Genomic DNA, 68,983 nt, shown 5'->3' with positions numbered 1-68,983 from the left:
AAATTATATAAATATTAAATGCGGTTTACTGGTTTACGGTTTGGTTTGGTTTATAATTTTTGAAAAACCAAACCAAACCGCAAATCGTATTTCCAAAAAAATCGAAACCAAACCGTATTTTTCTAAACCGTAAACCAAACCAAACCGCTAAAATGCGGTTTGGTCTGGTTTGATTACGGTCCAGACCAAACTGTGTACAACCCTAGTCTTTCACCTGTGCTGAACAAATATAGTTGGAGATTTCATGGCTGAAATAGTGTTATTTGGTCAATATACTTAATATATTGTTCAACTACCAAAATCTCCTTAAATGCTTCCTAGTTTATCTTTTCAAGTAAAGTGTATGTGTATCTACATTCTACAGCAACAAATTAGCTAAAGAGTTACACATTTACCTCATATGTGTTGGAATAAAAGTCAATAAAATTAGATTTACCAAGAAAATTTAAAATAATATAGAATATGAAGTTTCACTCACATTGCTCGATCTAAAACTAAGCTAATCACAAAATCTATTAGTTTTGCGGTGCACAATGTGACAACTTATATCGAATACATGGAATAATGAAATCCCTTGCTTGGAAATTGGCAATTCTCACTTTGTTTAGGGTGAGAAATGGATAAAAGAAATGTTTCTAAACAACTTTGATTCTCATACAATCCTGAATAAACAGCCATGGTAATTATGTTAGAAAAAATTGTTTTAATAGCCACAATTTTGTCCAGATTATTTTGATAATTTCAATGTTCTATTATTAAAAGAAAATCGATCAAAGTTAGAATATTCAATTATTTCCATTATGTTACTTAGAAGAAGAATAAATTACGTATATATATTGATTTTTTTTTTCTCCAAGCCCAATATGATGATGATCTTTGACTTCATAGTCATATAGTTGTTCAAGTCAGTCCAAATATAAGAGCAGCTGAATGGCCCACTAATCCACAGTAGAGCAGTCAACAATTAGTAAATAAAGCAGTCCAAGTAGTTTTCAATTAGTTAAAATATGTGATTAGCAATATTAATTAGTGTATCAGCTTAAGACCAAGCACATTAATATTTTTATGTTGGTAATTTGGTACTGGTTGATCCTAAGCCAATGTTGGTGCCAAATGCATAAGATTTAACATAGTTTTCTTCAAGGTTTTAGAAATCATTCCTTTAGAAACTCATAAGCTAGCAAGTAGCAAAGTAGTCTCTCAAGGTGAATAGAGATGAATGAGATGATGAGCTCTTTAGGTTGGGCTAGCACTCTACATTTTTAAGAAAATTAGGGTTGAAGCCACTTTCTTCTTTTCATGGTGTTGAAGTTTATAAGTTTTGATGATGATGAACTTAAACTAAAGCAAACTCAACTAAAGGTTTACAAGTGTTTAAGTACAGGAGAAATTGACCTTGGTGGAGGAAGAGCATCTTGTATTATGAAGACTTGAAGAATCCTTAGTTAAAAAGTTAATCAATAGAAGAAGAGTTCTCTAACAAGAACTAAACTCCTTAACAGGAATGTTCCCTAACAAGAACTTGAAGGTTGTAAGCCGAAGATAGTAAGTTCCACAAGGAACTTAGGTTGCGAAGTTCCAGTTGAGAACTGGAGACCAAGTGACAGCAGGAACTTGTTCCTGGCCTGCGTGAAGCCCAAGATATTCAGAATTACAGAAGCGCGGCATTGAGATATTAATTTAGTTAAGATTTTATCTTCTAGATTTATTGTTAAATATGTTAATAAGATATGCATGAAATCTATTAGAGACGTGATAAGATAATTTGGCAAAAAGATAAAATTGAAAAATATAAAAAGATAGATTTTGGAAAAAGATTTTGTTTTAATTTATTTTCCTAAAATCGGTAAAAAAAAACGATATTATTCTTGTCTATATATCTTCTTGTGTTTTTCGGAAAGGATTTTTTTCTTCAATAAAATGATTTACCAAAATCGTATTTTGAGATAAGGAAAGTTAACATCTTTATCTTTTGAAAACCTACTTGCTATACAAGTTATACTTGTATAAATAGTAGAGGTAGAATTGCTTTAGATTTTTGTAAGTTTATGCGTGAAGAAAATCTTGTGAGCTTTATCAAAGTTTAAGTTTGCCAAGCTTTATCTTGTCATATTAGTTTCGAGTTTTATGCATAGCTTGCCTAACATATTCTAGACACTACATTTTCTGTAATTGATTGGGTAATTGGGTGAGAGTGTATGAGATTTATAATCACATACAGTAGAAATTATTTTGTGATAAAGGGTGTATTGGTACTGTAAGAGTACGAGTGAATTCAAGTCAGGGGATTTGAATTGGGTAGGATTGAGTCTTACCGTGCTGCAAGTTCTAGTTGGAACTTGTATATAAAGGTTTGGATTATAATAGGTTTGTAATTTTATCATTGCCCTATTATAGTGGATTGTTTGTGTGTTGAAATCCCTTAGAAGGGTCGAGGTTTTACTTCCAGTTGGGCCCTGGAAGGTTTCCTCGTAAAATTGTGTGTGCACTGTCAAGTTCCTTTTATATTCTGTTTTAAATTTGCAAAAGTAGTCACTAGGAACTTAACTACAATTCACCCCCCCTCTTGTAGTGTTCGTTTCAAGTAACACATGGTTTGCAACTACATTGCTTTCGTTTCACTGAATTCATACGAATGATAGAGAAAAACTAGGTAAAAGACAAATTGTTGCATGTTCGTCACAATCACAATCCAATCAAACTTCAAAGGTTGCTCAGATGTACAACAATGTTTTTTCGAAATAATAAACATAACAACATAAAACCGCGACTTAGTTAAATGAGAAAATGACATCGAATAGTTTGTCTTACCTTCTTGCTAGTGCTTCCCAACAATTTCCGGCCAAGCCTAAGAACATCTCTAAATTAAATCATCCATACAAGCATATATCATCCTTATCAATAACTAGCTAGTGAAGTTTGTCGCGAAAGGCAAGCTATAATAATTAGAGTAAATTAACTCTAGAGTGCTAATAATAAAATATGTAATTCTTACAGTGAATTTGTGATCAACCAATAAGAGTAATTAGTTTGATGTCATTTAAAGGAGGTATTGAGTTCGAATCTTATCGAATGCTGAAAAATTTTGTTGAAAGCCTCACCCATCATAATTCAGGTGTCACCCACCATAAAGTCAGGTGTAGAACCCGAGTCGAATCCGAATATTATCATCACTAAGTTCCGGTGAATCAGATAGGACAAACTAAAAAAAAAAGATTGCCATCAAACTTATGTTAACCCAAAATAGGGAAAGCACAATTTATTACAATCATCTACCAAGTCACCAACCTATATAAAACAAAATAATGCTCAGTTTACAGAAATTATTGAATATCTAAATAAAAATCTAAAATATGACACTCTGATCCTCAACCTAATCATTATCATGATTGATGGTGCTATTAAATTGACGATCAAGCATGAAACAACCATTAGAAATCGTTGACATCATACGACATCATACAAGAAACGGCCAACTTTAGTCATCAATACGATATCAATATGAATAATTTCGTTACATTATTAAATAATACTTGTACTTGTATGAAGTTTGTTTTCAACCTAATACGAGTACAAATTTAAACATACATTACAATTTAGCTTATACAAAGTATATTAGAGATATTACTCAATAAAATTGGGGTCGTTTAAGTTTGATTGTTCTATAGGAGGCAACAAGTCCTTGACAAAAATGAGATAATGACCATAGTTCACCCTAAAAGCAAATTTACATCAAAATATGTTTATTTTTTGTAACCATTACGTTCGTAACCTACCACGATTTAATTTACGAATTTGGGACTTTGGGAGTAGGGGGGAAATTAAGGTGAAGAAATCTCCACCCAAACACCCTTACTTAACGAAATTCAAACCCGATAGTATTAGGGTCTGTTCTAATAGACTGAAATCAGCTGAACTGAACCGAGCTGAGCTGAATTGAACTGAGCTGAGCTGAACTGAACTGAACTTAAATGAATATTTTATAAGAGAAGGAAATTGGGAGTTGAACTGAATTGAACTGAACTGAACTGAAAATAAACATATGAGAACAAGCCCTTTACTCTTATTATGTTGTTATATAATTCTAATACCAAATACAAGCTAAGTATAAAGGATGAGTCTACATACTGTTGTATATTTTTTTTGCACTCAAACATACTGTTGTAAATTTTATAATACTATACTTATTATTTTTATTTTTTAAAAACGCAAATACTATCTGTGTTTGTGCTTGTACATTACCTTGCTTAACAAAGAAATTAAAATTAATGATTTAAACAATAGTGATAAGGAGTGTGTTAGTAGCAAATTATTGTCGAAAACAATCAATGCTTTAATCTTAGGTCTTGTTTAAAGCTTTAATTACATGTCTCTTTGTAAAGAAACTCCACATAAGTACTTAGAAAATTTTGTGAGCAGCTTCTCCCCCCCCCCCCCCCCCCCCCCCAAGTCCTAACCTAACGAAGCCCTATAATATATATACTACTTCTATTTCTTATTATATGCAACAAAAAGATATTTTATGTCTCACGAATAATACCCCTTTGTTGCATATGATAAGAAACGAAGGTAGTAATTCTTACTAGTATATCTTAAAGGTAAAAAAAGAAATAGGAAAAACGCCAAGTTATATGATTGATTAACATGTTACTTAACAGTTAACACATCAATTGACATACATTGACCATTGTGTACACTTGAGAGTACATGCAATGCATTTGAGAATGGAAGCTAAAACTAAAATAGTGAGGCCAAAAATTTTGAGTTTGAGGTAGCAATTAGTCAATTTATATCGATCACCATGCATGATACATGACAAACTAAAAATTAAAATAGTTCATAAATTACTCCAATTTATACGGTTGAAAAATCATAAATTAAATTGCAACTATTAACCAAGCTAAAACATATAATACCTCCGTCCCCGAAAGAACGACCCATTTGACCTAATTTTAGTCCCAAAAAGAATGACCCATTTGCATTAAAACACCCACCAATTTGCAACAATATTTGTGCAAAATTAGCTTCCTCGTATAAAAATTTGATTTTCCATGTAATTTTATTACTTTCTCTCTCTATTTTTTACAAACCTCATGTAAATTTATCTTTTCAATATACTTTTACTTCTTTTTATTTAACTTTCTTAATACCCGCGTAATCAACCCAAATGGGTCGTTCTTTCGGGGACGGAGGAATATGAAAGTTTTATTGTTGTTCTCTTTGCATTTTCATCATTCTTATATCATTTTTAACCATATATAAAATGAAATTTAGATGATATAAAAAAAAAATATTGCAAAGAGTATTCCTTGAATATTTTCTTTTTTCATTAGTCCTGTTTCAATTTACTGAAAATAATTGAATTGAACTGATTGGAGCTGAATAGAGCTGAAATGATTTGTTTATGAGAGAAGAAAATTAGGAACTAAACTAAACAGATTGGAATTGAATTGAACTTAACTTAATTTAACTGAATAAAGCTGAAATGAATTGTTTATGAGAGAAGGAAATTAGGAACTGAACTGATTGACATTGTACTGAATTGAATAGAGCTAAAATGAATTGTTTATGAGATAAGAAAATTAGGAACTGAAATAAAATTAAGCTAACAAAATAGGGCCTATCACGCCCTTAATTAAATTATATAGTAATAATGGTTCAAAATCCATAATTCCTTATTGATTTGATTGTGTTTCAATAAGTTTGATCAATCTTTTTTTTAACGGTCCATAAATATGTTACCAGAAAAAAAAAACTACAAAGCTTTGACTTATATTGTACATAGACATTCACTCTTTGTTAGTTTGTTGATATCTTAAAATCTACTCTCTGTTTTTTTTTTTAGTGTTCCAAACAATTCACCCTTTGAGCTAATCCAGATTTTTAGAACAATTTTGGATGGTTTGGTTCCAGTCTTCTAATTGTTGATGCGGGGATCGAACACTCAATTATCCCTACTAAGTGTAGGCCTGAATCACCACTACACCAACAACCAATTGATAGATTGCCTATGTTTATATTATCTCAATAACTTGCTTAAGATTTAAGTGTATTATTGCTTTTGATAAAGCATGCATAGTCTTAATTCAAGAAATGAATCTACTGCACACTAAGATTTATTCCAGAACAACAAACAAAAGCCTAATAAAATTGTGCACGCACAAATTAAATCTTTAATCTCTTGTTTATATTATTGTTTTCAAGAATTACAACATAAGAAAATTAAGGGTTTAGTGCTTTAATGTTTTGTTTTTGAGGCTGCTGCTTCTTTTTGGTTTTGTGTAGCTTGAGTGTTTTAAGCTGGGCTTGTCTGTTGACCATATTGTACGTACTTTAATTAAACTCTTTGGTATTATCATAACTTCTATTTTACCCTAAAAATTAAAGAAAAATTAAAGAAAAATTAAATAATTTTAGATAGTAAAAATAATTGTGAAGAAAGTTGGCAAAGGGAAGAAATAATTAAGCAAATAAAATATGGGTTCATATAAATACTTTGAGACAAAAAAAAGTTGAGCTTTTGAGTTTTAATAATTAAGCACACATTTCTTCTGTTCTCATTATTAAAAACATGTCAATACTCTAGCTCGTTTATTAAATAAAAATAAATAAATAAATAAATAAAAAAAAAAAAAAAAAACCAAACAACCAAGAACAAAAAATGATTAAGCTTGCTAAATATATGTGTCAAACTCAAAGCAACTTCATACTTGTCACTTGTAAATGTTTGTGAACAACTCGTTCACATATATTTGATTTGTATGTTGTTTTGTATAACTCATTTAAAACTTAGCTTGTTCGAACTATATAAAAATTTCTTGCATTACTGACAGGCTAAAGTCGTATTACCTAATAAAAAATAAATTCTAAATCTTCTAACTAAAATAGATAGGGAAGTAGGGTCGAATCCACAGGAAACAAGTCTTTTTATTCCTAATTAATTAAAGCAATCTAAATTATATATTAAGTAACAATTTAATAATATGGATATAAGACTAAACTACGGAGATTAAGAATAAGGAGAAAACAATGAATAAAAGGCCTAGGGCATAGTTTCACCAATAAATAATATTCCAGGGTAAAACATAATAATCAATCATCAATGCATAAATTAATCAGATCATAAAGGGATATCGCTACGTATTACAATCACACAATTAATTTACCGGTATTAAATCTCATCTCTCGAATCTCAACTTAACCATTTATAAATTACCTACCTATTGAAACTAGACCTAAACATCAATTCTCATCTCTCGAATCTCGAATCAATATTGTCAAACTCATGCATAAAAGATCAGGCCTAATCTAGTCACAGAGCATTAAATCAATCAATAAGAAATTAATCTAGCATTGATAATTAACAACAATAAATTACCCCTTCATATTATTTATGGATCCCCACAAACCCTAGAAATAAAACTACTCACGCATAATTAAATCTAAATTAATCAAAGCAATAAAACAAGACATGATCAAAGGAATAAAATAAATAACTAGGATTAAGAGAAGAGAAATCGTTACTAAAGAAATCTGGAATTAAGAGTAGAGTTAAGAACAAATTATTACAGAGAGAAACTAATCTAAAAGCTAAGAGAGAGAAAATCTAAGAAAGAATTAGGAAAGAGTAAAAGGTAGTTCCTAAACTCGCTTAACGGATAAGTATTTATATTAAGCAAGAATCCTAAACTAAAACAAACTTAAACGACGCTAATCGTCTCCTAATAATAACACGCGCCCGATCGGGCGAAGCACCGCCCGATCGGGCGCGCCTTTTCTCATCAGGTTAGTTCCTCGCACCCGGCCGGGCGCGAGTTCGGGCGCCGACCTTGCTTCCCCCGCCCGGCCGGGCGCGCCTTCGGGTGGTAACTTCTTTGGCCGGGCGGCATTCTTGGGCCACTATTTGGACTTCGATTGGGCTCCAAATCTTCGAGTCAATATGGATTTCCTCTTCGGGTCTTGAATACTCGGTCCAAATACCCCGATATCACATATACAAAGCCCTTAATCACCGGTTCGATGGCTCTAACCGGTCATGGGCTATAGAAACTGGTCGTGCTTCTCCAATGCTCGTAGTTGCTCCATAATATCTCGGGAAAATGCTCTAAAAGTGCAAATCCCTACAAAAGTCAACCAAATCTACGAAAACACTAGAAAACACCAATTAGTAATAAAAGTGGTTCTAAAGAGCCAAAAGCACCTCTAATTATGGCCAAGGGACGAGGGTTAAATACTATATAAAATAGACATATCAACTACATGTAGCATTTAAGTACTAAACTATCTTATACGGGCGAATAAAACTTTTATAACATCAAAAAAAAAAATGAAAAAAAAAACCCTCTTATTTTGTTAAATAATGTACAAATAATAATGAAAGATTAAGGGCCTGTTCACATTTACTTAATTTCAGTTCAATTCAGCTCCGATCCAATCAGTTCAGCTCCTAATTTCTCTCTCTCATAAAATATTTATTTCAGCTCAATTCAGTTCAGTTCAACTCCAATCAGTTCAGTTAAGTTCATTTCTATAAATGTGAACAAGCCCTAAATGACAAAATTTGTACTCCATATCAGATTGAATGAATGCATGCATAAGATCTTCTAAAAAATAGTTTGTACTCCGTATCATTTTATAAAGATAAGTCAAACTAATTAAGGGCATGTACCAATTTACTAAAAACAACTAAACTGAAATGATTGGAGCTGAACTGAACTAAACTGAAGTGAACTAAATAGAGCTGAAATGAATTGTTTATGAGATAAGGAAATTAGGAACTGAACTGAATTGAACTGAAATTATAAGATTTGTTTGTTTCATCTTAAGATATTTCAAATAATAATTTTCTTTAAATAGTCCTAAAAGGGATCAATAAAAGCAACAAAAACGACACTTTGAATTATTTTAGGAAGATACATAAATAAAAGTTGGGATTTTTTAAAAGAAAATTAGTCAAAGCTGAGATTATTAAAATCAATTTTTCCTTGAAAATTAATAGGCCAAAGGTCGGATTATTTAAAATAATCAAAATGTGCTTTTTTTAGCTGAACTTAATTTATTTTATATGTACTTATTTTATTGAATTGCTTGAACTTATTTTGTCTAAACCTATTTGATTTTATTTTATATGAATTTATATTTTCTGAAATTATTTTATCTCAAAATATTTTTTAAACTTTGTTTTATCAAAAATTATTTTCAAAACTTATTATATGAAATTATCTAAAATTATTATTTGAAATATCTTAAGATGAAACAAACAAATCTTATAATTTTCAAAACTTATTTATCTGAATTGAAGTTAGGAGAGCGTTTTAAAAGAGAAAAATCGGAAGAAAAAAAATAGTCAAAAGGGTCAAAATAAATGTTAGGTGGGGCCCACAACCGGAAAATCCACCGGATTTTTGAAATGGGTGGTAATCTGAGCATTTATTTAATTTAAGAGGTGGTAATTTAAAATAAAAAATTAACGGGTGGTTAGTTCGAAAATGGTTACATTTTTGGGTGGTAATTTAAATTTTTTTCTTTTTATTATACCACCATAATCCAAACTTTATACCCCATTTATTGTATTAGACCAAACTGGTCACCAACCTACATCACCAAGTTGCCGAGCAAAAGGTTAGAATAATCAAAAGGTTGGATTATTAAAAATAAATCGAGCAAAAGGTTGGATTATTATTTAAATCAAATTTTCCTAAAATAAATTAATTTCATATAAATAAGTTTTGACAAAATTAGATGAACCAAACAGAGCCTTAATTTCAATATGCAAATTAGTTAATTCATGGGCTAAACTCGAACAAGTCAAACACTTTATTATCCAATCAAACTATACTCTTTAAAAAAAACATTAAAGATAAAGATAGTTCAAACACTAATATTATTTTTATCAACTTGTTTGCAAATTAGCATTCAAATCTTGATCAAAGAGAGATCTATCATTTTAGGATATGTCCTTTAAACTTTCATCTATTTATGCTTAGGGCCTGTTCACATTTACTTAATTTCAGTTTAGTTCAGTTTAGTTCAGTACAGCTCCAATCAGTTCAGTTCAGTTCAGTTTAGCTCCTAATTTCTCTCTCACATAAAATATTCATTCCAGTTCAGTTGAGCTCCAATCAGTTCAGTTCAGTTCAGTAAATGTGAACAGACCCTTAGATAAAATAAGTGTAATAACAAAATTAAATTCATATAAAACAAACCCAGAAAAATTTTGACAAAATAAGTTCAAATAATTCAATGAAATAAGTACGTATAAAATAACTAAGTTCAACTTAAAAAACACATATAAAATAAAATAAGTTCATATAAAATCATTTCAAACATAGATCAGATGAACCAAATAGAGCCTTAAATTCAGTATGTAAACTAGCTCATTCCCAAATTAAACTCGAATAAGTCAAACATTTTATTATCTAATCAACATTAATCTAAAAAAAAAAATCATTAATGATAAATATAGTTCGAACACTAATACTAAATTTATCAGGTTTTAAGTTAACCAGGACCACACTTAATTTGTTTACACACCTACATTCAAATCTTGATCCAAGAGATATCTACTCTGTATTATTTAATTAGGGATATATCCTTTTAAACTTGAGTGAAGCACAAATACGGTCCCTAAACTTTCGTATTTGTGCACTTTTAGTCCCTCAAATTTCAATTGTGCATTTTTGGTCCCTCAACCACCATATTTGGTGTTTCTGACATAAAAGTTGAGGGACCTTGCCTAATCAGCGAAAGTTTAGGGACCTTGAGTCAGCAATAATATATATATATATATATATATATATATATTTTTTCAGATTTATTTATTTAATAAGAATCTTTATAAGTGAGGTGGCTAATGTGATGATGAAAAAAAGTTTAGGAATTAGCCACGTGGCCCAATTGAATCAGTATAACCAAAACTTAATCCTACTTTCATAATTAACCTTAATGTGATAATATTTTTTTTTTGTCAGATTTAAATAATTATTCCATGGCTTACAACTCCCTCATCTCCTTCAACAATGGCTCCCACCCATAAAAAAAATTAGCCAAGCTCCGACAATGGCTCCCTCTTCTCTCACAATCACCACACCACCACCACTACTCGATCGATTCACATCCGTTCTCATCATAGTTGCCGCCTTCCACCTTGTCAGTTCATCGCCGCCTCCTTTTCCCCTTTTTAAAGTTGCTGCCTCATTCCCTTTTCAAGGTTTTCGATTTGTAATTTGGGTAGGGTTTGATGATTTTTTTTTTACCAATATGGGTGAGGTAGGTATTGGTGGTTGTGCGTTTATGATCTTTGCGATGGTAAGGTGTGCTTCAGATCTAAGTGATGGTAAGGTGGGGTTTCGATTCATTGGTGGTGATGAGTTTGGGATTTGGTTCGCTGGTGGTGCTGGTGACTGGTGATGTGGGGTTTTGGTTTGTTAATGGTGGTTAGTGATATGGGGGTTTCGGTTCGTTGGTGGCTTGGTGGGTGGTGACGTGGGGTTTCAAGTGGTGGTGATGAGGTGGGGTTTCAATCTTAAGGGTAGTGATGTGGGGTTTCAGATCTCGGTGGTGGTTAGACTGTGAGAGGGTGGTTACTAGGTGGGGTGTTGTTGGTGGTGCGAGTTGGTCGGGTGGGTTTTTGGTGGTTGTGATGGAGTTTCAAATCTAAATGGTGGTGAGAGAGTAGTGGTACAAGGAGGGTGCTGGTGGTGTTTAAAAGGTTACTAATTAAAGTTTTCTTTCTTATTTTAGTCAAAGTAAGTAATAAATATTAATATCAATAGCTGAAAAAAAAAGAAAAAAAATAAATAATAACTCATGGTCCCTAAACTTTTGCCGATTAGGATAAGTCCCTCAACTTTTTGGTCAGAAACACCAAGAGTGGTGGTTGAGGGACCAAAAATGCACAAATGAAAGTCGAGGGACTAAAAGTGCACAAATGAAAGTTGAGGGACTAAAAGTGCACAAATACAAAAGTTAGGGACCGTATTTGTGGTTTACTCTTTTAAACTTTTATCTATATATATTTATACGTATAAAATAAGTTCAAATAGGTTCCAATAATTTCATACAAGTATATAATCACATGATTTGGAAAAATAGGTTAATATAGGTTGAAAAATGTTACTCCATACCTCCTAATTCGTTGAAGATGATGACCAATTGACCAATCTTGCAACAGTTGCCTGACAACAAAAGTCCATAGCAAATATTTGTAGAATACTTTGTGAGGATGACATGGTAGGTAATTTGGTATGTGTCTATAAAATGACTAAAATTTTTTTTTTTTTCCTCTAGTTTTTCAATATTTTTTTGGAAGAAAGTTTTCATAATTCTTACTACTACTATAATACGAAGTAGATAAATTGGGGATGAAGGGGTCATTGGAATTTGAAAATGACAACACCGGAGCCAAATCCCTTCAACTTCAATTTTAGGGAGTGTTCTTCTCATTTATACTTGAGAGTTGTTACTTCACTAATTCAATCAAAATTATAATTTTTTTTTATCATTAGTATATGTTGTATCTATTTTGTTATTGAAACATGTAAAATGAAAATAAATACTAAGGGTTAGTTCTGATTTATTTAACTGAGTTGAATAGAACTGATTGAAGCCGAACTGAATTGAACTAAATTGAAGTGAGCTGAACTGGATTGTTTATGAGAGAAGGAAATTAAGAATTGAACTGAATTTGTTGGAGTTAAATTGAACTGCACTGGAATTAAGCTGACAAGAACATGCCCTAAATTGAGGTTATAAATTTTAGATGTTTCATTAACAAAATAAAAAATTCAAAACCAACATTTTACAATACAGTTACCTATTTTATTTTATTTTAAAAAAAAATCTCATACATACAATGAATGCATACAATGATGCAACAAACTCATCAAATCAACATATACTAGACAATCGGTTAACAATCATAAAAAATCTCTCTAACAAGCAAGATCATCTCATAAAAAAATGCATATACTCCCTCCGTCCCCGAATGAACGTCCCTTTTGGGTTGATTTTGCGGGTATTAATAAAGTTAAATAAAAGAAGTAAAAGTATATTAAAAAGATAAATTTACATGGGGTTTAAAAAAAGTAAGGAGAGATAGTAATAAAAGTATATGGAAAAACAAAATTTTATATGGAAAAACTAATTTTGCACAAAATTGGTGGGTATTTTAATGCTAATGAGTCATTCTTTTTGGGACTAAAATTAGGCCAAATGAGTCGTTCTTTCGGGGACGGAGGGAGTACTAGATTATAGTCATGAAACCAGTATACCACCCTTAAAATTTCACCACAAAGAGTCAATGCAGGGCCTGTTTTGATTTACTGAACTGAATAGATTAAAGCTGAATTGAACTAAATATTTTATAAGAGAAGAAAATTAGAAATTGAAATGAATTAAAGAGAAAATAAGCGGAAGAGAATAGACGCGTAGTATAATAATCTTACCGGGATTGGTAAAAAGGAGCAACCAAACCATTAGCCAAAAGGGTACCCCACAAGCTGTGAGATCATTCAAGTGTGGGCTACTACAACCACTGTGTTCAACCCAGGAGGAGAGAGAGAAACAAAACAAAGCAAAGCAAAAGCGAAAATCAAAAAAGGAGAGAGAAAACAAACATTTTTGTTTTTGACTTAGCTGCTGTTCGAAGAACAAACAACAACCCATTTCATCCTTCAACAACCCCAACAATCCCACCAATTTTCTCCGGCTATTCTTCTTCTCCGGCGCCGGAAAAACCCCCTTGAATTTCGCCGGTTTTCGAGATAAGTTTGGGAGAATTTGAATAAAGAAAAACAGCTCCTTATTAGTCTTTGACAACCCCTTTTGCTAGTTGTACAGAGGGGCCCATTGTTTTTGTATCAATCAAACAAAATCTCCGAGAAAAATGGTCAATTAATTGTCTCTTTACTGCCCAATTTTTGCTAAAGTAAGTCATTTTTTTTCTTGATTGTTTGATGAATCCATGTTTTTGTATGTGGGGTTTGATTCTATGTTAGTGGGGTTTAATGATTTGGCATTGTTTGGCTGTTTCAGTTGTTGATTTTTGAAGATTTTAGGGGATTAGGGTTTCTGGGTAGTGATTAATCAGGGGTTAATTGGAGTAGATCGTTGGATTATGGTGAGATATGAGGGTTTTTAGGGTTAATAGAAGATGGGTTGTGTTTTTGGGAAAGAGATAGCAGCACCTGAGGGGAGGGAGAGAGGTGGGAGGAGAGAGAAAGAGAATTTGGGGGTTGAATCTGGTAGGAAGGTTGATTTGCCTGTTGCAGATGTTGTGTCTGGTTGGGATGCAGGGAAAGAGGGGGAAAATGGGGGTGTTGAGTTGAATGATGGTGGAAGGAAGGAGGAAGAGAAGAAGGGGGAAGAGGATGGGGAAGGGAAAGGTAGAAGTCAGAAGCCCAGGGGCGAGAGGCGGCGATCGAAGCCGAATCCTAGGCTGAGTAATCCTCCTAAGAATGTACATGGTGAGCAGGTGGCTGCTGGATGGCCCTCTTGGCTTTCTGCTGTTGCTGGTGAAGCTATTGATGGATGGGTTCCGAGGCGAGCTGATACTTTCGAAAAGATTGATAAGGTGAGGATGTTATCTGTTATGCTTTACTTTTGTTTGCTGGTTGGAGTTTGCTTGAACCTTTTGTAATTTGTCAAAGTTGTTTGTGATTGCTGCTTATTGTGTTTTCTTTGTTAATGATAGATTGGGCAAGGAACATATAGTAATGTATATAAAGCCAGAGATTCGTTAACCGGGAAGATAGTTGCACTTAAGAAGGTCCGGTTTGATAATTTGGAGCCTGAGAGTGTTAAGTTCATGGCTAGAGAGATTTTGATCTTACGCAGATTAGACCATCCCAATGTTGTGAAACTTGAAGGGTTGGTTACTTCAAGGATGTCCTGTAGTTTGTATTTGGTGTTTGAGTACATGGAGCATGATCTAGCTGGACTTGCTGCCAGTCCAGATATTAAGTTTACGGAGCCACAGGTTTGTGAAGGTCCATCTTTGTACATGAGTATGCTGTTCATCTGGTGTAAAACCTGCTGAGCTTGTTGTTTCATTCCAGCTCTTTGTTTAGTAATTAGCAGTATTCATAACTGCAGGTAAAATGTTATATGCACCAGCTGATTTCTGGACTAGAGCACTGTCATAATCGCGGTGTTCTTCACCGTGATATCAAGGGATCAAATCTTCTGCTTGACAATGGAGGAATACTTAAGATAGCTGATTTTGGATTGGCTACCTTTTTTGATCCAAACAAGAAGCATCCTATGACCAGTCGTGTTGTCACTCTATGGTACCGAGCCCCAGAACTTCTTCTCGGGGCTACTGATTATAGTGTTGGCATCGATTTGTGGAGTGCTGGCTGCATTTTGGCCGAGTTATTGGCTGGGAGGCCTATCATGCCTGGTCGCACTGAGGTACTAATCTGATTTTCTAGTCTGCTAACTTCACTGACCCATACTAAGAACTTTGAATTGACACACCAACTTTGTATATTTCTCGTGCATGTGCTTAAGAAGCTCATACAAGTCTGTCCTTTTTATTTTGTTTTAAATATTTCTGTAGCCGAATACCGATAGCCTTATAATGTTTATCCTGGTCAGCATTGCTGACAATTATTTCACCTGTACTCACTTCAATGTTTAGTGTAACTTAGTAACTTGTTGACTATTGTTTTCATGTATTATGGAGCTCTTTTTGTTGTATTAATTGAATCGTGTTGTCATGGTACTTCAGCTATGATGTGAACCATAGCTATGATGTGAACCATGTTTGTACTGTTCAATTTTTTTTTTGGCAAACTGTTGTTGGGCCTGGTCTGTTATCTACTGCTACTCATATCTGTTAATCTTCTTTGCTTTCTTAGGTGGAGCAATTACATAAGATATACAAGTTATGTGGTTCACCTTCTGACGAATACTGGAAAAAATCAAAGTTGCCAAATGCAACCATATTCAAGCCACGAGACCCGTACAAAAGATGTATAAGAGAGACCTTTAGAGATTTCCCGCCCTCAGCATTGTCGTTAATTGATACGCTTCTTGCAATTGATCCAGCCGAACGCAAAACTGCCACAGATGCTTTAAATAGTGATGTAAGTTTGTCACTGTCTTACGTATCAAAGTGTATTTTCAATTTCTGTATCACTGCCTTAGGTGGAGTGGAAATTTATATTATTTTCTTAGAATCTTTGCGGATGTTGAATTGCAAAGGTTTGGATTGATACCCATCTTAGGAAAATGGATTACAAGGCATAATTGGCTGTTGTCTTTGGTGTCACATTTTATCTCTATGTTCTGCACTTACTGGAAAATTAGTAGTTTTTCACCAAGTATGACTGAATCTTTAACACCTTAGTATTGTATCTCGGTTGTATCACCATTCACCAAATTGCAAAGGTTTTTGAACTTACTGCGACCGATACTTTAGGCAGCAAAAGCTGCAACTATCTGCATTGCCTGCAAAACTGGTTCTGCAACCGTTGCAGTGGCTGAACTCTTCCTTTTCTGGTATGTTGTGTGCACAAGTAACCTTTGTTTCGTTACTCTGAAAGAGGATAAATGTTACCTTGAAACCTTTTGTATGTGAATCTTCTTAGTTCTTAGTTTCTTACTACTCCCCCTTCCCCTAAATAGTGGTCTGCATTGTCTTTGGGGTCGTTTGAAAGGAATTAAGCTAGTATACAATGTCTATCCTTCAATTATATATAATTTACATCTCCACCCACCAATGTAGCCTACATATAAAGTTCTTTCCTATGACTGTCATTAAGGGCACTATGGGCAAGCCTAGATTATTGCAAACTCATCTTAGAAAGTGGCCTATTATTTTGGAATAGAGAGAGTACAATTTCATATTATGAGAGTCTTCTAGGCATAAACTCTTCTTTATTTTAGTTTCTCTTGGTCTAATCTTCCTTTCTAGTGGCTTATTATAATCTCTTTTGAAACATGATTTCTTATGTATGTGAATTTAGTTTGATGTATGTCAACCAATGGGAGCATCTTTTAAATTTATTATTCTACAGTCTACATGAGCTACTTTTAGTTTTGAGTTGTTAGTCTCCTTTTCCTGTGCTCTTAGGTTTTCTTTTTCTAATTTTCTTAACTTTTGATTGCTTTTATGCCTTTTTATTTCTTGATAGTTGGACTGCTGGGTTCAGTCTCATAAGATTATACTATTCTTGTGTATTCTTTCAATATGTTATTTGTGCCCTTTTATATTATAAATTTAACTTCATGCTTTTGTTCTCCGATTATTTGCACATGCTGGTTTATAGTTGAGCATAAGATCCTTTCATTTCCTTGTGTTAAGGTGATGTTTGATTTGCCTGTGTCTTTTTTTTTATTGCTGACATCATCCATGTGAAATTTTGTTTATCATTTATGAAACATCTTAGGCAAGCTTTCTCGATTGAAAATTTCTATGTGTTGGGAACTAAAGCATTGAACCTCCACATTATTTTACAAATATGTACAACCATTGTTGGAAGAATTTTAATTTATGGTCTTAAACTACTAAACACATGGTTTGTTTTCTTTGAATTGATGTTGGTTCTTCTTATTTGTTCTCTGCAGTTCTTCAGTACTGAACCTCTTGCTTGTGATCCATCAACGCTTCCCAAATATCCACCAACCAAGGAGATGGATGCCAAACGGCGTGATGACGAAGCGCGAAGGTAAGCAGTCAGTGTAGTTTATAATTTTTCTTATGATTGGCCCGTATGTCTGAAGAATTTTGCATGGCAGTCTTTGTACCTTATCTTTTCACTTTGTATTGGAAAGAGTAGTCATAAATTCTTCTGTCAAGTACCTTTCTTTTCCTTAAAGTTCCTGGAAAAGGTGTTTTATTTATTTTTTTTCTTGGCCATTTGCAAAATTATCATAGACTACTTTCCCCACTCAAAAAGTTACATTAGTTTTACTACTTCTGGCCCTACTCATGTTATTTCTGGCACCAAATGGGTATAGCTTATGAAATGTTGGGTCATCAGATGATCTGATTGATTCCTGTCCACGAGTACTACTACATTAAGTGTGTTTTGTGAATTCATTCAGATATTATAACTCAACCTTTGTTGTTAACTCCATTCCTTAATTTCTTGGGCATTAGTGCATATGCTTGTGTATAAAATGTTTATCCAATTCTTTCTCATTTCACAAATCTTTTTCTTGTAACCACAATACCACATCATTATTTCACTGTCCTAAGACTCATAATTCCCACTGATATGTTTTAGGAAAGGATAATGCTTTCTTTAGAGTGACTGGACATCAAGCTCCACAATGAACATTTATTTGAAGTGGAATCACTTGCTTTTCACTCCTTTCCCCCTATTGATTATTTATTTTAGAGACATGAATTTGTTAATTTAAGTTTCATGGTAAACCTTGATCCATGGGGGTAAAGCTGTTTACATTTGATTATTTGAGGGAAGAGTTCATTGGAATGGGAATATTGACATGGAACAGTAAAATTTTACTCTAGATTTTCTTGGTGATTTGATAAATTCTGACCTTAGCTAAGGAATTATTGGATCATGAGGTAGGGCAGCAAAGATTGTGAGTCTCTTGGTAGGGTATTGGGAGGAGTTTGGATACATGGCTTACTTTGACTGAAAGAGAGAGGGTATATCATGGCGACCTTGCAGAATTTATTCATCTAATGCTTGCAAAATTATGCTTGCACAAAAATGCATCCATTAGTGCAATTTAACAAATGCTATGCCTAAAATCAAGTAGGAGTTTATATTTTGTGCTTCTGTCCTGTATACCTTTTTGTATATCCTTTCCAGTCTCTTCCAGCTAGCCATCAATTCACCTTATGTCATACTGCTTTTCATTTTAAATCATAGCCTAGAATCTGTTTTTTGTAATTTTTGATTAATGATGCTTTACCTTTCTGTATGTAGGCTAAGAGCTGCTAGTAAAGCACAAGGTGACGCAACAAAGAAAAGTCGAACACGTGATCGTCAACGGGCTATGCCAGCCCCTGAAGCTAATGCAGAGCTTCAGGCCAATCTTGATGTATGTTATGTTGCTTTTTCTGTCATCTTATATCATACCCCCTCTATTCTATCTAAGATTTTCACGTCTGGGTTGGGCATGAATATATATAAATGTAAAGGCAGTTAAAGAAGTATTGGGAATGAGAAAAGAAGATTGATGGAGTAAAGATAGAAAAGTAATAATTAGATTGTTTACTAAACTTGAAAAGGAAGTGTGAATTGTGAAGTTTCATTTTTGGACATCCCAAATTGGCTAGCTAAACATTCATATAGGATGGAAGGTGTATATGAACTTTCTGCCAAAGGAATGCCATCCTGCCAGATCCCTTTTCAACTCCACATCACTCTTCTCTTCTAAATCCTAAACTTAGTGGATTGGGTGTCTACTCTAGTGTGGAACAGACCTAGGTCTACACGGATAGCCAAATTTATCTAAGGTTATGAGCGGGTTTCTGTGAAATGGTTGAACTATATATACAGTCAAACTTTTAGCTTGCAGAACAGCAGAACTAGTTAAATCAGATGGAAGGAAACAGAATTGAGTAGAGTTCAGAACCCTTTGTTATCAATGACCTTTCTAGCATCCATCTGCAGCTCAAAAAATATTTTCGGCTGTTATAATTATGGACTGAGAAATTTGTTAGTTGATAATAGGCTAATAGCTCTGTATTCTGGATTTAAGTAAGAAAGCAGGCAAAGTAGCTCTTTAGCTCAATTGTAAGTGGATGACGACGCTGTGAAATTTTTTGATTTTACTTCATTCTTACCTTAAAAAAAAAAGGTATAATTGCTTGGCATTTGCAATCTTAAACTTGTTACATGGACGCTTATACCTTTTACATAATATCTCCTTTTTTTTAAATATGTAGTACCTATTTTTATGATTGCAACATCTAAGAGATGAACACATTTTCTATATATATATATATATATATATATATATATATATATATATATATATATATATATGAATATATGAAGAGAGACCCATGTGATAAGGAGAGGGAGAGACAGAGATTCCATAGCCAAATTTAATAATGTTGCAGTTATTATGCAACTCTTTCTTATGGTCTGCAACTTCTAACAAAGGAAGTGATGAGGGGAAGCATCACGCTCTTCTGTTCAATTAGTATCAAAGTTATGTCAAGAAATTTTTTTATCCCCTGAAAGAAAACTAATGTGAAGTTCTAAGTAAGATACTACTTCGTACATTTTAATGTTTATGGTTTGCATAGAGGTAAATGAAAGGATTTGAAACTGTTCTGGCTCTTTCAACTGATAAACATTTCTGTTTTAAATTGTTCTTTTTACTATTCTTGTTTTTTTTTTAATGTATTTATGTCTTGAAGCAGAGGCGGCGCATAATTACGCATGCAAATGCAAAGAGTAAGAGTGAGAAGTTCCCTCCACCACACCAGGATGGAGGGCTTGGATACCCCTTGGGTGCTTCGCAGCACATTGATCCTGCAAACATCCCAGCTGATATTCCTTACAGTTCCACTTCATTTACATACTCTAAAGGGGCAGGGCAACATTGGTCTGGTCCATTGGTGGACCCTGCTTCTGCTGGGGGCCCTAGGCGAAAGAAAAAGAATGTTGTCGAGGGTAATGAACCCAAATCAACAGGCCGAAGAGATATCAGTAGTTCTCGAGCTCGAGGAAAATGAGTCCAGGATAGTGAGAAGACATTCAGCCCTAGTTCTTGAAGCTTGAAACTGGACCCTTTGTTCTGAGGTTTTTCAGTGGCCAAGCTTTTATAAAGGTGCAAACATGTTCATCATGAGAAGGCTGGTGAAGTGTATTTAGAGGTATAATTGATTTTTATTTCTTTTTTTGAAGTTTTTTTCGTTAAAAGAAAAAGAAAAAACTTCCCCAATGTTAAAAGAAATTTTCCTTGTACTATGTGCTGGAACGCGGGGAAGTTCCCTCATGTGTAATTTTACCCTCCTTTTATCATAGAGAGATCTCTATTCTTTGAGAAAGTGATGTGCGTTGATTGTTTTGGATATTACAGTACAATTTTTGCCACCCTCTGTTAGGCATGTTATTTTTCCTAGTTTCTTATTGTCAGGTTTCTTCCTTCTCTAGCTAAGGCGAAATTGTATAAATGACTGGATTATACATGGACTACTCATCAATCTCTACGGCGACAGCCAACAGCGACGTACATTTATCTCCAGGCATTTTTATTAAGAATTTGTAGGGGTTTTCATTGTACGTGGCTTAATCATATAACTGAAAAACTCACATTTGTAACATACCCAAAAAAAAAAAAAAAAAAAAAAAAAAAGGTGTTTGACTGGTGTTGGTTCACATTTGTCAACTCTAGTTGAGCACTTGAGTAATGCATGCACGTTGATGTAGTAACAATAAATTAATTTTGTGTGCTTGTGAGATAGCCTTAAGAATAGTACACTTTAAATGTTTGTTTTTGAATTTCCTTGGATTGTATAACCTATATCCATCTTCTTTTGAAATAAATGTTTTGTTGATGATAGTATGATACCTACATTCATCTTCTTTTGAAAAGTTTAGTTGGAATCTCTTTGATGAAAGTGGTTTACTTATGGGTCAAAAAAAAAAAAAAAGTGGTTACTTTGTTTGTTTGTTTTTTTTTTTTTTTTTTTTTTTTTTTTTTTTTTTTTGGACAACAGGGCTAAAAAAAAAAAAACAAAAACACAGCAAAGAAACCTAGGCAAAAACGCAAAAACTAAAACACAAAATACAGTAACTGACGACGACGAGCACAACCCGCCAACCAGTGAGCTGGAGACACCCAGGAACGAGGAACCTTCCGGACTTGACAAACCAGGAGACTCTGAATAGAAACCCACAATTCCTGAACGAGCCAGAAAACCGAAATGTCCATACTCCCCTTACGAGGAAGGACAACCAACAGAGCAGCACAATCCGTGTATATGCGAATTTTCAAAAAACCCTTACGCAGAGCATACTCCAAACCCCATAAACAAGCCTGTAACTCCGTCTGCAACGCCGAGGCGGCAAAAAAAGCACGACATCCACCCCCAAGTACCTGTGAAGAATCAATCTCCCGAATTATCCAACCTGCACCCGCTCTATTCGATACACAATCCCAAGCACCATCTATAACCAAACAGACAGTGGGATCGATAGCAGGTAAACCCTGTAAGGATAATAGCTGCCCTGACTGACTTGCCACAGGAGGAACCACATTGGAAGATAATACCGAAGCCTTCCAGCATTGAGCACTCTTACTACGAGTCTTCCAATCAGTAGCTAAGTGGACAATGGATTCCGGTGACCAAACAGCCTGACGAAATCGTAACTGATTGCGAGTAACCCAAATAGCCCACAAAGCAAAGAACGAAGAGATGCCATCCCAATTGTGGAACTTCGAATATTGGGACACCGTTCGAGTTACCCAGTCTTCAAACTGCGGAAGATGCATAAAATCCCATCTAATATTCAGGACACCAGATCTCCAAATACCACAGATAGCCGAACAATCTCGAAACAGATGAGAACGAGATTCTTCAGAAGAGTGACAAAAAGCACATGTAGGATCAATAGGAAGCCCTCGAGTAGAGAGAATGGCTGCTAAAGGCAAAGCATTGTGTAACAATTTCCAACCAAAAAGTTTCCAACGAGGCAAAATTGGCATAGCCCAAAATTTTTTCAACCAGGGAAGAAAAGATTGAGAATCCGCATTACCCATAGAACCATTCCCGCAAATATTAGCATAAGCAGATTTAGTTGAGAAAACACCATCCCTAGTAAACTTCCAATAGACAAAGTCATCCATCAAACGCACCGGCCTGTCCAGCGAGAATTTTAGCCGCATTATCAGAATCAAACAGGCCATGAACAGTAGAAGCATCCCACGCGTAAGAACGCAGATCAATTAAAGAGGAAACAAGAGTCGAACAAAGCGACTCCGAATGAAGTTCCTTGAACACCACAGGGCCCCCTAGGACCTAACAATCTTCCATAATACGAACCTTAGACCCTGAACCAACCTTCCATGCCAAGCCCTGGGATAAAGAAGACAAACCGGCAAGGAGACTCCTACAACCCCATGAAGGGCGGAGAACTTGAGTCGACCGAAGTGTCCGGAGGGCCGGATACTTGGAACAAAGGAGACGGGAAACAAGCAACTGCGGAGATTGAATTATACGCCAACTCTGTTTAGCTAATAAGGCAGAGTTAAAAGGAGCAATGCTGCGAATACCTAAACCCCCTAAGCCCTTCGGAAGGTGAATCAGCGAAGAGGAACGTAGAGCTATTCCACGACTGGAGCTCGAAGATTTCCACCAGAATCTGGCCAGCAAGTTGTCAATCCTAGAGCAAATGGAATCTGGAACCTTGAAAACCGATAAAATGTGGTTGAACGAAGTTATAAGCACATAGTTAATAATAACAAGTTTCGCTGCAGGGGACAACTGAAGAGCAGCGAATACTTCCAGTCGAGCAGCCACCTTATCCAGGAGGAAACCAAAATCAGAACACTTGCTACGACTCAAATCCACATGCAATCCTAAATAAGTGCGCAGTCTAGACTCATTTCTAAGATTCAAACAACCCGACAAGAACTCCCGGTAATCCTCCGGCGTATTCGGACTGAATTTAACAAAAGACTTCTGTAAATTGATCATTTGACCCGAAAGACTACAGAAGTCCGAAAGCACCTTCATTACATGAGAACAAGAAGAAGGGGAGACTTGGAAAAACAAAAGAGAGTCATCAGCAAAAAACAAATGAGAGATAGTCGGCGCACCCCGAGCAATCTTTGCACCCCAAGCACAAGTCCTTACACCCCAAGTAACACAAGTCAAACTATATTCCTACCAATCTACCTTTTAACAAACAACATAAGAAATTGACATTTCCTTTAACAATTCCAGTTTCCCTCTACCTCTCCATGCTTATGAAAACAAACTATGAGAAATGGTGAATTCTTATTATCAGGATTATGATGGACGAATTATGACATAAAAAATATCACCCACAAACTTCAAAAGCTTATACTAATCTAAAGATCGAAAGATAACTCACCTCGAAATAAACTACCAAACTATACTTTTTTTTTTTGCCAATTGATCAAAAGATAACAAACCTTTTTCTAAAACATTGCAAAATAAAAAATAAAAAATAAAAAAAAACAAAAAAACAAAAAAAAAAAACTTGAGGGTAAACTCACAAAATAAATTCATATATGCAAACATACCCTCTTTTAATGCAAGACAATAACCTTGGCAGATCCAAGATTTTCACTTACGCTAAACACTACACTATGAATTATTCAGAAATACTTTGATCATGGCTTGAACGAAAATAAGGGATCAAAGAGGAAGTTCATACGACTAAGCATGTGATTAATCCAATAAAAAAATTCCAAGTTATAATGAAAGAATAATGTTAGAAACTTAGAATCACCATTTGTGCCTTAATGTTAGCCGCATCCGCCAATGCAATAATTTATGGATTTATAGCAGCTAGAATTGTAATTAATCGTTCACATCGTTACCAAATCTTATTGGATTTAATATTTAGGTTTGGAAACCAATCTCAAATTCTTAATAAATTTTATTCATCTAATTATGTGAAGGCTTAACAAGTTTATTCTGGCACTAGGCAAGTATTCAAGGCTTAGCTTAACCACACCCATTTTATTAATAAGAATGGATTACTCCATTTTATTTTGTTTGTTTATAACTTGAATGAGTTATTCAGTATGGAGTATCTAATTAGAAAATTTTCAAAATCTCAATAAAATTTTCTGATCAAATATTCACGGATGTTTAATATTCAACGTGTTTAATATTTTGGTCGTGAAAATTGTTAATTTATTTCTTCATATATAACACACAATTTTTTGGACTAAGTTGTGACTAAAACTTTCATTATTAAACACCACATTTTTAATTCAACACCATGATATACACGTCAATACACAAATAAAAATGATATCTTTCCTTATGGAGTGATGTTGTTCACATTTAATAACAAAATAAATTTTATCCATTTAACTCATAATTATTGTAATTACACAAAAATCTCTCACAATAATTGCCTATTTACAATTAGGGCTGTTCATCGGTCCACGACCGGACCGAAAATAAGAATTTTAAGAACTGAAGACCGGACCGATTAAGATAGGACCGAACCCGGACCAAACCGAAAGAATCAGTCCAACCTGGACCGGATCGCTTTAGACCGATTTAAGAATTTTTTTAAAAGAGTTCTAAATTTTTAATAAAGTAATGGAAAACACGAAAAAAGTAAAGGAAAAACTATATTTTAACGTCATTTTTAGTATGTTTAGTACAAAAAAACTTATAAAGTTAAAGTTTTCTAAGTTTATTGAGGATAATTTTAACCATTATTTAAGGTTTCACGCATATTTTTAATAAAAAAACTAGTCCGGTCTAAGATCGGTTTTTATAGGGTTTTGGACCGGACCGGACCGAAAAAATGAATTTCAAGACCCGAAGACCGGATTGTGGTCCGGTCCGGGGTGGTACGGTCCATTTTTTCGGTCCGGACCGATTTATGAACACCCCTATATACAATTGTGGAGATGTGAGATGATTTACTTATTTATGACCATAGAGTAATCCGTCCAATAATAAATTACTGCTTATTGTGGTAATTTCGCACGTTTAATGATGAATAAGCATGCCTATATGAAACAGAGATATAAGCAGTTAAACACACAACCTCTCAATATTAACCACTAGGGCAAGACCTCGTTGTCTCGTTGATACTGACGAGAGATCGAGAGTATAATATTAGTACTAATCTAATGGTGCATTATGGAAACATATTGAGTTGTATTTAGGCCATAATTAATAAAATAGTATTGTGCCGTTTCCTGAAAATAATGATAATTATGAATGCTTTATTCACTTCAAAAACATTGTTAATTATAAATACCAAAAATAAACCACTTTGCTCACTTTCTCTCTCCTCCCTTGTTCTACTCCAAATTTCATACACTCTCTTTTCTGTTTTCTCTCTTCTGTGTTTTAAGGGTATTTGTGCTTTCTTTTGCGCCAAATCAAAGCAAACTCTTCTTCAATCTAACCCCTTTTAATTTTCTATATAAATTTAATTTGGGTACCCAAAAAAACCCTATTTAATTCTCCCAAAAATAACCCAAAAAATTACAAATTTAAAAAAAAAAAAAAAAAATGGAAGAAAGTGGTAACATAGCAAACAATGTAGCTCAAGCCATAACCGCTGCTCTTGATTGGAGCTCTACCCCAGATACTCGCAGGGCTGCCTTTGCTTACTTAGAATCTGTATTATCTCTTAACTTTGCTTTTTGAGTTGTAATTTTTTTTTTTTTAGAATTTTAAATTTTGATTATGATCGAATTGTTGAATTTTGAATGTATGAACTGTTAATTTTGATACCCATTGTTGTATATTGTAATTACCCATTTCAGTTTTCTTGGTGTGTTTGAGTGTGTTGATGAAATTGATTAAAGTTTGGTTATTTGATCAAATGTGTGGAACCCCTTTTGTGCATTTTATGGGTATGTAAGGATCATTCTAGCCCTAATTTGAGACTTTGATGATTGAAATTATGGTAGCTGATTGTTAATGTAAGCATACTAAAAACAGAATTTTGGAGTATGCATTGTATAAATGATTTAATGAATTAACTTAATCTGAATTCAGAGATATTGAAACAAAGTAGTGGTTGGTATATTTTCTAGTTGTTGTTACAATCCTTCTTTGATGCTTAAATTTTGGTTTAAACCTTCAAACTGATGATATATGTGATGCATGTATTATGTATATTGCTTGGATCAAACTTCTATCTGCATTGGTTGACTGAGTATGTTGTTATTGAAAATCTCTGTAATGTTCCTTGTCCTTTTTCGTATACTATAATTATATGACAATTTCTTTGAACTGTGGATTACTCTTTTTAAGGATAAGACTGAATGTCTGTCCTCAATTGGCCTCTTTTTAGTCTGTGCTGCTTGCTATTTTTGAAATTCTTTCCTTGGTTGTGTAATAGCCATGAACTGTTTCAATTTTTGCAGTTTAAAGCTGGGGATGTACGTATCTTGGCTAGTACGTCCATCATTTTAGTTAAGAAGGAGTGGTCTTCTGAAATACGGCTGCAGGCGTTCAAAATGCTTCAGGTTGCTGTTAGATTCTTTTCCACCTGTTATTGTCTAGTTTATTTGATTTAATCATCTCCTTCAGTTACGTCAACTTTGCAGTAGATGGAAGTCATTGTACAATGCTTACCTCATTTAAGATCAATACTGTAGTGAAATTGATCGTAGATGAATACAAAACCAAAGTTTGTCAATTGATTATTTTCAAAACTTTTTGTATGTACCAAATGGTAATTCAACCCTATGCTAAAATTGGTAATACTACTCAAGCATAATCTATAACCTGGTATTGGCATCTTCAGCAGAAGGGGGAGCATTGAGTTTTGAATATTGATCTTGGGAAATTATAAGTCCAAATGATATGCTTACATCTATTCATCATGATGATAATTTCTTCCTCATGAATATCAGAAATATATGCAGGATTGTGGAAAGCACCTCACCTATATATTATCAGCTTGTCTTCAAGAACAAAAGTCGTCATACATACATATTTGGAATATTGCTACTGGCTTCACAATTTGTGATTACTTTTTGTGTAGCTAACTCAATAAGAAGTTTTTCTTTTATTTGGATTAGACAACTATAAATATATAAAGCAAATTAAGGTACCCTGTTAAAGATTTTAGCGACGTGGCCGTAGTTTTGAACCTTTTGGTCTTTTTCTGTTCAAGGAAAAGAAGACATCTTTGCAATATCATGTACAACATTGGATAAAGATATTATTCATAATATGGCATAAATAAGGAATAGCTTGTTCTGATGTCAAAGGTTTTCAGCTCATTGGGTTTGTAATCTAGCTGGTCAGATATGGGATTAAAAAAAAGGCTGGAGTAGAACCTGATTGAGTTTTATTAATGAAATGCAATTCATTACTTAGTCTAGAAGTAAGACTTCTATATTTATACCTTTTTTGTGGTAAACTAGTTACTCCGTAACATCCTATTAGAAGTCATGGCCTAGCAAGACATGTCTAGGATAACATCCAACGATCCTGAAACTTGGCCTAAAGATATAACAAATGAATTAACAGGTTTTCCAATATTCATTTCCGTATTTACCTAACGGGAAACCAATCTGGCTATTCAACTTCATGCTGTATAGGTTGAAATATGAAGCTTATAATTAAACTATCTGTCATATAAAGGTTCTAACATGAATCTGGTATTGTGATTGATTGAATGGTATTAAGATAAGTTGAGATTTCAATAGCCTATATTATTTTGCTTGTTCCTACTAGCACCATACAAAAGAATCTGTCAGTGAGTAGGATGTGGTCATGGGATTACAATGGTTACAGCTTACTACTTCTCTATCCTCTAATAGCTCTCAAAGTTCCTTATTTTTGAATGCCCCTTTGTGCTTTTTCAAGTTTTTGTAGACTGGCTCTCTTGATAAGCCAGATTTAGTAAATGGATATTTGAAATTTTTTCCTTTTTGTTTTTATTTATTACATAGGACTAATAGCATTGGGGGGATACTGTATTGGTGTGCTTTCAGCAGTAGGAAATTTGATCATTTGTATAATGAAGATTGTATTCAACTTAACATGCTTAAGTTAGAAGTTGTTGATACTATAATCTGGTGCAAGGGCTTTCAGTTGCAAGTTTTAAATAGAAGTTGATTTGTTGTTGTACTTCTGTTGCTAAGGGGCTTTCACTTTTGTTCATCTTATATGTGATTTGTGATTCTTGACCTTCCGAAAGATTTGACTGCCTAATCTAATTATCTTCTATAAATCAAGTTTCCAAATACCAATGTGTATATGAACTTGATCTGATTTTGTTTGATGATTTGTAGCATCTGGTAAGGCTACGTTGGGAAGAATTGAATACAACGGAACGTTGCAACTTTGCAAGCATCGCTGTTGACCTGATGTCTCAGGTTGCAGATCCATGCGAGGAGTGGGCTTTAAAAAGTCAGACAGCTGCTCTTGTGGCAGAGGTATCAACTGAACTTTCTTTGATTTGTATTTGGTGCAGTCTGATTTGAGTGTAGTTGCTCATCCCATTTTCCATTTACAGATAGTAAGGAGAGAAGGCCCGAATATGTTGCAGGAGTTTTTCCCCTCGGTTGCAGCCCTCTCTAACAATGGCCCTTCTCAAGTGATTCTCCTGATAACTTTTGTCGTTTTTAGCTGCTTGTTTTAAATTTGTTTTTATGTTCCTCACTCTTTCCTTGGTGAATAAAATTAGCGGTATGCATTACTTATTAATTTATTAATGTGTTTATAGGCCGAATTGGTGTCAATGATGCTAAGGTGGCTTCCTGAAGATATTACTGTTCATAATGAAGATTTGGAAGGTAATGACGGAGAAGCTCAATTTCTTTCCATTCATTCACTTCACCTGGGAACTACTGCTTTGTCAAATGTTAGTATTGCTTATGGGTTAAGTTGGGTTGGGGGGGGGGGGGGTGTTTGCTCTGAAGTTAGATTCATGAATTCTGTCGCATAAGCAAATTGAAGATTTTTGTGCATTAAATGATTAAGCAATATGTTCTGTTACTTTTGGTATTAGAGCTACCAAAATCATTTCATATAGTATAGTTTTTTCTTTATTTGAAGTATTGGGTATTAAACATGCTTAATTCTTCTCGTACATTGGAATATTTTTGCAGAATGTAAATTTATCTTGTACTTTTTTTTTTCCACTTGTTTTTGGACCAAAAATCGATAGGTGACCGGCGTAGGCTCTTGTTACGTGGATTGACTGAATCTCTGCCAGACATCTTACCTTTGCTATACACAGTAAGTTTAAGAAAAAGAATTAAGAAGTATACAACTTTTTTCTAGGGTCACAGTTCATAAGCATCACTTTGCAAGTGCCTCATTTTTATGATACTTGTGCAGTTGCTAGAGAGGCACTTTGGAGCTGCAGTAAATGAGGCTAATCAGCAGCATCTAGACATTGCAAAACAGCATGCAGCTACAGTTACAGCAACTTTGAATGCAATAAATGCTTATGCTGAGTGGGCTCCGTTGCCTGATCTTGGCAAATATGCCATAATCTATGGGTAAAGTAACTGTAATGAAGTTTTTCTTAACTAGCTGTGGGCTGAGATTGATATCTTTTTCTTCTTACAAATTGTGTACTACAGGTGTGGCTGCTTGCTTACTTCTCCAGATTTTCGTCTTCATGCTTGTGAGTTCTTCAAACTTGTCTCTGCAAGGTATGCAGTGAGCTCCTTAATCGCTTTTAGGGCTAATCTATAATGTCACTAGGGTATCAATTGAATGTTAATAAGCCTGTGAATTGCAGGAAGAGACCAGCTGATGCGTCTCCAGCTTTTGATTCTGCAGTGCGCAGTATCTTTGAGACTATGATGAATGTTTCCAAAGATTTCCTTCACAAATCAAGCTTGGGTAGTGGAGCCGTTGATGACAGTGAATTTGAGTTTGCAGAGTTAATATGCGAGTGCATGGTTTCTCTGGGTTCAACAAATCTGATGTGCATCTCTAGCGATACTAAGACTAACATACTTTTTTTTTATCTTGAACAGGTGAGCTGCTCTCCTGCTTGCCTAAGTTATAAGCTCCATATTTATTTTTGGGATATAAAATTTGTAATGGACAAATATAGTCAAATCTCCTTTGAGTTTAAGAGTATTCAGGGGCTCAGCAGCTACATTTGTGTTAGTAAAATATATCAGTATCACAAGTATGATTATCGGTATGAAGGGTAAAAATCCATCATACCCAGCAAAAAACCACACTAGAAAGAAAAAAATGATAGTACTATTTTGCTGGTGCATTATTCAATTTGTAAAAGCAGTTACTTGAATTGAAAAGTGTCCCCAATATTATTATTATGTTGCCTTTTTAATCTGTATATATTGAGACTTCATCCGGCTCTCTATAGGCACAAAAAACCTTGAGCCAGCTCTTTGATTTTTTTATTTTTTTTTTTTTAATAAAAAATCTAATACTCTGATTATCTATTTTATATTGCAGAGAATAGGCCATTTTTCACGATCTCTATTATTTTATCTAATAATTTTTGTTATATGAATTTTTAATTTGTTGCAATATTTTTAAAGTATGTCAATAAAAAAGAAATCATGTTTTAGAAGTTGATGTTCTCCAAAGAGGATGATAAACAAGGGGAATTTAAAAATTGCGTAAGAAAAGAACAAAATTTGATTTGTACATAATATGTTGTTGCTTATCCATCATAGAGCAGAGCATCATGGTCTTTTGTAGTCGTGTATTTTATACACTTGATACTTCTACTGTTTAATAGTTGATGCTTACTTCAGACATTTTTATCTCTGCAGATGCTGGGGTACTTCCAACATTATAAGCTGGCCCTCCATTGCCAGTCACTGCCTTTCTGGCTGGTATGCTTAAAACTCGACCTCATCGTGTAATTTTTATTTTAGATCTTCACTCACCAAGAACTTACGCTTCCTTCTAGACATTAATGAGAGATCTACTGTCAAAGCCAAAAGTTCATGCAACTGGAGATGGTGCAGTTAACAGTTCTGCTGGCTCTGGACAGGCTGAAAGCGAGAAGAGTAATATCTTAAATTTTATCAATGATGATTGTTGTGGTGCAATTCTAGACACATCCTTCCCACGTCTTCTTAGAAAAGAAAAGGTTCATCCCGAGACAGCACATTCTTTTGGACCTTTAGAAATGTGGAGTGATGATTTTGAGGGCAAAGGAGAATTTGGACAGTATCGTTCTAAGCTGGTATGTAATATGAAGCTTCATCTTTTTCCTTTATGATAAGTGCCTAATATCTTTTTTTTGTTGAAAATGAGTGCCTTTTTATTTTTTATTTTTACTCGTTGCATGTAGAAGAAACGGGTTCACTAGTTATCTGGAAGGCAGAACTGCTTTAGTTTTGCTTTGTTTTGCTTTTGAATTATATCTTCACAAAAGTTGATGTCATATATCCCTGGATCAAGGTCTGAGCTTAGGGATATTAAAGTAATTGTAACAGAAACACAAATTCTTGAGACAATACTGTGAGTAATTTGAAAGCATTTCGTTCCAATCATATGCTCTATCTTTAACAAAGTTGTGTCATCTCTTGTATGCGTGTTTAGCCTTTGTGAATAGATTACAAAATACACATTCTAAAAAACAATACTGTGAAATCTAATCCATAAAATTAGTTATTATCAGAAAATTATGCTAGATAGATATTTCTAATCCATAAGGCTGTGACAAGGAGCAGTGGCTGAATAAACAGAAATCATTGATGAATAAAATATCACACCTCACCACAGGGCCTAGGATAGCTAACAGATTTTTATGGGAAGAAACTCCCAAAATCTCTAAATAACTTACGGTTTCAGAGCACAAAAAACCAAAGAGCAGTTGATGAGCATTGTTGTACATCTATATCAGCACGTAATGGGATTTATTAATTTAAGCTATTCTATAATATATAGGCAAGCAGAAGAAAAATTGTCTCTTGAGTTTCTCTCTTTTAATCCCAATTTTGTTGACTGTAAGTCTGTAACATAATCCTCGTAGCTAGTGGCATCTATGAAATCGTCCGGTCGGAGCAGATTGCCCATGTAGCTCCTTATACTTGCATGTAACCTGAGCCACTTCATCACTATTGATAATCAAGAAATTTTTATTCTCCATGGGTTGTCTTTACAAATCTGAAGTATGTGCGGAATCTTCAGCCTAATAAAAGAAGCAGTCAAGTTTGATGGGTGGGCATGTCTCACTGTTTGCTGTCTACATTCACATCGACATTGTGGCATACGAGATAGTGAAATAAAGCTGGAAACAATGGTGGATTAAAAAATCTGAGACTGAATGACATTGCTATGTTTTAGCTATATCTTGTTGAGATGTCCCTCAACAGTCAAATAGGTGTCCTTCACAGTATTATTAAGAGCTTTATCTTTACATATTTAAGTAAATGTAAATTTATAGAAGCATTTTACTTACTCAATTACTCCGTACATCCTAGTAGCATTTTGAGCCATGACACACTCATGACCAATATATGTATACACTAGGACCACTACTTTCTGGAGACTGTGATCTGAATAAATTAAAGTTAACATAGGCCTTCTGCTGTATTAAGTTTGCAACATGCAAGTTGATTGAGCGGTTCTCTTATAATCTATGTTTCTTGTCTGTGGTTCATTTTGCCCATTCATTCTTTTTTCAATTTCCTTTCATCTGATTGACACCTTACCATTTGTCAGATGGAGCTTATTCGGTTTGTTTCTAACCACAAACCTATAGTTGCTGCTACAAGGGTGTCTGAGAGAACAATCATGATTATTCAGAGCTTAGTATCCTCTTCAGTGCCAACTCAGGTAGGTTGATATGTTTATATATATAACATTCTCCAAAATTTCATTTTTTAGTTGATTTTACTCGCGGACAATATCCTTGTATAGTATTCTTCTCTTTCTGACAAAATGCATCTTCTATAGAAAGAAAACTTGGAGGAGCATTGTAGAACACATGTCATAGTGTCTTTACAATAAGTATATTTAAAAATATTTAGCTGATATTTCTTATTTCAGGATTTAGCCATACTGGAGAGCATGCAATTGGCCTTAGAAAACGTTGTTGTTGCGGTTTTTGATGGGTCAGATGAATTTGCTAGTGGTAGCTCAGAAATTCAACTTGCATTGTGTCGGATATTTGAAGGTTATACTTCAACTCTTCAAATATTTACAGTTATTGCAATTTTATTCCTGCAATTTTTTTTTTTCCCTAAAATTATCTAATTTTTGTAAATTAAAGGTCTCCTGCAGCAGCTGCTTACCTTACAGTGGACTGAACCTTCGTTTGTGGAAGTCCTTGGCCACTATATGCATTCATTGGGTCCATTTTTGAAAGTATACCCTAATGCAGCTGGTGCTGTAATTAAAAAGCTTTTTGAGCTTTTGACTTCCCTTCCTGTTATTGTTAAGGTTTTTCCTTTATCTTTTGGCTCCAACTATTGTGCTGGATTATTGTATGTTCGGATTTTTTTTTAATCTGGTAAGTGTTTTATAAATTTTGTAGGATCCTTCTACAAACAGTTCCCGACATGCTAGGCTGCAGATCTGTACATCTTTTATCCGAATTGCCAAAGTTGCTGACAAAAGTTTGCTGCCTCACATGAAGGTGATTCTTGGCCTGCTCTTCTTTTCAAATTAGGGAAAGAGGAAATTTGGATTGGAAGTGAACATCCCTAGAAAATTAGGCCGTGTTCACTTCTTATTCTTATTACTTACTCCATATTACTTATTCTAAATCAGACCATATCAGAAAATTTCAGACAAGATCAGATTATATCTTCTTAATACTGTTTTGATTTTGTAATTGTAAAATTTATGAAATTTTTATATTTGGAAAAATACACGATGAGACCAATCTAACAAGATTCCACTTCATAATGTTTTTTCTTATACATTGATGTACAATCAAGGTCAAAGTTTAGTTAGATCAGACCAGATCAAATCAGAAAAAATAAGACCAGACCAGACTTTAGAAAATTCAGACCAGGCCAGACTTTAGAAAATTCAGACCAGAACTCCTTTTTTCAGGCTGAGAGAACAAAGCCTTGATCGTGTTGGGTTTTGATGACACTGCATTCCTTGTAAGAACCCACCTTTTTGTTCGGATTTTGTTCAGGTTACTGCTAAAATACATGTGCATTCTTCGTATTTCCTAATGGATTTTGTAATTACGTTTTTCCTACATTTTTTTTTTGGCAGTAACTACTAACTATAACTCTTCAAGCATGCTTCTTCTAGTGATTTTCTTAAGTTTATTATAGTTTATAATCATTTGTCAATCGAGAGGAAAACATCTTTGGAAGTCTTAGATAATACATGCTGTATTTAAACAAGATAGATAATGCTTTCTTACAGGGGATAGCAGACATGATGGGACAGTTGCAAAATGAGGGACGTCTGCTTCGTGGAGAACATAATCTTCTTGGTGAAGCATTTCTTATTATGGCTTCTGCTGCTGGGTAATTACTTCATCTGCATTTAACTTAATAAATGAATTTGTTGTGTAATTTTCTGTATTGATGTGTGACGTATTACATTTGCTACAGTGTTCAGCAGCAGCAAGAAGTTTTAGCTTGGTTACTTGAACCTTTGAGTATACAGTGGATCCAGCAAGATTGGCAAAATGCTTATTTGTCTGATCCATCTGGTTTTGTTCGTTTGTGTGCGGATACACCATTAATGTGGTCCATTTTCCATACGGTAACTTTCTTTGAGAGGGCACTTAAGCGATCTGGAATCCGGAAGAATAATTTACAGAATATCTCAGCAGGAACACCTGTGCAACCAATGGCTCCTCATTTGACATGGATGTTGCCACCTCTTCTAAAAGTATGTTCTCCCACAAGATTTGAACTCAAGTGGCTCTTCATGTATTTATTCATTTTTCTGTAAAAAAAAAAAAAGTAAAAAAGAAATTGTGGCCTCATAAAAAAATAAAGAAAAAAAAACTGCTCCCTTTCACAAATAATTATCCATTGCTATTTTCGGCTTTAGAAAAAGATGTAAAAAGTTTCTTCAAAAAAAAAAAAAAAAGTAAAAATATTTGAAATAGTAATTGCAGACAGTTACTGTGCAACAGTATTGTTGTAAGTTGTGTCTAGTTCTTAAGAATCTAATTCAGGGCTTGAGAACTAGAGTTATTCATGTATTGCATCTGCAAGGTTTTTTTTTTTTTTTTTTTTTTTTTTTTTTTTTTTTTAAATTTTTTTTTTAATAATAATAATAATAATAATAATCTACATGATCTAATTAATGCATGGAAATTTTGTCTTGCTGCAGCTTCTCCGTGCTATGCATTCACTTTGGTCTCCTGCCGTGGTCCAATCATTACCAGGAGAAGTGAAAGCTGCACTTACCATGAGTGATATAGAACGTATTAGTCTTCTTGGAGAAGTGAACACAAAAGCTCAAAAAGCTCCTTTGGGCTTTGCTGACGGATCATTGACAGATATGAGCAAGGATTCCTATGGAGAGCCAAATGAAAAAGACATTCGTAATTGGTTAAGAGGTATCAGAGACAGTGGGTATGTTTGCACACTGAAGTTTATGCTTAATCTTTAATTTTGGAGTTATTCCTAGGTGACCCTGTTTTGTTACTGCATTTTCTAAGCATTGTCCTCATTTTTTACTAATCAGTGATAGAGGCGTTTTTTACTTAATCGAAACAGAAAATGCCCACTCATATGTACTCTCTGTCTGTTTTTGTTTGTCCCATCGAGATTTTGTTAGTTATTTTATTTTTGGCTGGGTGGAGACGTGGAGTTGATGAGAGATAAAAATGGTGGGACTTAATGTAGTGGATGAGTGTGAGAAGGAAGTTGTGGTCCCTCACAGCTATTCATAGTATGTGGCACACTCAAAGGGATAAGAAGGAAACTTGGGCAAACTATAAGGGACGGAGGGAGTATTATATAAGGAAAGGGTGTCTATATACTCTCTGCCGTCATTTTCAGGAGACTTTGATGTTGTTATCACTAACCATGCTATATAGTCATTTGACATCATGGAGAAAGTGAACTTTTGTTTAAACGTAAAGCCAGGGAAACTATTATTATTGGGTATAAATTGTAGTAGATTTTACTTGGAGTTCAATGTGCATAGACTGCATACATATTTGTCTATTTTATATACCCCATCAATATTCTTCCAATGTTATCAACTTTCACATGCATACATTTCATGATTTTGAAGTTATTCCTAACTTATAACCCTTACCATCTTTAGGTATGATGTCGTGGGCTTATCTACTACTGTAGGAGATGCTTTTTTCAGAAGTTTGGATGTCGATTCCGTGGTTCAAGCTCTGGTGGAGAATCTGCAGTCAATGGAATACAGGCATTTGAAGCAGCTCATTCATTTGGTCATCATCCCTTTAATCAAGTCTTGCCCTCCGGAGTTATGGGGGACATGGCTGGAAAAACTTCTACACCCAATACTTCATCATGCTCAGCCATCTCTGAGCTCCTCATGGTCAAGTCTTTTAAATGAAGGTAGGGCAAAGGTTCCAGATGTTTGCAATGTACTTGGAGGATCAGATCTGAAAGTAGAAGTAATGGAGGAGAAGCTGCTTCGTGATGTAACTCGTGAAGTATGTGGGATATTGTCAGCATTGGCTTCTCCTGCACTTAATGTTGGTCTTCCTTCTTTGGATCATTCAGGCCATATTACTCGTTTTGATGCTTCCTCTTTGAAGGATTTAGATGTATTAGCCTCCTCTTCCGCTGTTAGGTATGCAATGTTTTAATTTTTTTTACAATATCAGTAATATATTGTTCAACGAAATGGAACCATAGCTATATATGCAATATTTGTATTTGTATTTGTCTCAATGCTTCTAGTCAATAATTGGAAGCGTTATTGGGCACCTAATTAAATGTTATAATTGTTCTAGCTCCATAGAGTCCACAACATAAGGCTCTTTACTTCTTATTATTTTGACTTGCCTCTCATCTTTTGTTACATGCAGTTTTCTATTGAAGCACAAAACCTTAGCCGTCCCAGCCCTGCATTTATGTCTGGATGCTTTTAAATGGACAGATAGTGAAGCTATGGCAAAACTTTGTTCATTCTGTGGTGTTATTGTTGTTTTGGGTATTTCAACAAATAACGGGGAACTTCGAGATTTTGTCTCCAATGACTTGTTCTATGCAGCTATCCAAGGTTTGGCCCTTGAATCAAATGCTTTTGTAAGCTCGGATCTGGTTAGTCTATGTCGTGAGATTTATTTCTATCTAGCAGATAGAAACCCCGCGCCTAGGCAGGTGAGTTGAGATCATAAGTAATTCTGTGGTGCTTTGGTGAAGTAATTTGATTTAAAAACACCTGCCTTAATACCAACAAACTTTTGTTGATCTCTCTCTCTCTCTTTTTGGCTTTATTCAGATTTTGTCGACGCTTCCTTGCATTAACCCTCAAGATTTAGCTGCTTTTGAGGAAGCTTTGGCCAAGACAGCAAGCCCCAAGGAGCAAAAGCAGCATATGAAAAGCTTGCTTTTACTGGGAACTGGAAACAAGTTAAAAGCACTTGGTGCTCAAAAGAGTGTCAATGTTATCACAAACGTGACAGGTAATTTGGTGCTTCCCGCTCCCTCTCCTCTTATCCCCCACCCCCGGCTTTTTGCTCGTCTTTATTCATATTCAATTGGACCATCTCGTTGAAGTTAGCAAAGTAGAATAGAAGGGGAAGAAAGGATCCACGGAGTAACCTTGTGATTTTGCACAGATGTGCCTATTTTTCAAGATGACAAGGTCAAACATAGCAGATACTTTATTACAAATGTGGGGTATAATTCATAGTTTTAGCCTGCATCTTTGTTTAGGTGCACTTGGGGTTTATACATAAGGAAAATTGATTGAAATCCACCTCCTAGCATGAAAACAATTATCATAAGTTATATCTTCACTTAGGGGAATTATTTGAATTAAACAACCAAGGGGAGATCAAAACTTAAAGAGGGAGGGGGTGTAATGTGAAACTTAGGGGCTTGTTTGGTTGACTGGATACAAAGTAAATTGAAGGGTGGATTTATTTGATATAGTGATGGGTTTTCAGAATAGACTTTTCACTTGGTGTGGTTTTCAGAATAATCTTTGTGCATAAGTGCTATTATAAATTTTTAATTTGTATTGCAAGGAACTTGTTTTCTCTGACAAACCCATATTGTCAGTTGAAGTGATTATCTGCTTAAAACTATTTTTCAGTGAGATCTCGGGCCACCAGTAGCACTTTAGATACCAGAACTGAAGATGGGGATGCTATAGGGCTGGCCACAATCATGTGAGTGCTAGTTATAAATTATTATCCCTGTACAGAAGAACTTCTTCCGTTTAAGTCAGAATTTACAGAATACAGTATAGAGAAGTCGAGTTTTGAGCATGTTTTGGGGCATCATATATCATCTTTTTTGACATCAGAAGGCAGATACTGTAGGCTCTGATGTGAATTCTTGCGACATCTAAAACCTGCTTGTGTGATCTTCTATATCTGTTCATCTTGATGATCAGTTTTAAATGGACCTTGTTATCACATTCTTTACCTCACAGCAGAGTTTTGATGTATGTTGTAATTTCATAGTACATAAAATCTTTTGAGCTTGTTCCTTAGAAAAAGTGTAGGCTAACTTAAATTAGGTTTTTGAACAAGGGATTGGATAATCAGCATCTGGGCTTAGAACTGTTCTAGCGTAATGTAGGGCCTTATTTTGTTTATTTTATCATATGTAAAGTTGATAAGTTTGCATTATCTCGAGTATTTAACCTTCATGGTGTGGTCTGTTTTACGGTCATATTCATTATCGATGAACATATGTGGAGGGAAGGCCTAGAGAGAGTATGTTTGGTGCGAAGATTTTTAGGGATGGAAATTAGATAGGTTAGATACTTAGATATACTAGTAAATGAAATACTACTGGCAAATTTGAATCGAGGACAGAAGATTGTATTTTTAGAGAGTTAGAAATTTTAAAAATTACGAATTTCTGAACTTTATGAGGTTTAGGCAATCTATCTTATGAAATCTAGTTAGCTTTTGCCTATTTATAATATGTCGTCTTAAATTTTTTTAGGGTAAGAAGAATAAGTACTAGGAACCTCTCTTCATTAAACATTAATTTGCCACGCGTCACCCTCATAAAATGGAATTATGTACTCATGATCCCCAATTGATGTGATGATCTATAATTACATTGTAATATACAAATGGTAATTGAGTGAGTTTACAATCTTGAGATTGTTATCCATATATAATTTGACTTCATAAACATATCTTTCAATTACATCCCTTTCAATATAGTGACTTTGCCTAATATCACTGTTATGAATTTGCTCATTACTTGGCACATTGCCTCCCACCAAACATCATAATAATTACATTAAAATAAACAATCAATCAAAGTTTTTATCTCATAAGTGAAGTCGGCTATATGAACCAAAATAGTATTATGTAGTACATGAAAACCAGAAACATCTAAAAAATTCAAAATTTGGCTCATAAAGCCGTCCTTCCAAAAAATTTATTTGAATTCTAACACACTAACATGCATTTCTTTGTCATATGGTGGTAAGTCATAATTCATTGTCACATCAATTTAAAAAAAAAAAACTCGTGCAGAAAAAACTAGTTTCTTATACTACCTCCGTTACATATTATTTGCAACGATTTGATATAAATTAGAGAGGAAAAATGTCTAATCGTTGCAAATAATATGTAACTAAGGTAGTATGAATGAAGATTGGACGTGTCTACAAAAATCTTGCTAACCATTACACTTACAAAAGTTTCAATGAAAAAAAAAGGGTATATCCTAAATTGAATGAGCTGAAACCCAACAAAGTCTATCCTAACTTGTTAGTAGGCCTCCTAAATTATTTGTTCGAAAGGAGTAAGATTGAACACGTTTACATCCATATCTTTTTTCTTGAATTAGCTCTACTTTTCTTTTTGGCAAGAAAGTAAAGTACCTTTTGAAATAATTTATGATATGATAAAATAATCAATAGCACAATCAAAAGAGTTTCTAATTGGATTGCACCCCCAATTTTATTTTATTTTTTTTAAAAATAAAACTATTTGAATATGTTCGAGTGTATCGCAGAAAATAAATTTGTCATATTTAGAGAGGTATGACACATAAATATCATAAATGTGATTAATTAAATGTCTCAATCCAATTGATGAATCTATCGATTTTCGATAAACATGAAATATAGAGATTTGGAAAAAGTAAGGGACTAAGGAGGCCATAAAATTCATGAACATGAACCAAGGTCTGCCAAGATGGCTCCAAATCAACATCAATGGGTCTAGGATGGGGGATTTACCACCAAACTATCAATATTCAAAATAATCATACCCTTTACTTATTTCTTTTTACTTTTTTCGTTATAAATTTAGATATAACTTTTTTTCCTTGATGAACAACAACAACAATAATGAAACCAAGACTTTATGATAACATCAATCATAGAAATCCAAATTAGTAATTACATATTTGTGTTATCATTCTCTTAATTCAATCATTAAAAGAAAGATATTAATATGTTCTCTTAGAAATTCTACATCACAATCTTTCAAAAAAAAAAAAGAAAAAAAGTAATTCTACATCACAAATTGTGATAACATAATTATGAAAGTTGTAACTTGAGTTCTCCTTTTAACATTACCAACTAAATGTGATGACATTTGTTTTCCTAATAAAATTGTGATAATAATCGATATGTTTATGTGTTAAAAGTGTCAAGTGGATGTTCCACACTCTATTTATAGATATCTTTTAAGGGATAACCTAAGCATATGCGCACTTATGCTTCCATGAGATGTATCGTACCCTATCAATGACTGTTATTTATGACACCATAAAACTACCCCGAATTTACTATATGATGTAATTTTTGTATTTTTTATGACAGCATGAGTCGGCTATAAATATAGAGTAACAAGCTGATTTTCTTTGCATTTATGAGCTTTGCTTGACATTTTTATCAAGCTACATGAGTCATGAGTGCCGACTTCCAAACTATTTACATCAACAATTAATCATTGTACATCTCTATAGTTGTTACGAGTAGATTCTTAATTAGTAGTGCAACTGTGGAAGTACAACAAATTTTACACCACCAAAAAAAGCGACATATTGGACTACAATACTATAATTATTATTGTAGATACTCATTAATGAACACTTATTATAGCCACATTTGTATGTTCCTCTCATCATTTACAGCTTTTAAAACTATTTGACAAATGGGTCCTAAGGGTTGTCAAATTGCTCTTGCCCATGCAGTTTATGCCACAAAAATTTAATCCAAGTTTTTATTTATTTATTTATTTATTATTATTATTATTCCCAAGCAAAATTAATCCAAGTTAGTCTCCTAATAATCACGTAATAGGCCGTAAATCATTGTTAAACTCGGATTTCATTATTGTTACATTTTTTACAGGAATGAAAACTTAAATTACTCTAAATAACAAAAGAAACGCATAAAGAACAACATTTAATCTGAGTTTGAGTGTCCTTTGTATCTATGGTCATTTAATGCTAGTAATTGTATTTATGGGCAAACTCTTTCATAAAAAGGGAAAATCTTGCAAATGTGGAATAACATCTATACTAATATATTAAAAGATGTTTCTAATAATTACTAATATATTAAAAGGCGTTTTAATAATGTCGGTGTGTCACGTAGTCCGTTTTGTATTCCGTCATGTCATCTAATGATTACTCGTAACTATTAAGGGTTTGTATCTAAATTATTAAGGGCTTCTGTCGAGTGATACAAGTTTTGGGTTGACCACTTCAAGTCGGATTCATATCATGTTTAATTCCTAGATTATTTGAGTCAAGCTTACTTAATATAGTGTATGGTTCTTTCAAAGCTTATTAGTCTACACTGAAGAAAAAAAATAAAAAAATCCCAACAAAGTCTATAAATAAATACCGAAGCACCTTTTACAACATTTTATGCTTTATAAGATAGTTTATTACAACGGGTTTTTGCAAAAATCAATTTTTATAAGGTAGTTTTCCACATAATTTCTTGAAGTTTATAATATGATTAATCATGGATACAAGGATCAAAATTATTAATGCTCGATTTGCTGATACTGTTGTTATGAAGAAAAGGCATCTTCTGTTCAAGATTTAGCAAAAATCTAGCTTAAAAAACCAAGGAATAATTTGCAAAGTTTGCAAAAGTTATTGAAGATTGAATTATTCAGTTACATTGAATAATGAAATGAAATGAATGTGATCACCATGAGCCCTAGTATACATACAAATTTCAAAGGTCTCGCAGATCAGTAAGATGAAACCGCGGCCTCCTCTAATCCTAGCTACACCATACTAGTACACAAACAATCAATAAACATACATCCCTACCCTCCCAAATATATCTTCCCAATCGGCACTAAAACATCCGATTAACCTTTTGAAGTGGCGCGCAACCACTCTAAAACCTGATTCAACAGGGGCCGAGGCCCCATTGGCTGCTATTATTCATTTCAAACAGGAACCACTCTTAAGAGACCCTCATTGCTGTCTTCTTCACCCATTGTCCAAACAAATTCCGGAGAGTCTAATCTGGGTCCAACAACTGACCGGTAGATGTAAAGCTTCTCAACGGGGGATTCATCAGGCCTTGATTCAGGGTGCCCCCTTTCATCCATAACCTCCACATTCAACCTCGGCATCTTCTGGCCAAGCAGTTTACAATCCCCGTAGCTCACTTGGCACGAAGACATCCAAAGGGATCGCATTGTCTCCAACTTGGCTGCATTCGCCACAAGCGCTCTTCCACCAAATGGGCAATCCCTAATCTCGAGCTTCCTAAGGTTCTTGCACCCTGATAAAACATGATGTAAACCCACATCACTGTCTCCGGCAAATGCCAAGGAAAGCATCTCGAGTTTCTTGGCATGGGTCCCCATGAGCTCAAAAACACGATCAGTGAGGAGACCAGACAGTGAAAGGCGGCGGAGATCCTTGCAGTGCTCAACAATGGCCCCAAAACCCTCGTCTAGAGGTTGATTCGTTAAGTAGTCTGGGCACTGGGGCTCAATGATGCATAGACGAAAGCGGGTAAGGTTGGGGCGATTTTTCGCAATGGTGAATAATGCTTCGTTGGACATTTGACGGCAAAAATAAAGAACAGATTGCAGTTGAGGACAACCCATGGCGACTGATACCAGGCCTTGCTCTGTTAGGCAAACATTTGGTTCTTGAACATAAGGCTCAGAGGGGAAGACACGTAGCTCCCGCAGATCCTTGCATGATTCTGCAAGCACTTCAAGGCCACTGTCTTCAATGTAATCAAGTACCTGCATTGATCATTGATTAGAGAGTATCATGGCGCATAATTTCCTTAATGTTCCTGACACTAAAGAGGTGTATCATGATGCAAAATTTCCTTTTTTGTTTTTTTAATTAAACATCTTGCCTAAACCCACCCCATAATTTTAGCCACTTGCAATATTCCACCTCCTTAATTTTGAGAAAACTTAAAGGCGGACTCAATTCCATTTATGAGTTACAATCAGCCAATAAATCACAACAATGATTCCAAAATATATAACAAAAGATATTAGCAAGTTAAAGATATACCCAAAGACGCTGAAGACTCTGACAGTGACTGAGAAGTTTGATCAGATCAGGGGAGTGAATAGTGGCGTAACTCAGATTCAAAGAAGTGAGCCCCGAGCAGACAGGATATAGGGCGGGAAGATAAGCAGGGACAACATCAAAGAGCCCAGATAGCCCCTTGAGCTCTTTACACCCGGCAAACGCCCTAGTAATTTTATCATGGCCTTCAGTGTTGAGCTCAGTCAAAAATGAGCCAGAGCCAAAGTCAACCAACTGAGGAGCCTTCTCCAAAAGAATTGAGAGCTTATCCAGAGGCACTGCACGGTTGAGCCTGAGCGATTTCAGGTTTGGGCATCTGCTCACCAAACGCTCGAGAGAAGAGAATCGCAGCTCTGAGATGAGGCAGGCAACATTCAGAGATTCTAGTGAGGTATAAGTATCCGGAAAATGGCTTATCCAATTCCCACTTGAATCATCAACTTCACTTTCGCATAAGTCCAGAGTTTTCAAATTCCTGTAAATATTAGACAAGCCACAAAAACAATCATTAGAAGCTCAATAATCAACCTTATTACATAAAGTTAGAATAAGAGGAAACACAACAATCTGCAAGCTTAAACTCGCAGTTAAAAGAAGCATATCATAATTATTGGATATTATATCATCATCAAGAATGAAGAAAGGAGATATTCACACAGCCTAGGAATCAAGAGCAGAATCCGATCGACTTCATGGGCAGATGTTGTGATACATCAGCAAGAAAAGCAACTCCACAAAGTTCAAGCAATTACATATTATTCTTTAGAATCCATAGAAAAGATAAAGGAACCCAAAGGCAAAAACAAATAAATAAAAATAAACCCAGCATCTCAAAGGGGGCCTGCAGTGTCCAAAATACAACCATCCAAAACTGAAAACAAACCACATAATATAGTGGACCATAAAACAAAGAAAAAGAAGCCAAAGTAAAGGCAATATCAGATAGTGACTTTCCATGCAGACCCAACTCAGATAACCCAAAGCTTAAATATAAATTCAAAATCTTAAGAACCACCCATGCATAGATATTCTATATTCTTATTGCATTTAGACATAAGAAACAAACCAAAATAAAGAATAGTTTATCAGATACCGAAAGATCCCACAAAAAATTTAGAAGAAAAATAATCCCACCATGTAACAAATTTAATAGTCATGATAATAATGTAATAACATGAACTGATGTGACAGTTAAATCGGACAGAAGGTGTAGCAATTTCGGAAAACTGAAAAGGAGCATGAGACTTCCTCTTAACAAACACAAGTATTGTAGGCATTGTAGCATAGAGAAATAATACACATAGTAATTAACACGCATGAAATCGCGCATTGATCAAACATAGCAATCACCCTCATCCAAAATAGAAAGCAACTATGCTTGCCCAGAGAGATAGAGAAAGAGATATACTGTGTGGTCCAACCCCATAAACATCCAAATCTTTCTTCACGCCATTATTGAAGGTACCACATTAGACAATGATACCAACGGATGATGACTCACCTTTTTCTTTTTTCAGCCTTAGATCAGTGATACTAGTACAGAACCACAAAATCTTTTATAAAGATAATTATAGAGCTTCTGAAAGCCGCACAAAATTCAGCAGATAAAGCAGTGAAATTCAAGTTATATGTACTCTAAATAATTAAGTATAATTAAACTGAACAACTAATTAAACAGAACCCAGAAGCTTAATTTATACCAATAGCCAAAATAACAAGTCTCCTAATCAGCATTTAAGATCCAAAAATGCTTCATTTCCACAAATTTTGCCGAAAAACAAAGCCAGGGGTTGGACCAGGAAGCTATAATTGCAATCAACAACAAAATCAGATCTTAAGTGAAAATTAAGGAACAAAAACTGATTTATTTCCGGCATAATCAAGGAGACTGCGATTTCGATAATCAAAGTCTGAAACAGAAGCTATGTAATTACATCAACAGCTACAATCTTGGAAATGGTCTTCTTCTCTGAATAATCCAATACAATAAAGTTCAAATATAACCAAAATAGCATAATCTCATTTGAAGTCTGAAGATAATCACCAAACCAACCATGAATTTCAACAGAAGCAACAAATCTAGCAGCTAAAGTTGACAATTTAAAAAAGCTCAAAGTCAAATCTTAAATCCATATACAATACACAAAAGCACCCAATTCAACAGCAATAGTCAATTACTTGAAATGATGAAAAAAATATATAAAGTAAACAAATACCAAAAGTATACTCAACTGAACTAAAGTACTGCAAATTAAAACTAAATCATCAAAAAATTCCACCAAATTAAAACACCCAGATAAAATTAAACAAAACCCACAAACTAAAATCACACAATTAATTCTATTAATCAACCAATTAAAGTAAAATTAACAATCAAACCCAGAAATGACCATTAAAAATGCAGAAAACTTCAAACAAATCAGCAAAAATTAGAAAAACCCAGAAAGATCTAACAAAAACCCACCTGCAATTAGCAGCAATAGAAGCTAAACCATCAGTAGAAAACCCTTCACAAGAGCACAAAACCAAAACCTTAAAATTCCGCCATTTTTTCCCAATCAACTCAAGAGCTTCATCAGTGACAACCATCCTCTTCATCCTAAGCTCCTCCAACGCCGGAAAAGCGTCGGAAAACGCAGCGATCCACGGCAAAGCGTGGCCACCCCAACCATCAGGAACAAGATTAAAGTCAGCAAAATGAGGCTTTCCTTTAATGGTAACAGATCGGATGTCTCTGAACCGTCGGATTACAATCGAAGGGCTAACAGCGTAGCAATTTCCGATGAAGATCCGACGACGACACCATCGTTCGATCTCATACCAAGCTTTGCAAACGAGTGAGACTGAGTTAAGGTCGGAGTGTGACTCAATGAAGGAGAGAACATGTTCGAGAACTTCTTCTGGGAAGGAAGAGGAGCAAAGGGTGGTAAATGGGGTGGTTTTTGAGGTGGATTTGAGGTGGATTTTTGCTGGGGATTCTTGCTCCATTGTTAGATCTGAGAAAAAGTTGCAGAAGATTGAAGATCTGAAGAAGAAGAAAGTGAAAATGGAGGAGAGAGAAAGATGGGATCTGAGTCAAAAGATTAGGAGGAGGAAGAAGAAGATGAAGAGAAAGAGGTTGAGTTTTAGAGAGAGAAAGTGTTAGAGAGAGAAGATAAGGGGGAAAGATGATTGGGTGAGGAGTGAGTGGGTCAATATTTTTCACTATTTATTGGGTGGATTTTTTCTTTTTCTTTTTTCTTTTCTTCACCCACTCACAAAAAAGGAAAAAAAAAAAAAAGAAAATTTTTTTATTTTAATTTTTTATGGTTTTGTGTAATGAAATGTAATGTAATGAATGATTTAGGGGTTGTAGTACAATTAGATTATAATATCAACTTTTTCCTTTTTATTTTCACTTTGATTTGGTATCTTATGGTATTGATTATTATTATTGCTTATGGAATGAGATTTGGTTTTATGGGGTTTAGAGGGGTCAAATAATGATTAGAGTTTTGATAATTTAGTTAGTTTCTTTTTTGTTGCCAAATATAGTGTTTTCAATTTATGCACAATTGTGTAGTAAAGTTTTATGTTAAAAGTCAAATTAGTTGATAGCTTTGTGGAAGTATTCTACTCCTCATATCTTGTTCTCTACCTAACTTTAATATGAAGGTTTTTTTTTTTTTTTTTTTTTTTTTTTTTACAATAACTAACTTTAATATGTTGGTGTATATGTATTTGATATGTTCATGATTTTATTGAACTTATTCCATAAATATAATTTCATAAGAAAAAAATTATGTGATTATAATCCTTTGTTACCTCTATTAGTTGACACATTTTTTAAGTGTGCTTGAGTATCTTATGATTTAAAATCACAATACTCCATAGCCTTCATTATTATAAGAAAAAAAAAATCATGAATAAGTTTATATTTTGAAAATATATATCAACAAATCTAACATGAACTCATATTATTTTGTATTTTTCTCATGCATAAATCACAAAAAGATCCCAAGGTAATTTATGTGAATAGTATTCAAATCCAAAATGTAGCAACTAAAAATTAATGGGGGAATTATTTGTATATTATCTTTCATAAAATGATTAGATTTGGTACACTAAACAATTATGTTTTTTTTTTGTGGGAATGATAATAATTTTTCACCTTTTTGAAAAATTTAGGACTTTTAAAATTCCATTTATATAATATTTAAGGTAGCATGATTCATAATTCAAATAATATCCATTTATCTCTTATACTACCATGAATAACTAGTTTACAACAAAGTACTTTTAATTTATTAAGGTATTATGATGTGGTTTATTATTCTTGGCCACTAATAATCTTAATTCCTAAGATTGGTGTTCAACATCACTAATTGTGTATTCTTTATGAGAAAGAGGCTGAAACCATCAAGCATTTGTTTCTTTCAATGTGAATTCTCTTTTGCTATTTGATCAACTATTCTCCGATGGATATATAAGATCTTAACAATTTTCTAGTGACCTAGATAGGGTCTGTTCTGATTGATTGAACTAAGCTGAATGGAACTTAACTTAACTTAACTTATTGGAGCTGAACTGAACTCAATTGAACTAAATATATTATGAGAGAAGGAAATTAAGAACTAAACTTATTAAAGCTGAACTGGACTGAAAACAATCTGAAGAGAACAGGCCCTAGTGGCTAGGACTCAGGGTTGTGAATTCTAATTACTCAATATCATTCTAATACTAGAAGTCAGCCTTTTCAAGATGATTGTCGCTATTGCTTTTCTAATTTTAAGAGAAAGAAAGGTATCAATAAAATGTGAAGAATTCTGCAACAGAGATTATTAGGGATTATTGTAAAGTTATTGACTGTGCTAGATGTTTAAATTTGCATAAGTTAATAAGTTGTGTTTGGTTATTTTTTTTTATATATTTTTCTGTGTTTCCTGCTTTACTGTGATAGTGATTCTATATAATTAATTTGCATTATTGTTCTGATTTTTTAAAAAAAAAAATTATTAAATTAGTTTTTTTTTAGCACAAAACAAATAGTGTGGTATGTATTGTCATAAAGGGGAGAGAGAGTAAAATTCCAAAAAAAAAAAAATATAGAAAAGAAAAGGAATGGATGAAAAAGTGGATAGAACTCACACTGTTGGGGATTGTTCGTTTTATTTAATTACGATTTATCACATTTAATTTCTACCAAACTTGGCATTGCTTGGGCTCTAACAATTAGTTAGTTTCTTTTTTTTTAAAAAAAAAAAAAACAATATACTATGTACATCATCAATTCTTTTTTATTTGCAACGTTTGAAGTTTGATGTTTACCAATACGTATTTATACTATTAGGGCATGTTCTAATAGATTGAAATCAGCTAAACTGAGCTGAGCTGAATTGAAATGAATATTTTATAAGAGAAGGAAATTAGAGGCTGAGCTGAACTGAAAATAAACGTATGAGAACAGACCCTTAACACTTTTATATACTAATAAAAATTCTAAGTACTTAATGATTTATTATAATATTACCCAAATATTTTTTCTTTAACATTTAAATTACAATAAAGTGTGCACATTCTTTTCTTTTTAAATCTTCATTTTCGTAATAAATATATATATACTAGTAGCTTAAGATATACCTTAGCTTACTACTCCATTTATCCCACTTAGCTTGTCCCATGCCTTTTTGGGGGATGCACATAAGGGGCCTGTGTCAATTACAAGGAAATTTAGACTTGAAATAATTAATAAGGCGAGGGGAAAAACATCATCTACGTGCAAGGGCTTCATATTTTACATTGTTGCTTATAAAATTCATAAATATAATTATAAGTTTGTTTTAATTGGAAGCATTATAATATAAACTTCTTTGGTTGTATTTATTAGGACTCCATGTATGGTCTCTAGTACATTAACTAGGGGTGGCAATGGATCGGAGGCGATTTGGGCGATGCTCGTCTGCTAACGATCTATCTGTCAAGAATACTTATAATTCAAGAATACTTAACGCTATTAAAGGTCCCAGACCATAGGCCTGACAATACACTCAAGTCATTAAAGATCTCAAATAGGGTCACCTTTTATCAATGTGGAATGCTTACATGTGTTATTTGGTATGATATACTTCAACAATCCCTCACATATAAGGTCTCTTTAACTCAAGGATCACATAAGCCAATTCAATTTGGCCTAAAATACTTCATGCCATTAAAGAGGTCCCAAACCGTGGGTTTGACTCTATACCATGTTAAATATGGGTCTGAACCGCACCCGCAAACCAAGAGAAAGAGAAAGTCCATTCAAAATACCAAAGAAGGTTCTATCCCAAAACCAATTGGCAATAATAGGTTTAGCCCCTTAGCCTTATAAAGTGTTTGACTCTCTCAACTTTTATCAATGTGGGACGCTTATATGTGTTATTTGGTATGATATACTTCAACACGATTACTTAGGTAATTAGAGTTTCTCTTCTAATTTCAGATGATATTGAAATCAATTTCACCTCCTGCTTTTGTGGCTCTCTAAATATATAATAATAATAATAATAATAATAATAATAATAATAATAATAACATTGACTCGAAATTTCAATTAATACCATTCCTTGTATCATATGAGTCCTATATGATAACAGTTAAAAATTAACTTTCTTTAGTTTATGTAGTACATCAATATTAACTTAGTAATGGATTTTCAATTAATTACTTTGAAAAACCTTTTATCTTAACCTTGTTATCCTAGGATGTTTCAATATGGTAATGGTCAATTTCTTAAAAAAAAAAAAAAAAAAAAGACCAAAGGTATCTACAATTTAATATGAATCAATTATATGTTTTTAAACCGAGTGTTTATTGTAAGGAAATTGTACCGGTGTTTTATTTGTAGTGTTCGTAATATTAGAGCTAGTAGGGCTTTTCTGGGTAATTCACCAAACTCACTCGATAGTTTGTATTATTAATTTTTCCTCTATTAATTAAGCACATTTTTCCTAAAAAAATACAGAATATAATAAATAGTTCATTAGTCGGGTTTTTTTTTTTTTTTTTTTTTTTTTTTTTTTTTTTACACTTGCTAATTGCTATTACACATTGATTCCTTTGATTTTTGTTTATTTTTGTAACAATATATTTACACTGATGATAGTGTATATAATTAACAAACCATTTTTATATTTGATAGATATAACAATATTAATTAACTCCCATCTTGTAACTAATCATGTACTCCGTTTAATCGTTTATGCATAGTAATTTTAAAATATAATCCATTTAGAATTGTAGATAATGCACAAATATTTTTGGCCCGAACGTGGTACAGTACACTATTGTTAATAAAAAGTGAAGTGCCAAATTAGATAACAATAATAATAATAGCGAATGGTTGATTTCATAAGAATGGACATCACTCCCACTCATTTGTTGGACCAAAAATATTGAGTACACAACACTTTATTTTAGCAACACAGCCTTTGCTGAACGACCATCTTTATAACATCTAATCACATGCACTATTGACAATATCATCCACCATTATTTTGGATGTACATGATTCAAGATCGCAAGAGACTAGTTATTATGGTTATTTTTGTAAAGGAAAATCATTCAATGAGGATAGCTTTTTTAGCTTTTGAGGTGGAAAAAAAAAAAGGATAGATCTTAGAATGCATATACAAACTTGGGAAAAAAAAATTGAATACAACAATGTTTAATAATTTCAAATACGAAGAATGCATATACATAACTCGTATAAAGTTGATTTTTATGTATTTTGATATGATAGTTATAAATATTAAGGAAATAGAAGGGTAATAAGAAGAGGCATCGAATTGAGTTAAAGGAAATAGAATTGAATAAAGGTGATATCAAGTGAAAGTCGTGGGTGGCGTTGTGGGTAAAGGACCAGAGGAGGAAGAACCGAAGAATAGAGGAAAAGTTATTGTGGCCATGAAGAAAAAGAGAGAGTCAGTACTTGTTCTCTTTACCTGAAATAAAGATATGTGGTCGAATTTTGTAAGATATGGTCTGATCTGAGCTGAATCTTTCTATCCGGATATGAATATTTCTGGTATGAGTTGAATGTTTGTGATCTGATCTGAATCTGTTTGTTCTGATTTGAATTTTCTTGTCATTGTTTAAAAAATTTATTTTTATTTTTATAATTATTACTTATTTGAAATATATATTTATTTTATACTATTTTATTATTTTCATTTTAATTATTACTAACTCTTTAATAATAAATTAGTTGATTCTTTGCAATTGTTAAACATGTTATGATTTTATTTTAATGGCGAGGATCAAGTTCAAAAATAGAAGAAGTGATATTTATACATCAAACTAATGCTAAATATGCAGTAAGTGAAAAGGCGCGCATGTACATAGGATGAGTCTGTTTCAAATATATTAACACACTGAGTTGTTTAATGTAAATTAATATCAATGGATTCATTTTATAGTGTGACATGTGAGGGTGGAGGAAATAAGTGAGTCATAGTAGGTGGGGTAATAGAATATTGTAATTAGTAATAGTATATTGGTGGTAGGTTATAAATAAATAAGAGATTGTGACAATTATTCTGAACCAGTCTGAGAGAAAATTGTTTGTTTTATATATAACAAAAGGGTTTTACCTTGATATATAGTATGATCATTTATGAGTGTTTTTTTATTATGAGTCGCACAAGATAATGCTTTACTTGCAACACAAAGACATGAGCTTGGGAGGTTTAATTTCAAGAATTCTCACTTTGATGCTTAAGTCAATACTTTAAGAGAGAATTAGGATGCAATCTTTCTTATGAATTATGAGCAAATAGGTGTGTAAATTGAACATATCTTGAGAGTTTTCCCTTAATTGGTATTTATAATAGTCATAAATGTCTTGACAGAACGACTTAAGAGCTTTACACCTTTAGCCTTAGTCAATGGTCTTAGACTAGTTAGATGAGACCTAAAGCTTATTTATTGTCTTGCATTCTTACATCCTATAAACTAAACTGTGTTTAAATTAACCGATTGAGTTTCAAAGTAGGTCGTGAGATTCAACCTTTAATGCTTTCTTTAAACATATGACTTTAGTTATTTGATCATCCAAACACAAGGTTAATTATTTGAAAACAAATACTAGTAGATCATAAATTTACGAAAGCATTGCCAATTGGCATCAATACAAAAGAATGAAGTAATAGAGTACAAATTTTTGACCAAAAAAAAAAAAAAAAAAAGAGAGGGCACGAGTCTTACAAGCAACCGCAAAAAATGGGACTTTTGTTGCATTTGTGAATAAAGAAAGGAAGAAAAAGGGATGCGGCTCATAATCAAACGTGCCGTCGTTTCAATCACTTTGACGTTTCACTCGTGTAGTATTGCGAGACCTATCTTGTTTATCTATGCTTCGCCATTCTTTCTTGCTTGTCTCACGTGAAACATATTTTTTTTTTCTTTTTTTTTGGCTTGAAATTTAAGTTAGCAAATTTGGCTTTAAATTTGTTAGCATGTTCACACTTCATTGTAATGTAAGGTTGTGTTCACTTTTAACATATGGAGTAGCGTTTTCCTATTATGTAAAATTCATTTTAATTAGTGAAAATTAGTTTATGATATTTTATAAATAATATACAAAGAAAGACACAAGTGAATAAGCAAAAAAATAGAACTAATACTACCTTCATAAATATTAGCTGCAACTTTGAGATATTATTTGTAAGATATAAATATTTCAAAGTTGCAACTAATATTTAACGGGAGTAGAAATAATAATAATAATAATAATAATAATAATAATAATAATAATAATAAAGAGTAACATAATTTATTAATTAGAAGGGTTAAACTTAAGGTGTAAAACAAGGGCAAATATATTAGTTGGTAATGTATTTTAGCGATTGACATTAAGGATATGAGTTTGATCTTGAACCATTGGATTTAGGATGAGAAATTTTCATTATCGATCTCCCTGTTTTATAGAGTACGTATGACCTATATGCGTAGGATCAAGTCCTTGTGAGAAGCCAATTTCAATCTAAAGCATCCATAAAAATTTCAGTCTTGTTCAAGTTACACTGCTAAAAAAAACACAAGTCAAGCTCTCATTTTATTATATTATATAATTATTAGTGTTAATAGCCGTAAACATCCATAAAAATCAAATTATAAAGGTAATTTCCCTTAATACTCAATTATCAATTCTTTATTGCCCTATGAGTTATCACCTCATTGAATCAAACTTGACCATATTACCTTTTATTTAGAATAGAATCCACCCTACCTTTATCTTAAAGATAACTTAATTGGTGTCAAGAAAAATAGAAATTCTTAAAAGAGCATCACTCACAATCAAGAAAATAGTGGAAATAAAGCTCATGAAAGACCCATTTTATACAAAAGGAAAAGAAGGAAAATAAGGGATTCTATCAATGATCTAAGGTATCATAGATACCTTTGATGTTGTTATTATGTTTTATTAAATTATAAATATTTATAAATATAACTAAAGTAATTACCGCTGATGTCATTACTTTTCACATGTCAATTTCTTATAAAAAATTTCCCTCCAAAACTAATAATGACATCATTATTTTTTTCAATTAATATAAATAAAAATGTAAAAATGATAAATTAATTATATATTTTTCTAATAGATTTTATATTTGAGTTGACTAATTACGCAATTTCCATTGGAGAATTAAAGGAAGGTCGGATTCTTATAAACATTATTTTTTTTCTCCTACTCAGTATATTTTATACAGATTATATGAATTGGGGTGTCCATTCTTTATTAATTTATCAATTTATTAGATTTTTCTTAAAATTATTTCTACTATGTACATATTATACACAAATAAGCTAAAAAATATAGTTAAAATCGTAAATTATTGTTTAAATCGTGCATCGCACAAGCCTAATCTAGTTTCATTTTATAAAAAAAAAAAAACCGCCAAATTATTAAGAACCAGATACTCTTTGTTAGGCAAAGTAAGTTGACTAGTGTCATAGTTGGAAGATGTAATTCCAATCCTTTAAAATTACTTAGAAAAAAAAAAAAAAAAAAAAAAAAAAAAAAAAAAAAAAAAAGATTGCCAAAAAGCTTAGTAATACGCTATCGTAACAATGATGATGGCTATGTTTTATTAAATTTTAAAAATATTTTTGAGCTAATCATCACTACTTTAATTTAGGTAACTCGTTTGATTTAAGGGAACTGTTTTACCATGTTCGAGTAGTTGACTTGTGACAGTGCTATCATTGTATATTTCTTACATTAGATTCCCTTTTCTTGGTCACTATTCGATCAAGGTTGATTACTCTTTGACGTCTCCTTAATTCACTTCGACTTGTCGTATTGGATAACTTTCGGTTTGGTTGGGTTTGGGTCAGATATTATTGAATTATTCAGCCGTAAATTAAATGGTGGTAGAATATGTCTTGAATCGTTTATTCTGTTTTAATCGGCTAATTAAGGAACTATTTTCAAAATTAATAATCTTGTTTGTTTGCAAACATGTTTATTAGCTCATCGCCAGTGAATTATGTAAATTTTGAGCTTTTGTTTGTTGATTTCTTTAATCAATCTTTCATCAACCTTCACCTTTGGTTAATCAAAATCTAGTAAAATGACTTTTGTAATTAAAAAAAATGTTATAAATTCACAATTTGAACCTAGTGGGCGTCTTTGGTCGAATCGATTTTATCTAAGCAAATATTCAATTGGAAAGTAAATGATTTTTGTCTAAAATTAAAATCGTTGTATTTGCATGTGAGATTATTGTTTAAAAAAAAATGAAATTTTTAAAAACTTATCTACTTATTAATATCTTGTTTTAACTTTATCTTTATTAACTAGTTGTTGTATGAATTAATATTGCTAAAAAAAAAAAGTCAAAATAAGATGAATCAAACAAATACTCAAATTAATTTCAAAGTTTGGGTCAGGCTCCATTGTATATGGCAAGTCTAATGCCAAACCATCATGATCATACTCATGCATACATGATTCTTCCAAGTCCATATAATCATATATTCTTCTTTATCTTTTGTTGATTTGATTTTTGCGGCAAACTTTTAACAAACTTTGACTGTTTGATATCTACAAGTTTATTGTATCTATAAACTAGATTAGTCATGTAGTTTTTCTTCAAAAGTAAAAATATTTTTACTATAGAGCACCATATATGGAGTGCATACTAAAACGAGAGAAAATACAGGTTGATCTTTTAGGTTTAATTTAGGCTAAAGCTCAATCGAATATGCATACATGTTTAATTGATGCATGCATGTGTAATTTAGTCTAAACCTCAATTGAATCTATGCATGTTTTAATGAAATAACAACCAAGTTAATATCTATTTACCTACATATTGTGCAATATTTTAAGTTCAAATTTTTTAAAAATATTTTAATTCAATTTGAGTATAATTATGCTCAGACTAAAAACTCTAGATCATGAAACAACTAGACTCATTAACGTTCATTCAAACAAGAAGCTGATATAATTCCGCATTTTAGGGTTACAAGTCATAAACTAGGACAATTGGACTTCTCAGTTCTTAGTGATGATGATGTATATACTAGAATTAGTTTTGGGATGACATTTATTATATTCTATATTACGTGATTTGTTTAACAAGGTAACTGAATATTTACATGTCTTCTCGCTGACCTAAACGAGTAGTAGTATTTTAAATCTTGCAAACAATTATTTGGGCGCACGACCAAATTGCGTAAACAACAAAAACAATAACAAAAACTTGCGTAAAATCTTATCTTTAATTCGTTGTGTTATATTCATATGGTTTCACTAGCTGAAAACACTCACCTTTTGATGTGACTTGCATAAAGAAAGCACCCCTAGTATTTTTTACAAATATTATTAATTACTCTCACACCTCATCATTCATTTATTTATCTTCAAAAAGTAATTAACCATCATTCTTTTATATCCTAATTAAAGATAGTATTACGTCATCATTTCTTATCTTTATTATATAATATGCTGTATAAATCAACTCACGAGAAGTTTGAAGTTGACCTAAAATACTTATGCTCTGTAATTATTCTCAATCAATATTAACATACTACGTATATACTATACTATGATCATGGACTTATACTTATCTTTTGAATTGTGAAACATGTGAACCATACGCATATCATTATATATTTATATCACATGCATTTAAATCTTGTAGTCTTGTTAAAGCTTTCGAGATTATGAACGTATAAAGCATGAACTTCTCTGTGTTCAGCTAGCTATTATTTTATTCCACATAATTAGTCACTTAATTAATATGTATGATTTTTTGCCATTTAAAAGTACAGCACAGTGTCACTTGTTAAATGTACTCAATAGCACTCATAGCAGCTACTCCATAACACTCGATCTATTATTACTTATCATTATTAATTTGAGTTATTTTATTTAATTTGGGATCAAAATTCATCATATAACTTGCTTATACTAAATCTAGGTATAGTAAGGCTTGTTGTACTTCTCTAATCTTCATATTTACACAATAATTAAACATATATATAAAATCAAATTAGTCTCAATAATAAATTTAGTATATCACAAAATTTCATATGTGGGTGACCATATCATTAGGGGTTACTTGGTCAGGAATTACTAAGTCGGTTAGGGTTACTCGGCTGGTCAGGAGTTACTCGTGTGTCAGCCGACCACACGGTATGACCAACCATATAGAAAACGTGTTGTTAATATATATAAGTGAAATTCTACTGAATAGAATACATATTTAATTAAGAAAAAAATGAAATATGAGATATGTTTTGACATAATAAGTCGAATATATGGAAGACAATTAACTTAGCTAGCTAAGGCCCTGTTCTTTTGAGCTTCTGGGCAGAGCAGAGCAGAGCAGAGCAGGGCAGAGCAGGGGCAAGCAGAGCAGAGCAGATTTCAGCAGAGCAAAGCAGAGCAGAGCAGAGCAGAGCAGATTTTAGCATTATTTTTATTAATATTAATACAACTATTATTATTAATTTTATTATTATTATTATTATTGTTATTATTATTATTATTATTATTATTATTATTATTATTAATTTTTTTTAATTTTATTTTATTATTATTATTTTTTAATTTTATTATTATTATTATTATTATTATTATTATTATTATTATTATTAATATTAATGTTGTTACTATTTAATTTAACTACTATTACTATCATTATCGCATTGTACTACCATTATTATTAGTAGTATTAGAATTATTTTTTAATTATTATTATTATTATTATTATTATTATTATTATTATTATTATTATTATTATTATTATTATTATTATTATTATTATTATTATTATTATTATTATTATTACTACTACGACTACTACTACTACCACTATTACTACTACTACTACTACTACTACTACTACTACTACTACTACTACTACCACTATTATTATTATTTTTACTACTACCACTATTATAATTGATGGGTGAATGAAAACATAAATAGATGTGTACCACGTTAACATATGTTTATACTGAATAGATAAAAGACGATAATGGTTTAAAATATTCAAATTATTACATATTCAAATTATTAAAACATTGTGGTGAATTAACCATCTACTTCCATATGATCTTCATTTTCATCATCTTCATTGTCATTTTGATCTTCATTTTCATCATCTTCACTGCCATCTTGATATTCATTGTCATCACCTTCATTGTCGCTTTCCGAGCGATTAGCCCTCCAAATTCGGCGTGCTATACGATGTCGCACTTTGGCCATACTAACTTTGCGCCATTGTGCATACATAGTTGAATCTGCTACTCCTATACTTGCGTCATGTTGAATGATTGGTATGCCAAGCTTATGCATCCGAATAAAATTATGTAGTGTGCAAGTGGCTATAATGATTGACATTTAACTCTTTTGTGACACTTGTGGCATGTTATGTAGTATCCTCCACATTTTTTTTAACTGTCCAAATGAACATTCCACCTTCATTCTTAGCGATGAATGAAGCTTATTAAAATGTTCTTTTAATCCTCTAGGTGACAGTATTCTAAAATCAGGCATATGTATTCTTACTCCCCCGAAGTATGGCGTCATATATCCAAGAGTATTTGGATATGCCGAGTCCGCCAAATAATATTTTCCTGAAATATATATATTTAAGAGTACTTTACACATAATAAATGAAAATATATATTTAATACGTAATTGAAGAATCAGAGTTTACCCGGAGGTGGATGAGGGAAATTAAATTTTGGATCACCCAAACTGTGAATTTTTAATTGTTATAATTTACTTTTTTATTTTCTTTAAATAAAAAAGGTAACAAATTAGTAAAATATCTTCCTTTTTATATCATTATTTTTCACTATTATTATAATAATGTAGTATTATTGTTCCAAAAAAAAACATGTATTATGTGTTATTATAAAGATCAATATGTATTTAGAAATTGTTAGACATTATTATTAATAAATAATAAAAAATCAAAAATGTACTTTAATTATTATGTACTTTAAATATTAATTATTGGTTTATTGATATTATTAATTGATATTAACCCAGAGCAGAGCAGAGCAGAGCAGAGCAGATTTCAGCAGAGCAGAGCAGATTTCAGCAGAGCAAATTTCAGCAGAGCAGAGCAAGGCAGAGCAGAGCAGAGCAGCTCTAAAGAACAGGGCCTAACTCTAATGGGTAGTATCTAAGACTTGAGATTAAATTCCATCTGTACTTTGTGGTTTTCTTTAAGCATAAAAAAACAAAATAAGTCGAATATGGAGTAGAATATAAACTAAACTATTGTCATCCAAATATTAAAAATGCATTAAGGGTATGTTCTCTTCAGCTTAGTTCAGTCCAGTTTAGCTCCAATCAGTTCAGTTCATTTCATTTTTAATAAGTTCAGTTCAATTCAGCTCACTTCAATAAATCAGAATAGACCCTAACAATTCAAATAAATAAAAAGAGTAGTAAAATAAAAAATAAAATAAAAAGCATAAATCAGAGTGGCCGTGTTTGATGGGATGAAAGCATGCAAAATTGTAGGGTGGTTAATGGTGAGTTTGGGCCGGTCCACGTGACAAATTGGTTCCTCCAAGGCTACCGATCCAGCAGCAACTTTGTATGGAGACATTATGGGTTTTGCCCCCTCTTAATATTATTCAATCTTCTCTCTCTTTCTTCTTTACTTTAATTAATCCTTTACACCATCTTTTTATATGCTTACAATTAATGACTTTTATGTCAAATTTTGGTAAATGGGTTGTGTTTTTTTGGATTCATTCCATTCCAATTGTATGTTGTTGATGAGTCTTTTGGTTTGGATTGTAGATAAACTAGGTCAGATGATATTAGAGTATGAAATTTATAAATGTTTTGATCAACTAGTAACGAAGTTGTTCTAACTTAACTAGTTCTCTTCATCTTGATTTCAGATCAGTTTAGTTCAGTCCAGTTTCTAATTTCATTCTCTCATAAACAATTCAATTGAGCTCAGTTCAGTTTAATTCAGTTCAGCTCAACTCAGTTCAGTAAATCTGAACAGACCCTTAACCAAGCTTTTGAGGTCAAAAATTGGGAATGCAACAACACTAGCTGAGAGAGTTTTCCTCACAATCGTGACTTGATTAGGCTCAAATTTGGATTAGTTAGAGTCTAATAGGCTTTGGATCATCGAGAATGTATAATAAATATTAGAGTATATTTTGACAATATATGATTGTTTAGGCATAAAGTATGTTAAATTTAACGGCCAAGTTAGTTTTTTGTCAAACTAGTTCAGATTAGGGTAAATATCGGGTCATCCGCTTATGGTAAATTGGTAGTAATTGTGTTTGGGTCAAATCATTTGGGTCATGATTTGTTTGAGACTTTGAGTTGGGTCAGTTTGTCTAGTTTTACTGATATCCTTGACGATGCCAAGCAAAATACAGGGTAGAATTTAGTTACTAGTAGGCCAGGCTAGTCATGTATTGATTTTATGTACGAAGTAGTTAATTCTTGGCTTTGTTGGACTTATAATTAAAATGTTGGTATAGCCCAATGTGTCATTCAGCAAAATGGTTCAAAATGAAGATATTTTTTAGGTAATTATTTTATGTCCTCATATGATATATATATATTTATAAGGAAGATTCAGAATAAATTTTATTTGATACATATATGATATTTTTAGGTAATTATTTTATGTCCTCATATGATATATATATTTATAAGGAAATTCAGAATAATATTTTATTTGATACATATATAATATTTTTTTATGACCTCAGATGGTTCTATATATAGATATGAAGATGGGAGGAATGTCATAAACTTAGACGTTCAAATTAATACAATTTTCAGTTTTAGTCTTTAATATTTTTTTTTTTTTTTTGAAATAGTGTACAATCATGACTTACTATCCAAATAACAAGGTTGTGATATTATTATTCATGCTAATTATTTTTTCTTTAACTAGCTTTGGGAGTGGAGCAAGATTCAAAAGCCTTATAAAACATTCAAATGAAATTCCAAAACCCAAACATTATTATAATAATCGTAGTTTGCCTCCACCTTCAGGACCATCAAGAAGACACAACGGTGGTGCTTTTACGAAGAATGATAATGTTGCTAATCAAGTTAATCATCGTAACATCTTAGCTTGATAAGTCAATTACTTTGGGCTTGTTCGATATTACTGTAATTTTCACTTTTTTGGTTTTAAAAAGTCATATGACATATGTCATATAAATAAATAAAGTAGTCTTACGTATTGAAATCACGGTTTTTTGTTTTATTTTTATTTTTTATACGGAGTATTTTTTATTGTCATTGTTCTTTAATTTTGTTATTACCGTCAAATATTTATTTTTCTTCCTTACAAGCACATGGGATGAAAGTGTGAAAATTAGTACATGGTAATATACGTGCTAATTAACTCCTAATTAAGCAAGTGACTAATATTTATTAAAAAATGTTAATTATTTATTAGTAATTATATAGTAATTGCTTAATACTCAACTCCCAAATAATAATAATAATAATAAATTATAATTTATTAGATAGATAATATACAAATTCTTAAATGGACATGGTTCACTCTAATTTATTATGGACCACTAACATTAGAGATAATTTGATTGTTTTTTTAATTAAAAAAAGTCACTATATTAAAATAAAGGTTATTATGTTGAAATAAAAGTTAGTGTGACATTATAAAAGTTATAAGAGGTTAATTTTTTTAAGGAAAATTTGTCAAGAATAAGTCAACCTTTACGTAATTAGCTTAAAATAAGCCGACCTTTCGATTAACTCAAAATAAGTCAAGTTTTAAGGGGTATATTCTTTTAATAGGCCAAATGACCTAGAACCTACAAAACAGGTCATTTTTTAATTAAAAATAATATATTAAAATTAATTTTTATTAATAATATTAAATTTAATTAAGTAACTATGATTATATAAAATAACTTATAAAATAAAATAAAATTAAAAAACCAGCCAACCCCTTCCCCCACCCACTGCCACCCCTACCAGCTGCTGGCGCCGGCGACCACCTCTCTTTCCCGGCACCGGCGACCTCATGAATTCTCTCTCCTCTCCCACACTTTCCATCCTTTCTCTCCCCTTACTCTCCCTCTGCAACTCCCTTCATTATACAAACCCAGAAACACCCATTTTCACAACTTTCTGGAACACCATTTTCATCATAATTATCTGCAAAATTCATGCTCAAGCTTACAATAATGGTGTTTTTCCTCTCAATTTCTCTCTCCTCCTCTTCCTTCTAAGTTCTAACCACCATCACTTCCCTCTCTTTCACCACCTCAACCCCAACTATCAGCGTAACAAAAAAACACCACCCATCTTCCGCCACCCTTACACATCGCCGTCGCCGTCAACCACCATACTCCTCTAGTTTACTCCTCCTCCGCATCTCCAACACCCTTGTCCACTCTGTTGCTGCAAATCGCTCTAAGGACGCCGTCTTGCGCTTCAGTGCTTCACGAAGAGACGGGAATGGGTTTAGGGGTTGGGATTAGGAATTGAGGGTTGGGTTTTGGGATGGGAATGGGGAAAGGGAGGGGATGGGGTCGCCGGCGACGAAGGATATAGGTGGTCGCCGGCCGCTGGAAGGGGAGGGGGCTGGCACGCCTGGCAGTGATTGGTGGCTGGGTTTTTTCTTTTTTTTTTTCTTATTTTTTTGTTTATTTTATTTATTTTGACATAATTATATAATTGTGAATTAATTCTTTTAAAATAATCAATCAAAAAATAAATCTTAATTATTTTTTTTTGAAAAAGGACCAATCACATAATGACACTTGTCATATTTAACCTTAACAACCGGTTAATTTCTAATCTAACAGGTTTTGACTCATTTTGAGAAAATACCCTTAAAAATTGACTTATTTTGAGTTAATTGAAAGGTTGCCTTATTTTGAGCTTACCACACAAAGGTTGGCTTATTCTTGACAAATTTTCCTTTTTTTAATGAAATTTTTAATATAATGGTCAATATGAATACTCCCTCCGTATTTTAATAAGGCCCTGTTCTATTCACCTTAAAAAAATAATATTAAGTAAAAATAATTTCAGTTCAGTAAAAATAAGTTCAGTTCAGTAAAATTAATTTCAGTTCAGTAAAAATAAGTTCAGTTCAGTAAAATTAATTTCAGTTCAGTAAAAATAATTTCAGTTCAGTAAAAATAAGTTCAGTTCAGTAAAATTCAGTTTTCTTAAGAAGAATTATAATAGAAAATCAGTAAAAATAATTTAAGTTCAGTAAAAATAATTTAAGTTCAGTAAAAATAATTTCAGTTCAGTAAAATTAAGTTCAGTTCAGTAAAAATAAGTTCAGTTCAGTAAAAATAATTTCAGTTCAGCAAAATTAAGGTGAATCAAACAGGGCCTAAGTGTTACAGTTTAACCACGACACATAGTTGTAGGCAATTTAATTGACTTAAATAAAATAATAGGTAAGTGGGGTACTTGGAGTATTAAAAAGTTGTAAAAGAAAGATCGAGGGTTAATAGTTTATTGAAAAGTAATGAATGTGAGAGGAAGTATATAATAAGCAAAGTAATAGTGGGTTTGGGTGGGGACCATGAGAGGAGAGAAATATAATATTTAAAGGTAGCTTTTTGCCAAAAAAAAGAAGCGTAACACTTATTTAAACATGACCGGATTTGGTAAGTGTAACACTTATTAAAACACGAAGAGAGTAATAAAGATTATTATGTTAAAATTAGGTCACTATTTAACATAATGTCGTACTTTAAGTTCATAATAACATTAAAGGTAACACAAATTTTAAAAAATGTTACTATGTTAAAAATAAGGTTACTATAATATAATTAGGGCCGGGGTCACTATGTTGAATATAATGCCAATTACGTGTGTATAAACCTTAGGATTATTATTGTGGACCAGATCCATGCAAATTCAATCTTCACTGACCACAATCTCTCTTTCTTCTTTCCTTATATTAATAACCTTAGGATTATTACAGGTAATACAGGGTTTGGGTGGAGTTTCTCTGAAGATGGCTCAATTTATGAGGATGGGGGAGGTTCATATGGTAAGACAAACTCAGCGGTTCAGGCAGAGTTCCAAGCTTGCCAGAAAGCGCTGATTTGGGCTCGACAGAAAAATTATGATTCGATTACGATCTACACCGACGCTGAGATTTTAGTGCATAGTTTGCAGGCCCCTAATCAGAGTGATATTGAACTCCGATGGACAGTAAAAGATATCCGAAAACTGGGAGTTTCTTTTAGGAAGTGTACCATTTGGAAGGTTGGGAGAGAACAAGTGGGGAGAGCTCACTTGATTGCCAACAACTGTAGAAGCACTTTGGTTTCCTTTTGTAATCTTTAATTTAGTTTCCTCTTGTAAAAAAAAATATATATATATTAATCCTTTTCACCATCATTTTTTATGCTTACAATTAATGACTTTTATGTCAAATTTTGGTAAATGGAATGTGTTGTTTGGATTCATTCCATTCCAATTGTATGTTGTTGATGAGTCTTTTGGTTTGGTTTGTAAATAAATTAGGTCAGGTGATATTAGAGTATGATATTTATAAATGTTTGGATCAACTAGTTAAGGAGTTTTTCTAACTTAGCCTGTTATTTTCGGCTTAATTTCAATTTAGTTTAGTTCAGTTCCTCCTTTTCTCATAAACAATTCAGTTTAGTTTAGTTTAGTTTAGTTTAGTTCAGTTCAGTTCAGTTCAACTCAGCTCATTTCAATTCAGTAAATCAGAACAGACCCTTAACCAAGCTTTTGAGGTCGATAATTGAGAATGCAACAACACTAGTTGGGAGAGTTTTCCTCACAATCGTGACTTGATTAGGCTCAAATTTGGATTAGTTAGAATTTAATAGGCTTTGGATCATCAAGAATGCTTGTATAATAAATATTAGAGTATATTTTGGACAATATATGATTGTTTAGGCATAAAGTATGTTAAATTTAACGGCGGATTTAATTTTTTGTCAAACTAATTCAGATTAGGGTAAATATTGGGTCATCCGCTTATAGTAAATTGGTAGTAATTGAGTTTGGGTCAAATCATTTGGGTCATGATTTGTTTGAGACATTGAGTTGGGTCAATTTGTCTAGTTTTACTTATATCCTTGACGATGCCAACCAAAATACACCAGGTAGAATTTAGTTACTAGTAGGCCAGGCTAGTATTGATTTTATGTACGAAGTAGTTAAATATTGGCTTTGTTGGACTTAATAATTAAAATGAAGGTGTATAGCCCAATGTGTCATTCAGCAAAATGGGTCAATTTGCCACTCTATCATACAGTTAAATACGTGATTAAGTATTGGGCCATACCCCTTGAGGCTCTAATAGTGGCAAGTTGCTCCACTTTGACAAATTATCATGTTTCAAGTCCTTGCTTAGTGTAGAGCTGGCAAAGGTGTCATGTCATTCTTATGTTCGTATGTAAAGTTACTGTAAATGGTTGGAGAAACTCAACACTAATCTGACCCGTTTAATAATAAATGTGTCATGTTGTGTTAGACTCGTTTTTCTAATCACATCGGAAACCCTTGAGACTAATTTTTTCGAATTTGGTTTGTCTCATGTTGTCATATATATATTTTTTTGACAGGTATCGTGTTGTCATGCTGTAAGTAAATATGTCCAATTCAAAATATCAATAATAAATTGGAAAAATACACTTTAATAATCCCAACTATGGGCGATTTACCTACAATAATCCCAACTAACGTTTATTCTACAATAATCCCAACTATTAGGTCAGTTTTCCTCCAGCAGTCCCAAACCGGTCAACAAAAGTCAACAACCTATTATTGAAGGTTGTTTGACACGTGTCAGCGTGTGAGTGGTTCTAAAAAAATTAAATAAAAAAACCAAAAAAAAAAAAACAAAAAACCAAAAAAAAATCCGGCAGCCACCATTCCAGCCCTTAACCACCACCTCCACCTCCTGCTGCAACCCTAAAACACCACCTTCTCCAGCCACCCACGCCGGAAACGACTCCCAAGACCAGCCGCACCCCCGAAACCGGCCAAAACACCTAAACTTGGCCGTGAAACCACCAGCAGCGACCCTAAATCGCACCAAAATACCTTTGTGCCACCGCAAAACACTAGGGCCAACCCCCAACCCCTCGAAAAATGGCCATCCGTCTCCCCTAACCCTCGAAAATGGCCGACCAGCCCTTCCCAACCATAAAATCCACCTTCGCCAGCCCATAACCACCCCTATACCACCGAATTTGACCTTTAAAAACTTCCACTCCCAAACCACTAAACCCTCGAAAACAACCTTCCCACCATAAAAAAACGACCCTCCTTCTTTCCCCAACCCTCGAATTCGCCCCCATGGGAAGTTTCAAGGGTGTAGGAAGGGAGGAGGAGTGGTTGATTTTTTTTTTTTGAATTGATTTTCCGACGAAGGGGTTGTAAGGGAGGAGAGTGGTTTTAGGGGGTTGGGGTTGATCGGGGGTGTGTGTTTCGAGGGTAGGGAGGGCCGACCGGCCGTTTTCGGGAAGTTAGGGAGGTGGTCGGCCAGTTCCGATTGGCTATGGGTGGCTGGGAACGGCGGTGGTTGGCTGGGTTGGCTGATTCGATTTTTGTTTTTTTTTTGTTTTTTTTTTTGTTTTTTTTTTTATTTTTTAAATTTTTTTAAAATAAGCCAATCATGTGATGACATGTGGCATTTAAAAAACAAAAAAAAAAAAAGTTTACCCTCTCAGCAGGTAACTGGTTTTTGGGACTGCTGGAGGAAAACTAACCCAATAGTTGGGATTATTGTAGAATAAACGTTAGTTGGGATTATTGTAGGTAAATCGTCCATAGTTGGGATTATTGCAGGTAAATCGTCCATAGTTGGGATTATTAAAGTGTATTTTTCCTAATAAATTTCATAATTGCTGGTTATTTTTTTAAAGTGATATGTTTTGTGTTGGAACTTTCAACACTAAGGGTCTGTTCTCATTGACTGAACTCAGCTGAGCTGAACTGAACTGAAAATAAAGTTATAAACGTATGAGAATAAACCCTAACTTGATCTGTTTAACTAAACATATTGTATTGTGTTGACCCATTTAATTAAATGTGGTGTAAATCCTTTACACTAATTCAATTTTTTCGTGTTCGATTCGTATCGTGTCAACCTTTACTAGCTCTATTTTGTTGTGCTAGACTTGGTAATAATTAGCTAAATGTTGCATGAATCAAAGTTTTACACAGGTACTCATGATTTTTTTTTTTTTAAATTTTTTTTTTTAAGAGGGAGTACTCCTGATCCTAATGAATCTAAAATTTATACTCAATTGTCATCACATAAATTTAAGTTATTTGTGTTTAATCATTATATACTTAAAGACACACCAGCAATGACACATGTCATCTTCTGGTGTGTCCTTAGTATATTGAATATAAGCAAAATATTTCTTTCAAAATTTAGAAAAACAATCGTAAAATAATATATTTACTAACTTAGATATCTAATCATATCATTCTATTTCTATATAAGTAATTGTTTTTTAATGTGTATAATTATTATTTATTAGTAGAGCCGCCCCTTTTTCTCTCTTCTCTCTCCTCTCTCCTCTCTCTTCTAGGGTTTTAATTTTCTTGGCTGTTTAGGCCGGAAATAGTCTAATTTCTTCGGAAATTAGACTATTTCCGACCCTTTTTCTTTAATTCAATTTATTTTTTTTGTTTTGTTTGGTTTATTTGTTTTGTTTTGTTCTCTCCATCTGTGAGAGTCTGTCCCAATTTTCTGGGTTTTTCACAATTTTCTGGGATTTTGATTCTCATCTATGGATGAGAATTTTATTTTTAGGGTTCTTATAATAATTGGGAAGGTGATTTGGATTCCTATGGGTCTGGGATTTGTCATCAACCGATCGATCAAAACAACAGCGCAGATTGCGGAGGTCTCAACTTGGAAAGATGCAAAGACATCGAAAATCATTGCTCGCGTCAAGCTTGAAGCGGTGGAGTATGAGCTATGCCAAATATGCAAATTCGTTATGATTTTGATTGCAAAAGTTATGATATTTTCTCTAAATCTGTGGTTTAAAGATCCTCATTATTGTAGATGTCGTATGGCTTTTATTTAATGATATTATTCTTCCCGTTCAAAAAAAAAAAATTATTTATTAGTAAAAAAATCATAAATATAATCTTTCAACCTAACATAATTATCAAATGATTTTTTTTTTTAAAATGTGAAAAGTATAAAAAAGTAAGTTTGAATTATAATATGTAGTCATAAAAAAAAATAATAGTAGTATTTTATGTTGCTTGATTTGGGATAAC

At 33.1% G+C, this 68,983-nt stretch overlaps 4 protein-coding genes across 6 annotated transcripts; 2 read left to right on the top strand and 2 right to left on the bottom strand.

Annotated features, from left to right (window-relative positions):
- The first annotated feature begins 13,547 nt into the window (after nucleotides 1–13,547).
- Nucleotides 13,548–21,029, top strand: LOC145628871 (putative serine/threonine-protein kinase At1g54610). 2 transcript variants are annotated; one of them, XM_081681300.1, is made up of 8 exons: nucleotides 13,548–13,927; nucleotides 14,035–14,572; nucleotides 14,693–14,977; nucleotides 15,094–15,411; nucleotides 15,861–16,088; nucleotides 17,572–17,672; nucleotides 18,906–19,020; nucleotides 20,354–21,029. In XM_081681300.1, exons 2-8 carry the CDS (start codon nucleotides 14,153–14,155, stop codon nucleotides 20,666–20,668), a joined length of 1,782 nt encoding a protein of 593 aa, XP_081537426.1. In that variant the 5' UTR covers nucleotides 13,548–13,927; nucleotides 14,035–14,152; the 3' UTR covers nucleotides 20,669–21,029. The 2 variants fall into 2 exon arrangements, with proteins under 2 accessions (XP_081537426.1, XP_081537425.1); XM_081681299.1 differs by having other exon boundaries at nucleotides 20,351–21,029.
- Nucleotides 21,030–22,957: 1,928 nt separating this feature from the next.
- Nucleotides 22,958–23,674, bottom strand: LOC145627622 (putative mitochondrial protein AtMg00310). The gene has a single exon (XM_081679987.1). The coding sequence runs from the start codon at nucleotides 23,672–23,674 to the stop codon at nucleotides 22,958–22,960; it is 717 nt and encodes a 238-aa protein (XP_081536113.1).
- Nucleotides 23,675–25,958: 2,284 nt separating this feature from the next.
- Nucleotides 25,959–39,456, top strand: LOC145628870 (protein HASTY 1-like). 2 transcript variants are annotated; one of them, XM_081681298.1, is made up of 22 exons: nucleotides 25,959–26,284; nucleotides 27,037–27,138; nucleotides 28,918–29,061; nucleotides 29,142–29,222; nucleotides 29,352–29,421; nucleotides 29,796–29,866; nucleotides 29,969–30,132; nucleotides 30,217–30,288; nucleotides 30,378–30,618; nucleotides 31,393–31,455; nucleotides 31,533–31,811; nucleotides 33,296–33,409; nucleotides 33,623–33,749; nucleotides 33,846–34,009; nucleotides 34,110–34,211; nucleotides 34,961–35,064; nucleotides 35,152–35,434; nucleotides 35,885–36,129; nucleotides 36,830–37,333; nucleotides 37,572–37,866; nucleotides 37,988–38,171; nucleotides 38,807–39,456. In XM_081681298.1, exons 1-22 carry the CDS (start codon nucleotides 26,174–26,176, stop codon nucleotides 38,884–38,886), a joined length of 3,600 nt encoding a protein of 1,199 aa, XP_081537424.1. In that variant the 5' UTR covers nucleotides 25,959–26,173; the 3' UTR covers nucleotides 38,887–39,456. The 2 variants fall into 2 exon arrangements, with proteins under 2 accessions (XP_081537424.1, XP_081537423.1); XM_081681297.1 differs by having other exon boundaries at nucleotides 33,846–34,015; nucleotides 38,807–39,455.
- Nucleotides 39,457–42,759: 3,303 nt separating this feature from the next.
- LOC145628869 (protein TRANSPORT INHIBITOR RESPONSE 1-like) lies at nucleotides 42,760–47,383 on the bottom strand. Its single transcript, XM_081681296.1, has 3 exons — nucleotides 46,688–47,383; nucleotides 44,206–44,698; nucleotides 42,760–43,922 (listed from the first exon to the last, which is right to left on the bottom strand). Exons 1-3 carry the CDS (start codon nucleotides 47,209–47,211, stop codon nucleotides 43,107–43,109), a joined length of 1,833 nt encoding a protein of 610 aa, XP_081537422.1. The 5' UTR covers nucleotides 47,212–47,383; the 3' UTR covers nucleotides 42,760–43,106.
- Nucleotides 47,384–68,983: the final 21,600 nt, after the last annotated feature.

This window comes from Chenopodium album, chromosome 4 (assembly GCF_948465745.1).
Source record: "Chenopodium album chromosome 4, dcCheAlbu1.1, whole genome shotgun sequence".
NCBI classification, from domain to species: Eukaryota; Viridiplantae; Streptophyta; class Magnoliopsida; order Caryophyllales; family Amaranthaceae; genus Chenopodium; species Chenopodium album.
The sequence above is the reverse complement of the archived record's forward strand: the minus strand, read 5'-3'. Positions and strand labels throughout refer to the sequence as shown.

Coding starts and splice junctions, on each gene's coding strand:
- LOC145628871 (XM_081681299.1), top strand. CDS start 14,153: ATGGGTTGTGTTTTTGGGAAAGAGATAGCAGCACCTGAGGGGAGGGAG. Junction 14,978..15,093: donor TTAAGTTTACGGAGCCACAG/GTTTGTGAAGGT, acceptor TCATAACTGCAG/GTAAAATGTTATATGCACCA. Junction 19,021..20,350: donor AGCTTCAGGCCAATCTTGAT/GTATGTTATGTT, acceptor TATGTCTTGAAG/CAGAGGCGGCGCATAATTAC.
- LOC145627622 (XM_081679987.1), bottom strand. CDS start 23,674: ATGAAGGTGCTTTCGGACTTCTGTAGTCTTTCGGGTCAAATGATCAAT.
- LOC145628870 (XM_081681297.1), top strand. CDS start 26,174: ATGGAAGAAAGTGGTAACATAGCAAACAATGTAGCTCAAGCCATAACC. Junction 37,334..37,571: donor GCCTCCTCTTCCGCTGTTAG/GTATGCAATGTT, acceptor TGTTACATGCAG/TTTTCTATTGAAGCACAAAA. Junction 37,867..37,987: donor GAAACCCCGCGCCTAGGCAG/GTGAGTTGAGAT, acceptor GGCTTTATTCAG/ATTTTGTCGACGCTTCCTTG.
- LOC145628869 (XM_081681296.1), bottom strand. CDS start 47,211: ATGGAGCAAGAATCCCCAGCAAAAATCCACCTCAAATCCACCTCAAAA. Junction 44,699..46,687: donor TCTATTGCTGCTAATTGCAG/GTGGGTTTTTGT, acceptor TAATATTTACAG/GAATTTGAAAACTCTGGACT. Junction 43,923..44,205: donor AGAGTCTTCAGCGTCTTTGG/GTATATCTTTAA, acceptor TGATCAATGCAG/GTACTTGATTACATTGAAGA.